The 72,089-nt window shown below is 35.4% G+C and overlaps 3 protein-coding genes and 1 pseudogene across 4 annotated transcripts; 2 read left to right on the top strand and 2 right to left on the bottom strand.

Moving 5' to 3' along the window:
- Window positions 1–12,364: 12,364 nt before the first annotated feature.
- LOC143543200 (DET1- and DDB1-associated protein 1-like) lies at window positions 12,365–15,093 on the bottom strand. Its single transcript, XM_077035571.1, has 4 exons — window positions 14,946–15,093; window positions 14,397–14,457; window positions 12,958–13,019; window positions 12,365–12,659 (listed from the first exon to the last, which is right to left on the bottom strand). The coding sequence occupies exons 1-4, from the start codon at window positions 15,024–15,026 to the stop codon at window positions 12,561–12,563; spliced, it is 303 nt and encodes a 100-aa protein (XP_076891686.1). The 5' UTR covers window positions 15,027–15,093; the 3' UTR covers window positions 12,365–12,560.
- Window positions 15,094–16,250: 1,157 nt separating this feature from the next.
- On the top strand, window positions 16,251–25,950 carry LOC143543201 (G-patch domain-containing protein 1-like; annotated as a pseudogene). The gene is made up of 11 exons (XR_013137035.1): window positions 16,251–16,419; window positions 16,525–16,609; window positions 18,290–18,366; window positions 18,494–18,521; window positions 18,628–18,703; window positions 23,552–23,618; window positions 24,668–24,764; window positions 24,840–25,011; window positions 25,108–25,326; window positions 25,405–25,518; window positions 25,624–25,950. The product of XR_013137035.1 is annotated as a G-patch domain-containing protein 1-like (transcript).
- Window positions 25,951–37,123: 11,173 nt separating this feature from the next.
- On the top strand, window positions 37,124–38,818 carry LOC143543203 (putative WRKY transcription factor 29). Its single transcript, XM_077035572.1, has 3 exons — window positions 37,124–37,528; window positions 37,645–37,758; window positions 38,206–38,818. The coding sequence occupies exons 1-3, from the start codon at window positions 37,155–37,157 to the stop codon at window positions 38,708–38,710; spliced, it is 993 nt and encodes a 330-aa protein (XP_076891687.1). The 5' UTR covers window positions 37,124–37,154; the 3' UTR covers window positions 38,711–38,818.
- A 3,108-nt stretch (window positions 38,819–41,926) lies between these two features.
- On the bottom strand, window positions 41,927–49,130 carry LOC143543219 (uncharacterized). The gene is made up of 17 exons (XM_077035591.1): window positions 48,886–49,130; window positions 46,596–46,668; window positions 45,827–45,892; window positions 45,650–45,715; window positions 45,467–45,567; window positions 45,337–45,388; window positions 45,171–45,242; window positions 45,022–45,089; window positions 44,892–44,940; window positions 44,720–44,804; window positions 44,477–44,578; window positions 44,349–44,400; window positions 44,199–44,250; window positions 43,995–44,111; window positions 43,301–43,915; window positions 42,898–43,237; window positions 41,927–42,301 (listed from the first exon to the last, which is right to left on the bottom strand). The coding sequence occupies exons 1-17, from the start codon at window positions 49,035–49,037 to the stop codon at window positions 41,988–41,990; spliced, it is 2,376 nt and encodes a 791-aa protein (XP_076891706.1). The 5' UTR covers window positions 49,038–49,130; the 3' UTR covers window positions 41,927–41,987.
- Window positions 49,131–72,089: the final 22,959 nt, after the last annotated feature.

Genomic DNA, 72,089 nt, shown 5'->3' on the forward strand with positions numbered 1-72,089 from the left:
GAAATCTCGTTATTGAACTGTCCCCAGTCCCCAACTAAGATTCGTTATTGCAATGATGTAAGAACCGGTTTCGGCAGCCGAGTACTCGACGAGTAATCATTGAGTACTCCCCTCTTAGGCCGAGTAATAGAGGAGTAATTCTTGGGTACTCCTCAACTAGGTCATGTACTCACAACTCTACAGTCAACCTACCAAAGCCTAACTTCTTCAACCATGTGTGTGTGTGTGTTATTATTCTATCTGCGTACCCTAATTTTACCAAAATTCATGTATTAAGTTTTCGACGATAACTATTTGAAAGTAGTTATCATGGATCGGGATTGGAGTGATGAAACGGGATTTCCTTTTAACCATTCGATTTTCAAGTAAATTTTGAGCATTCACGAAATTTCTAACAAATGATTGTTGGGCCCTTCCACTCCCAGGAGCAGTGCCCCTTTGGAAACCCCATAGCCAAAATGCATATAATCAAAATAAAACTCAAATAATAGAACACTTTGCATCTCATGATCTGTTTGATGTATATTATGATTTGGTTCAATTTAGTTACATTTCATTGATGTTGACGATCTTAAAATCATCAACATTAAATAAATAAATTTTATTTATTCACTAAATAATAAATAATTTTTGTAAACGTTAATTAAGTTAAATAAAAAAGATAATCACTAAATAAAAACCAAGATTCATGAATGTTGTATGAGTCTCACTTAATTTTAGTATTTCTAATATTTATAAAAAATTACTTAGACAAAACATAAAATAAACTTTGAGTGGCTTTAGCATTTTAGCATAACACTTAAGAATTTTGGTTACTATTGTGTAAAGCTATCTCTACAACCCTAGCCCTAGTCCCTATATAAGAAAAGTTTTACATTATGCTAACCAATTTTTCACTTGTTAGTAACGATTACTTTTATGTGTTTCATTTGTTTCGTTTAATTTTAAACCGGTGTTAAAGAAAGACAACAATTAAAAAAAAAGGTTCTGTTTGAGAACAAGTGTTTGTTGAACTTAATTGGATGGAGCACACGAACACTAATGTTTGTGTGATAACGCACCACGACTCTTTTCTATCATAAAAACGAAAACCACACTACAATGACCCTAGACCATCTATTTATATCAGTAGAAAAAATGTATTAATCCTACTCAAATACTTTCTCAATTATAATCTAACACTAACATTATCTCTACTAAATAAATCAAACTAGAAAGTTTTGCTCTTGTTGTAGAACAACGGCTGTCAAGTGACAGTCGGCGATATAGTTTCCCATGTGATCGCCCAAGCCAAACTCTGAGGTCAACATGGGATAAATTAAGACAACATAATCTAGATAGAGTACAAAAACAATTCTCTCAGAATTTGAGGAGTATGGTGGCCCAACATATTATAATTTTAAATTGTGTGACAGAACAAGACATGAATAAAAATTTAGATCATGTTCTGATCAAAGAATTCGACCAGTTAATATGAAACACATCAGCCCCTATACCGAAACAGATAGCACCTAGATAGATTTCTGCATTCAACTTCGAACAATCACTATTTGTTTATGCTATATTTAATTCGAATGAATAAGATTAATATCCTAATTTGATAAATTAAAAAAAAAAAAACAAAATAAGAAGACATAAGACAAAGAATGGACAAAAGAGGAGTTAACGATCATCTACATTTTCCACTTGTTTTGTTGGACAACGGTTTTTTTATTTTTTTTTTCGTACGGTGACTTTTACAGTTAAATTATTTTACTGCGCGAACACGTCGCGCCCCACCACTCCACTCAGGCCAACTATGTTGACATGATCGGGATCCACGATGGCATCCGAGTTTGGCTTGGCGTTCCCGGTAAAACCCAGTTGGCTCACCTCGCCCGAAGGCACGACAGCCGGTCGGAATCAGGATTTTTTCAGTGAAATGCTGATTTAACTAAAGTGTACAGAAAACGAATTAAAATTTTTTATTGCTATCATTATTATTTTTATTATTGTCATTAAAACGTTTAACGCATGTGGAAATATACTGTATAACTTTTTTTAAAAGTTTAAACAGTAATCGTTTACAAGTTTTCTTCTTATTTTAACAAGAAAAAGCCATTCAGAAAAGAAAAAATAAAAAAAGAATTTTAACATGGAAAAAATGTTTTTTTTTATAAAGAAATAGAACTGAAACCAAAGTACACCTTGTACCCACGCGTTTTTTTTTTTTAAGAACAACGACGTTCTTGTATTTATTAAGCTACCAAACTCTCTAAATTTGAAAAGTCCTGATGTCTCACTCTGGACAGACTATGTTGTCTTAACTGGGCTTGCACTGGCTTCAGAGTTCGCGTTCCCCTGGGAAACCATACTGTCAGCTGCCACTTGACAGTCGTTGTACCACCACAAGAGCAGAACTCTCTAATGTCACACGATAGGAAGAAAACCCGGTAGGGTAGAATCCGAACTAACAACCTTGTTACATGCCTAGCTCAGATCTTTAATTGTTAACATCCACCAAAAGTGATACAAGTAAGTGGGGAAGTGATGATCAAACTTAGGTTCCACTGAAGAACCCATATGTTTCTACCACCATGTCACATATGAGGGATACCCATGCGCTTCTTGTTATGGACATTTGTAGTTCCTGATTTATTTTTTTAGGGAAATTAACAGATATAGTTATTTTAAACAACTATTTTCCAAAAGAGTAATGAACTTTTAGTCGAAGCTTTTGGGCACTAAATCTCATTAAAAGTGTAAACAAGTAGCTTGTTTTGCTACTCGTTATGTTTCAAGCTCAATCCAAACTAAAGATTGGACAAAAAAAAAACTTAAAACGAGTTGAGTGTTAGATTTCCTAAGTTAAATGAACTAGGTTCGTCAATATGAGGCTACCCGCTTGGTATGGGTGCATGCCTCTTAAAGGAGATGTCTTAGGTAGTTAGGTTCAAACGTTGGTAAAAGAGTGAATTAGATCTATTCATGTAAAATGGAGTATGATTAATATATGATGTTAAAAAAGGAACTAGGTTCAAGCTTAGTAAACCCCAAACTAAACTTGAGTCACTTACACCCCGTATTTCCACCTATAGTAAGTATTAGCAACTGCTACTTGGTATACAATGTGATTATGTAGGAAAACAGTTCATAAAATTAATATAAATATTTTAAAATAAAGTTCAACAATATTAAAGGAAATGATTACAGTAATTGGTTAAAACTTATATAAAAAAAATAACAGGAACGGGGAAATGTAGTGGCTAAGGAATAAGGATTAATGTTTTAACACATGTCCATCATGAAACAACTTAAACAATAAACACATGAGTTAAGAAGTATTAAAACGTTTAATGGCATTTAATCAAGTTTAAATGAATCACTTAAACTCATTCTATTGCAATTACTTAAAAGTAACTTGTTATCGAGAATTGCTTAAACGCGATATCATGGAACCATCAGTGTTAACCCACCTTACGAGCATTAGTGGAAAAGGGGATCCACAACATCCTCCTACCGTCAAACCAACCTTAAAAACATAAAGAAGGCTCTCAGTGACTCACGATGATGCAAAATACACCATCAAAACGTCACATAATGTTCAAAGTTGGTAAAACTCATCATTTTTTCAAAAATCCTGACACCACCATGAGTTTCTTTCATGATGATCACATGATTAAACTATTTTAACCGGTGTGTTTTAGAACATGATTAAATCGACTAGTCTAACCGAGAACCATCTACAATTCTTTCTTTATCTTATGCTAAGTATTTTGTGAACATTATATAAATTCATACCGATAAAATAGTCTCATATTTCTTTTTAAAATATATTTGAATATATATTGCATGACGAACACATATATAGGTAGAAAAGAAAGAGTCCTTTACTGCCTCACTAGTGTGTATATAGAAATGACTAGTGGATCAACAAAAATTCAACGACCAACTTTCAGTCCAATTGTCAAATGTCAAACATGTTTATTTCACGGTTACGGATAAATCCAATTCAATGGACACGATTGCGTGTTCTAAGTTTTAACTAAAGAAAAGTAAACATGTCTACTAAAATGTCTAAACCAACTTTCTAATATTTGGTAGTGATTACTAGGGACATATATAAACAAACATGATATTGCAATATGAAGAAACACGAGGTCAAACCGAGTCATACCTCTACAGGGTTCGCCATTGGAGTCTTGAACCTTAGTGTGGGTGAAATATTAGAAGTGAGGGATGCTCTAAGCTCAACGAAGAGTCATCATGGCCTTCATCGAGATCTCCCTATGCATTGTATTGTGTATGAGAAAGGCACGTAACTTTTAGGGGCAAATTTCTTTTTTATATATATTTTTAAAACATTTTTTTTAAATGGGGATGGATCTTTCTTATTTAAAAATATTGGGCTCAACATTTTTAAAATCCGTAATTCATTTATATTGTTCGGCTAAATCTAAATTTAAAACTAAAAAAAACGTTAGTCGTCGTTTAAAGAAATTGACGTATATACTTTGTTACTCGTTAGGCCTACGGGTCTTTTTATTACGACTCAGCCAATGCATTTAAATTCTATGAGACGACCCTGGTGGAGATTGTGGGTGCCGTTTTACACGAGCCCCACCTCTTCGTACTATTGTTCTCTACGTGGGTCTATATTGGTAGTTCTGGGTCCTGCCCTGTACATTCAGTCGCGCGTTCTTTTGAACGCATTCATCTGAGGGGTGAACATAACCAAAGTATTCCCCTTTTGTCCCTTTTCTCCTTTGCTGCTTGCTTCATATGTGAATTTGGGTCGGGTTAGGTGCCATATCCCAATACAATAAGTCAATAATGTTACATATTATAAAATAAAAGGTTTGTTTTGTTGTTTATTTGTATGTTTAAATAAATATATTTTATATTTCATAGATTACAATACAAAACAACGATGTTTTGGTGAATCTAAGTATCAAACCATCAAAAATAAGATTTAGAAACACATATTTGACACTAGAAATACGCATATGAGGTGCATTAACATATGCACATGGAACACTAAATGCATGTCGAATTCTTAACCATAAACATATAACAGCCAATAACTTTGGATACGTATCAACTAATTTAGCCATAAACTATAAAGAAAACATGTATATAACTATATATAATTTTTTAAAAATATTTATTGTAATTATGTTGCATGTTAAAGTGACCCGATTAATTACATTTTATTGTGTTGTTTTTTTATTATTGAATTTTAACATAAAAAAATATATGGGACAACCTTTGATGCATTATCGAAGGTCACCAAATTTCTTAAATATATTAATAACTTTAATATATTAATAACGTCAATACATATATTAAACAGCATATTTTATCTTTTTTTGTTAGATCATGATATCATCTTAATATGATTCTTATTGATTATGGAACTTACCTTGAAACTAAATTGGTTTTGAAACAATAAAATATTAATATTTAATTTCGACTATTTTGGATTTTTGGCAACTTGTTGATATTGCGAAAGCCACCTTCATTGATTCTTTAGCTTGATATCTAGAATATTGGCTAGGGTGACATACGTGAAATGTTTTTTTTAATCTTGTAAATAATAATTAGTAAAACTAGCTTTTATTGAAAGAAATGCATTTTAGAAATGAACATAAAATGTTAAAGTCAATGAAGTCTTTAAATAGAAGTAGGTCGATCAATCGATTTGAAATTTTACACGGTTCTAATGTTTAGTTATGACGTTTAACAATCTGAAATACTGCATAATTTTTTTCATTTAATCTTTTTTTTAAACATTTTTGGGACATACACTTATGTACATGTATTATATTCAATTTTAATATGATTTAAAAATGTTAAGTTAAAAAAATTAAAATCCAAAAAACGGCAAACCGCTAAAAATAATAAGTTAGAAACCATCTATTGACCCACAAGTTTGATTTGTCGTTTTTTGTAACTATAACAAGCTGCCAGGACTCGTAAGTTATTGGCAAAGTATTTACTAATTTTTTTAAAAAAAACTTTGCACATGTATGTGTTTCTACAATTTCTTTATAAAACTACTTATTATGTACGAAGTAGTTTTATAGAGAAATTGTATAAACATGTATTTCGTTTTAATTTTAGTGAACACTTTTAAGCTTAATTTATCTTAATAATAAAGTATTTATTGTTTTAAGATTTGAAAATTAAGTCTATAGTTTGAAAATCTGATTCAATTCACAAAATAGGACGACTTCTAGTCATTAGGTGGATGCCAACTAACCAACATTATATACACTTTTTAGTATTCATCGAAATATTATTTTACTATTGTAAGAATTAGGATAGAGTTTGTATGATATACGGGTGATTGAAAAAATACAACGAAAAAGTTATATTTAATAATATACATAATATATATTTTATGTATTCATAAAATATAAATAATTTTCTAAAATACATATTTTAGTAAGAATATTTTGTATTTGTATTTTAAAAGAAATCAAAATGGTAGGTTGTGATTTATACCAATTATGAAAAACTGAAGTTAACATCAATTCATCTTAGGTGAGTTGGTAAGCCGCAAACATTTTAAAAACAATATAATGAGTTTAATTCCCACCAACAACATATTTTATTTTTCATTTTATTATTCATTAAATGGAATTTGTAGAAATAGAAACTTGTACACTTTGCGTGAAGGGTCTAGTTAAACGAGTGGAAATATTGTCTTGCTTTAATAATCACTTAAATGAAAGAGTATTCTCATTGTTTCCCCTATCTTTAAATATATAATCATATTAAAAATCACTCTATTTTTTATTTTATTTTTATTAAATAATATTTTTTATACTTTTATCATTACTTTTTCTTTTTCCTCCATTTATAACCACTTACAAAAAAAATATAAAAAATGTGTAGAGTGAAACAGTCATTTTTCAAATATACAGATAAACAATATCATTTTCTTTATCTTTCACTCACAACACCACAAACACTAAAATTTTCAAACACATTCCCTTTGCCATACATGATTCCTCTTGAAATGGAAGGTCAAGTTTGAGTTTAAGATAATTTAGGATTGCATTTAAATATAAACTTTTTATTTTCTAAGTGGCTTCACTCAAAGTTGTATGGATGACTTGTCTTAATAGCCAAAGAAATTAAAGAAATCTGACTATTAATATATGGATGACTTGTCTTAATAGCCAAAGAAATTAAAGAAATCTGACTATTAATAAGCCAAAGAAATGTTAAACAAAAACAAAGATCAAGAATGTCATCCCTTTGATTATCCTGACCTCTAGGAACAATCATTCATTCAGTCTGATTTGGGTATAGTTAGATGATCAACTAGTGACAAAAGCTATACTAATATTTGCATTATACAATTTAGTCCCCTGTATTTTTGGGCCTTATACAACTTGGCCCATTCTCATCATTATTTTATTTGCGTACCGATTATTATACCTGTTCCCATACATGTAAACAGGCGAGTATCACCTATTTACCTAATACCAAATTTTTAAAACTAATATCATACGCAGTCACGTATATGTATATTGTCATCCTATGTACAACTCATTTTGAATGCTTTACATGTCACTTTCTTTTTGAAACTTAGCTTAAAAATCAGACTGTAATGACTTAATGTATTTATGAAATTCAAAAGATAGACAAAAAAAAAAGCATTCATAAATGAGTTAGACTGGATCCAAATGTGTTAACCAGTCATAGAAGCTGGTTTATCGGTTTTGACCAGTTATCCAACTTGTCAGTTTCGCTACTACTAATACGATCAAGATGCAAAGTTAGGTCCATATGACAAAGTAGAGTAGCAAGAGTCAAAGAGTTTGGTAGTCATAAGTCATAACTCATAATGCATATTTTCCTGTTACTTCATGTGTAAAATTTAGTTTGAATTAAGGAGGCTGGATTTGAAGTCAAATGGTAGGGTAGAGGAGGTTTTGGATATTAAGAGAAAAGTAGTGGGTCGAAGATGTAATTTAGTCAGACACTACATACTGTTCAGCACTCGTGGGCTCGTGGCCTTAGACCATTGAATGTTTTAAAATTCAAACAAAAAAACATGAAAATAAGTAGTATGATTAAACCCTTCAAAGATACAAACTGTAATGCATAATGAACAAGTATTAAATAGTGTGAGCAATGTTTTAAAAACTAGTATTTTACTTGTTTCGGATTCGGCTAAAAGATGGTATAACCGGTTGAACAGGGTTATACCGGGAGGTTCAACCGGTTGAATAGTTTACCTTATAATTTCTTATAAATGTAACTTCAATCCAAAAATAACCCAAAACTAAATGATTCATATAACAAAAAATAATTCAAAAGTTAATCTATATTAAAAAAAATTATGCAAAAGCACTTAATTTAAAAAATAAATAGTCCAAAAGTTTACACGTTTGATTATTAATTGTTTGGTTAAAAGTAATTTTGAAAAAATATGGGCCACAAATGTCAAAAATTTCTCGGGCTTAAAACCGGTGTGCCGGTAAAAACCGGTATTTTTGACAAAAACCGCCGGTACGATGTTCTAGCAAATCGGTCAAAAATACCAGACTCAAAATACCGGCCTACTAAGCGAAATCTGGTTTAACTGGTTCAACTGGATGGTTTAAACCGGTTTTTAAAACACTGATTGTGAGTGTGTGACGCAATATAATATGATGGTATAAGTTTGACCTCTAGTGGTCAAATAGGCAGGACCGACATTTTTCTTTTTAATTGTGTACGCACCTTTTACACTAGTCAACGAGACATGCCTATTTTCTTTCATTAACTTTATCATCAATAATACATACATAAATCTTTTATATGCCGAAAGTGAAGGATATGCTCATATTAAAGAACAAATTTTGTTTCTCTTTTGCTTTCTATTATGTATTTTTAACTGCCAACAAATAAAGCCGGCCACCAGAGGCAATTTAATAACAAAAGGTGGTATTGTACGTCTGTGATCGCAAATAATACTGGGAAACCCAAGCTCATCGTCTTATGGTTCAAGGAAAACCCGGTTAGGTTTGGATGCGAACTTGAGATATTGCAGTCTCCATCCATAATATTCGTTTACCCTTAAATATTAGTTGAGCTAAATCTTATTGGCTTTTGTTTTCTAATATTTACACTAATTTTTATTATTAGTTTCGTATATTTATTAGCGAATACAAAAATACAAAAAAAATGAATAATAAAGAATAACTAGAAGGCGGATCCAGGATCATTAGTCAGTGAAGGCCAAAACTACGACATGTTAGATTGGGCTGGAGTGGACCGGGTCAAAAAGTTATAGTAAATTACAGAAAAAAATAAAATTAACAAATGAAAACAAAAGTTGATCCTAGATTTAAAAAGTTGATCTATTATGTGTTTATGCATCTAACACCGAAAATACCTCATACAAAAGTTGTCCTAGCTCTACCGTGGTGACTTGTGAGACGCTAGATGTGAGACAGGGTAATATTGCGTACGTGAGCTGTTTGGTACGAAAACAACGCTAATAAATTAATCATGCATGATAATTTTACATTGTTAATACTTAAACATGCATTGTCATAAATAAAAAGGAGAAATACTTAAGCATAAATAGTTCACTAGCACACAATATTTTTAAAATACTTATTAATCATCTCTATGTGCGGGGTGTTTGGGCTTCCTTAGTTTTACCCCCTAATAATGGACATGTTATATAAGTTACAATATTGTAACTTATCAACTTATCCTCTCACGTATAAAACAATCTCGACACCTTTTTAACTTATTCAATGAGTTATAAGTTGCTAAAACAAGCAACTTTTGTTACTTTTAGCCATCTAAAAGTTATATAAAAGAAAATTTACGGAATTTAAAATTTAAAAGCGTACATTAACTTAAACAACCTAAATGTTATCATATATATAAGATCTAAGCGTACTCATCTCATAATACCAACATTTTTTAAACCTTAAAACATTATGAGAGGTAAAAGTAAGGCATCAGAAAAAGAAAACAAGATGATCCAACACGTATTTTAACTTGAAGCAGTAAATCTTGTGTTGGGTTAGGGTTCTTTGAAATTTTTATAGAAGCCTCACTTTGAAACTGTACCGATTAGTTGCTTTAACATTTAGATGTTATGTATTGTACAAATTCATGGCGAGTGGGGCATCAGGGTCCCTACCCCACCAAGCCCTCTTTCAAGAAAGCTTGTGCACCCCCTATGGCAAGAACCCATTTATACATTATGCAAGTCGGGTATAGAGAGAGGGAGGTATTGGGAAAATTTCTTCAAACGAGTATCTTGGATTTATGTGAGTCGTGATTACACTTTCAGATCAAAACTATTTGTGGTTCACAAATGAATTGATCGGATAAAACTCAGAAGTTTGAGAGCAAGATTCGAGTATGATTTTTGGCGAGAATTATGAACCAGAAGAAAAAGCGTATGATCAAGCAAACTGTTAGATCATATAAAACTCAGAATTTCACAATTTTTGCTATTTGTCATTTAGAAATGTTATCCAAAACTGTTATCAAAGACTCAGTTTCAATTAATCATCATTGTGTTAAAGAATTATAGGCAATGCAATATTTCTTCCCCCTTTAAAAATTTGTAGCTGTCATTTAACAAAGAATCTTTGACAAGATTTTGTTTTAAATTTGTCAAACACGTAAATGCAAATATGAAAAACAAATGTCAAAAGCACATCAATGTTGAAAAAAGATACTCCAATATAGTCTATAACATTTTCCTTTTTTAAAGACCAATGAAAAAAGCATTTTATTAATTAAATTAAGTTACATACACACTGGGCCTAGGCATGTTCAAAACGGTTTGGGACTAGGAACCGGAACCGGTTCCTAACCGGTTCCTATATTCAAAACCCCCTTTTTAAACCGGTTCCAGGCTCGAACCGGTTAGGGAACTGAACCGGTTCTCCCACCCTCGGACCCCTAACCTATATAACCGGTTCTTACCGGTTCCTAACCCGGTTCCTACTTTTTTCCATTATAAGTAGGGCCGTTTTTCTAAAAAGTAGGGCCGTTTTTCTAAAAAGTAGGGCCGGTTCTTACCCCTAACCTATCTAACCGGATGGTTCGGTTCCAGAACCGGTTCCGGTTCGGTTCCGGTTCCTACCCGCCCCCACTCAGAAATGCAAGAACCGGTCACGGATCATCGGGTTGAATCAGATAGGGTCCGGTTCCTACAAAAAACGGGTAGGAACCGGTTCGGGTCCACCGGTTCGGTTCCAGGAACCGGTTTCGTTGAACATCTCTAACTGGGCCTAGCAAGTTGCTAGCCACAGGCCCATAGCCCACAGCCCTCACAAATGTACAAGCCTCCATGTAACCTAGAGGTGCATAAAAAACCGGTTCCGGACCGACCCGGCGGTTCCTACCCGGAACCAGACCCGACCCTACTCTACCCGCGGGTACGGACTAGGCTTTGGGTTTCCCCCGGAACTGACTCGTACCCGGTGGAACCAGTTCCGCCAATACCCGATCAAAACCCGACACTACCTTACCCGAAACCCGATGGAACCGGTCAAAACGCGGTCAAATACCCGACTATACCCAGAACCGGTTCCTACCCGGACCCGGTTTGACATTTGTTGACCATACCCTACCCGGTTCCGGTTCATGATAATACCCGATTTGTGCACCTCTACTGTAACCTGTTACTACATTAAGCCCACCCGGTTACAATTTTGTCACGAAACCAACGACCTATCTATCTATTCTTAACCCAAAAATAACTAAGAGTTTTAATATCCCCACTACGTATCAATAAACATATTAATACTAAAATAGACACGGTATTAATTTTTGCAAGAATCACCATGATGGCAGGGTTTTTTTTGAACGATAATTTTTTTAACACCTACATTCCATCTTTATCTTGCACTTTCTAAGACTTGATTCTTAAACTCACAACCTCACATTTGTGTAGGGAGACTAAGTTTTCATATTTATATCACCCTAAATCTTTAATCATATGTAAGATGCCCTCATTCGAATGGCTTCTTAAGCTACGATAAAAATAACTTTTCAAACTCTTGTAAGTTAGACATTCTGTAGACAGTAAGCGAATGAATATAGTTATGCGTGATTATTAGTTGCGTATCATAACATCCATTTCTTGAGGGTATACAAGCCATAAAGCAGGATATGATCCTTGTAACGTTTATTTTAGGTGCGTTTTTCTAGAACGAAATGTAAATAGTAATACGCAAGTAAAAAACTAAATTGATACACTGTGTTATTGCAAAAGCATATAATTGTTTTGATATAACCATTGAAGTATAAAAAACCGATAAAAATGATTACTTTCTTTTAAATTCTCTTAATTTTGAATGGTAAGCTTGTATTCATTGAGCATTTATACAATTATCAACACAACAAAAAAAACCAGTCCAAGGTTTGTTTTTGCATATTAAATTGTCTGCCGATATATAAATATCGAATGTACAAGTCTGTATAGCTGAAAGTACACACCAAGTAAAGGGTTCACCCTATCATACCTCACTGAAAGCACACAACATAGAGTCTCATCACTTAATATTTACATGAATGTGCAGAAAGATGATAGTATTTGAAAGGCCTCACTTAGGAGGTTCAGAAGACAAAGCAACTGAAGCTCTTGGATGCTTGCATTCTTGCTCGGGTGCCAGATTCTCGGGCGCAGCTCTCTTTGGTCTCAGCTGCAAATAGAAAAGGATAATCGTGAGAAGGGAAGGCCCGTCATATTGCATCGGTTTGTGTATGCATGAGCATAAACACAGCAACGAGTCTGTAAAAGTGTAAAGATGTGTTTTAATTGGTAAAAGTGTGTATATGCATAAGTACACAAACTGAAAGAGGGCAAACTTGTCCTTTAGAGTTGGTGTATGCATTTATGAACACGAATACACAAACCCGAAATGGCAAACTTGTCTTTTTGAATTAGTGTATTTATTGTAGGCATAAATATGAACCGAGTTTTTTTTGCAAGAATCTCACCTTCTCATCACCACGCTGATAGAATTGCCTCAGCAATATGTTTTTGGCTTCCGAAGATATTACTGCAAAAATGGATTTAAAATCAAAAAAAGTTTCAGCCGAACATCCAAACAGAGTATCTGCAAACAACCACCCACTCTGAAAAATCGCGCGCGCGTGTCTGAGTAAAGATGTATGTATAATAAATATATATAAGGTGAGGTTCCTTATAGAACACTAATTATTGCAAGAACAAAAGGCACAAACTTAAATCTTTTAAAATTTTGATCTATGGTTCATAGTTTTAAACTTATACCTCTTAAATTATAAATAACTATGTTCTGTACATAAAAAGACATCAAATCAGTTTGTTCACATATATCTTAAAATTTCAACTGTTTACCTACATGTGCGTAGGTTATGTCTACGTTCTATATATAAATGCAATCTCGTATATCTTGTTTTTCAACTTCAGTTGAGAGGATTCGAGGAATAAACATGCATTTATTTAAAAAAAATTAAAATTAAAAAAACGAATGCTTTATTTTGTTCTTCGATTGCGAATGTTTGCAAAAATTGTGTTCTGCCCAGAATTCATATATATATAGACACGCGCTTTTTAGAACCAGTACTATGTTGAGAACCAAATAGATCATTTGTACATAGTGCATTAGTGAGATACTGTGGTGGGCGGTTATGTAACTGCCTTATGTACTACACTTAAAACAAAACATACTAAACCTTTATACGGTTCTCAACATAATTTGTGTGTAACTCAATTAAAAATAAAACAGCTTACAGTACACACAAATGTTTTTGGTGGCGACTGCAATGATGCAGCTACGGCGGACTTACAATACACACAATTCCTATAAAGTGAGAACAGTTAAGAATGGAATGGCTGCAAAAACATCTAAAAGTTCTGGAGCATACAAAAGAGTTAATTGTTTTATATAATCTGCTTTTATGTGTCCAGTTGAGCCCGGTGCTGATTCAAATTTCAAAAGTAAAACAGTGATGAAAAGCTATCAACTTATGAAGTTCAGTAGTTCAGTCATGTAATTGAACTCCATAAGTTTCATTAGTTAATAGCTTTGAACCACTACTTCAATTTTAAACTCTGAATCATCATTGGGCTCAACTGGATACGCAAAAACGGATTACACAAACCAACAACTCTTTTTTATGCACATAATATTTATCTGTTTTGCCGCCATTCTCAACTGTTTTTCACTTTATCAGAGTAAAAAAGGTTCATCAAACATCTAATATCATTCATAAACTATAACATGTCGGGCCCGTCTTATTATAAACGATCCTCACCACCAAAACACAATAGTGTGTATTATAAGTTTCTTTTTTGCTTGAGTTGAGACTTATAGTAATTATTTATTTAATGTTTTTACGCTAATAGTTTTGGCCCGACCCGTTTAAAAAACAATAAGATAAATGTAAGTTACTTTGGTCAGGAGGCGGAAGGGTTCGATCATGAGTTGGATGATAAGTAATCGGTGTCTTCTTCTACACAAAAAGAGAAAAAAAAAACATGCTTTAGTAATAAACTAATTCAATCATCATCATAATCATGAATTAAGCTCATATAATCGTAATTAACTAAAAGCGACATGTAAAACACAAAATTCGGCCAATGAAGAAATACAATTAATGAATTACTATAACCAACTTACCAAAATCCCAATAAACCAAATAAAATCTATACCATTTTTGAACACCAAATAATAATAATATGTAAATAGCATAATGATGAAATGTAGCCACTTAAATAATCTTCCTTGAAGTAGAAGCTAGAAGTTGTTCCTAAAGTTGCATTACAATGAATAATAATAATAATAATAATAATAATAATAATAACAATCAATCAATCAATCAATAACCCTAAAATACCACTCAAAACAAAATCATTCCAATTTCCAATTTTTACTAGCAAAAATCCCTCAATTAAGAAATAGAAATAAAACCCTAATAAGTCAATTGAATAGTGTACGGACGGAAGAAGGATCATTGGGACGAAGCTGGCTGAAGTTGTGGGGGTCGAAAGAAGGCCAATTACCAACACTCCACGACCCCATTCAACTCACTTCTCTTCAACCCCCAACCCAATAATAATAATAATAATATTATTATTAATCGCAGATCGATCGGGAAGATGAATAGGTCAGGATAGGCACACATACATACACCCTTCCTTTGTTAACGGCGTATGGACACGGTTGGGTGATTGGTTGTGATATTATTAATTGGAATATTATTATTATTAAGACAAAATGAAACCTTTTTTTGTTTCTATTAATGGTTGGTTAGTTCATTTTCACAATTTCTAGTTATAATAATAATAATAATAATAATCCAAACCCAATTAAGATTTCTAAAACTAGAAGTCTATTCACTTTTACGTGTTTAAACATGTGAAATGAACATTTTTGTTCTTATTATGTAAGAGCATCTATAACGTTGGTTCTTCTACTTATTCTGATGTGAGATGGACTTTGAGTAAATGAGGCAGGTAAGTGAGAGAATAGAGAATTGAGTATGGGACAGGGATTCGAATCTTCAAACTAGTGTGTGAAGAGGGGAGGAGGGGGGGGGGGACTTAACGCCCCCAAATGTTTAAAGAATTGTAATATGCCCAAAATGGTAGAAGAGTTGAGAGAGGTGGGGACGGAAGAGGAGATGAACATGAGAGAGGGTGGAAGTTTTGGTAATGTTGTAGTCCGATGATATCCATTGTTGTAGATGTTATAATTGTTAAAATTAATCTAGTAAGACATGGCTTTAAAGCCCCTCTTCATAATACCATGTTATGGTTTAAAGCCCCATTTATCGTATTATATGTGTGTGTGTGTGTGAGAGAGAGAGAGAGAGCTAGCCCCACCTTCTCTCCCACCGGCCCACCCCTTACAACCCACTTTATCGTCTTGGGCGGTGTTCCACGCACATACCGCCCCCATACGACCCTCTCTACACCCACACCATGTGGTCATTATGAAAATTTGCTCACAAGCTAATCTTTAATTCAGTACACTTGATTAATAAATTACACATCACTAGCTTGAATTTTAGAAAAAAAAAACGATGACATGTAGATTTCTTAGTTTCGAAGTTTTTAAATAAACTTCTCATAATCATTTTCTAATTCTAAATCTATAATCATTAAGAAACTACCAAATAACCCGTTAGTCTAAACATATTTCAAGACAACAATTGTCTATGTTTGTGTAAAATAATCTTTGGTTTGAGGCTTTGAGATCTTAAAAAAAAAAGTATTGTGGTTGTGAGTTGGTGAAGGTCAAAGAAAACCCGCAGGAGTACGACCACCACATATATTAATATATTTTCTTCCCACCGCCGACTGGTAAACCCTACCGGAATCAAATTCCGGTTGGTAGAAAGATGGAAGGTGGTCCTGTATGCTTTGTGGGCGTGCCCAAGAACTCCGCAGCCTTTCGCCTCATGAAACAAATGGTTATTATTATTATTATTATTATTCCTCCACAAACAACACACATTTACAACCTTTGTATTTAAAAAATTCAGTTGATTGATTAATAGTTGTAATTATAATTGTAGGGATGGGAAGAAGGTGAAGGTCTTGGCAAAGACAAACAAGGCATCAAAGGTTACGTTAGGGTTACCAACAAACAAGACACTCTCGGTAACTTATTCATTTTTATTTTTAATTTAATTTCATTACATTTAGTAAATAACTGATACATTGCTTTATGCAAGTATGCTACCTTTGAAATTTGAATGATTTACTTTATTTTTGTAACAACATGAAACATTGTACCAAATTATAAGCTTTTCGTAAATCTCTCTAGTTGCCGGATCTTGAACACATAATATGCGTGGGCCAGAGGATTTTTAGACAATAATTTGTATGGGCTGGACTCAATACGAATAGTTTTTCTTTTTTTTTTTTTGAAAAATTATATTGCTGAACGAAAAAGCTCACCTTGGTCCGCGTTAAGATCCGCTAATGGACTACTTGCAGCTAGTAGACGTGGGTTAGATTAGACCGGACCATGCTAAATTCTCGTGTTTTTTTTTAAATTTTTGTAAGAACATTAAACATTGTACCAAAAGAGATACTTTTTTTGAATTATTTAGTTTTTTCATCATGCCACCGGTCACCGAACTATATTTGACTTAAAAAGCGAAATATTTGAATCCAATTGCGGGTTTTCATATACAAATTCCCTGAGATAAATGCTCAAAAGATACTTCATCTTAAATCCGGTGAGTCCATGAGTGACTTACCAAAGTCACACTTATTTGTTAACATATACACACACTAAGTGCTAAAAACATGCTCATGAGTGAAATGGTTCCCCCTTATATATAGTAACGTTACCGACCATACATATATATCATCCTGAGAGTTCTACTACATGACTTACATGCCAGCAATTTAAATATCGTACACACTTAAATCTTTTGGATTGAAAACAGTCCCAGAACAATTAAAAAGAGAATTTATCGTCAAACGCACCAGAGTATTAACCGAGTGATTTGGTTAACATGCTTGGCTTTATTCTATGCAGTCAATATTGGTTGGATATCGGTTATCTGTCCTCATGTGAAATATCAGTACTGATAATATTGGTGATATTGACCGATATTTCACCATTTTTGATATCGGTGTTTTAAGTCTTAATCGTCAATCGTTAGTGTTTAATGTTAATATTTTAAGTCTTAATCAATTCTTACTTGCTACAATTGTTAGTGTTTTGCGAGTTGCAAAAGGATAATTTGTTAATGGTAAGAAAGTATATTGAATTGTTAGTGTTAAATTGCTATACATATAAATTCTGCATGATATTACAATTACCGATATCCCACTGCGATAGCTGATATCTCAAATATCGGTCAAGGACCGTTATCTGATATTTTTCTACATTAACTGCTTAGGCTGTATTTGTCTTAATCAAAGATTTCTACCTTCTGATGTATCACAACTCTCTGAATTTCTCTATAGTGTTCAGTCAACCACATGCAACCATATATTCTTCAGTAATCAACCACATTGATCATTAGTTTGTTGACAAATGATGGGAAAACTTAATTTAACATGATATAAGTGACAAATGATGTTCTTCCTTAGACGCTAGCTTTATAAAAACAACATTACAGAATTCTGTTTTAACATGTGTTTTTGTGTGACTTTACCTCACAGTCTTGAATGCGCAATAGATTTTGATCTAACAGAGTCTATGGATCTGAAGTTCTTAGTTATAGTTATTCTGTTAATCAAGATTAAAGGAAACATTTAGGGATACAATTATTTGTCTTAAGGATTGTCTATATGTTTTTAATTTAACTCGATGCAAAACAGGTGTTGGTGTAGAGAAGCCGAACCAGTGGGCATTTGACACTACAAAATTTGATAATATCCTAAAAAAATTGAAAGTGGTAATTTGTCCTTTGTTCCCCATAGCAACTGGGGATTTTTAATCTTCCAGCATAAGAGTAGCTTAATTCTTGGTTTTTTTTCCATGGGTTTTATCATTAATTTTATTTTTTTTGTATAATTTGACAGCAAGCAATAGGAATAAAAGATGACAAAGGTATGCTTAACATAACTGATCTATAGTTTATACACAAAATGATAATGTGGGGTTTTTTAATTCATGATTTTTTTTCTCATGTGTAAACATTTTAAAGTTATTGGAGAGGACGATGACAAAGAAACAAATCCGCCAAAGGACAGTAATGAAACAACTATCAAGGCTACACGGCCCCAAGGAAGGTCCGTCTTCTTGCACAGATTTGAGTTTAATTTTTTATTAACATGTTTTTAAGTTATTAGTCGATATTATATATACTAATATATTAGAGGGATTAAAGTGTAAATGTGTTTATTATTTATATCTCTTGTAATCTCACAATTACGTACAATATACAATACAACAATTTACCAAAGTTAATTTGGTATCAGAGCCTAGGGTTTCTCCCAGCTCTTCTGCCGCCACCAATATTTCTGCCGCCACCTCCAACAGCCGGAAAATAAATTCCGATCAAACAAACAGGTACTCTACTCCTTTTTCTTTTTCCGAAGCAACAGTCTTCAATCATGACTACCACGATTACTCCCTCTACCTCAGCCGAGAAAACTGTTCACAACTCCCACAAGTTTGGTTTCACTTTGACTCCAACCAACTATGGCTATTGGAAAGCTATGGTCCGTCCTTTTCTTGTTACCAATGGACTGTTTGGGTATATTGATGGCACTATCGTGTGTCCATCTTCTGTACTTCAGCCACCGAATACCTCTAACAAAGACACAGTCGCTGCTGCAGACATCCCGAACCCTAGCCATGCAGCTTGGGTATCCAATGATGCTCATGTCTACATGCTACTCCTGTCCACCATATCTGAATCCTCGTTTCAACATGTTCAAGGAACTACTTCTCGTAATCTATGGCTGTCTCTTGAACGTGCCTATGCACCAAACACATCCTCACGGGAATTCACCTTGAGAACACAACTTCTGAAGATTACGATGAAGGAAAACGAGACATCTGCTGCCTATCTCACTAGGGCTCAAGAGTATTCTGATGCTCTAGCAAATATTGGCGCACCAATGCCCGAGAAAGAAGTTGTTATGCTTGTTATCTCAGGGCTACGTGATGAATACAACCCTCTCAAATCAACCATACTTGCTAGGCAATTTTCAACAGCCTTCAATGAACTTCATAGTTTACTTGCTGACTATGATTTTATGATCCGAAAGGCTGCTCCTAATCCTGAAATTGCCCCCACTCAAGCATTCACAGCAACTACAGCTGCTGGTAATACTTCTGTTCAACCTGAAGTCATGCAAACCCTTCAACAATTGGTCACAAAGTTGGGTTTACAATTGCAGCCCGCTTCTACATCAACCTCACAACCATCACAGGATTACCACGCGAACCGACCATGGAACAATAATCGAGGCCGTGGTGGATACCGCGGTCGTGGAGGACGTACTCAAAACAACAATTTCAACAGTTACAATCGTAACCAAGGAGGGGGACCAAATCGAAGCTCAGGAGGACAGTTTAATTGGGCCTCGAATCACAACATGGTTCATGGGACATGCAACAGGTGTGGAATAGGTCATCTCCCGTCACAATGTCCAAATCGTGACCCATCCACCTTCCGGGCAAGACAACCGTCCGCGAACTATGCTGACTATCGCTCACAAGCATCTCTCTGGGATACAGGTTCAAATGACCATGTGGCACAGGATACATCTGGATTTGATTCTGCCGAGCCCTACTACGGTGAGGACAGTCTGCATGTTGGTAATGGTACAGCTTTACCTATCTTACATATTGGTTCCTCTTCTTTTTACTCACCAAATAAAATCTTTTCATTAAACAATATTCTTCACGTGCCTCAAATCAAACAAAACCTAATTTCTGTCCAAAAGTTTTGCCATGATAACAACGTTTACCTTGAATTTCATTCTACTTTTTATGCTGTGAAGGACAAGTGTACACACATTACCCTCCTCACGGGTCCAAGTGACGGTGGACTCTACTCAATCAACCTTCCTAAAGCTCAACCAGTTCCCAAAGTCGCCTTTTCCACCTCTCGTGCGTCTCCTACTACATGGCATCAACGATTGGGGCATCCACATCATCAACTTCTTCAGACTATGTTATCTAAGTATTGTTTACCTATTTCCAATAAAACTGTTGACTTGCATTGTGATTCTTGTTCTGTTGGGAAATCTTCCAAACTTCATTTATTGTCATCTGATTACAAAAGTACTCATATTCTAGACTTAATATTTTGTGATGTTTGGGGTCCCGCACCGGTCACCTCCTTTGATGGTCATAATTATTTCTTATTATGTGTTGATCATTTTTCAAAGTTTATGTGGTTGTTTCCTTTAAAGCGCAAATCTGATGTGTTTGAAATTTTTAAACGTTTTGTTATCATGGTAGAACGACAATTTACAACAAAAATAAAGTGTGTACAAACTGATTGGGGGGGTGAGTTCAGAAACCTATCTAACTTTTTTTCCTCCATTGGCATCATTCATCGTCTTTCGTGTCCCCACACAAGTGAACAGAACGGTGTAGTCGAAAGACGTCATCGACACGTTGTCGAGACTGGTCTCACCCTCATGGCACAAGCCAACGTACCACAACATTTCTGGCATTTTGCCTATGAAACAGCAGTTTATCTCATTAATCGGATGCCATCACGGGCTAACTCTACAATCTCCCCATTTGAACTTGTGTTCAAGCGCAAACCTGACTTCTCCTTTTTGCGGGTTTTCGGGTGCCGGTGTTATCCTCACCTACGCTCGTATAACTCCAACAAGATGGACTTTCGTTCCACACCGTGCATTTTTCTTGGGTATAGCACATCTCATCACGGGTATAGATGTTTTGATCCGGACACTGACCGAATGTATATTGCCAGACATGTTCGATTCCATGAAACCTTCTTTCCTTTCCACATCAAGCCTACTGATCTCCCTTCATCTTCCTTACCAAGTCCTTACTATTCAACCTATCCCACCAATGTTCCTGCTACCATCTCTACCGATCCGACCCCACCATCCTTTCCTTCCGTTTCCACTTCTAAACCTCCACAAACCAATACTGACCCACTTCAACACACCACCGAACCTGTTGTCACCAAGTCCTCTCATCCACCACAGCAACCCACTCCACCTATCACTCAAACTTATGATCGTCGTCCCACAAATCAACCGACTGCTCCATCTTCAGCCTTTGACCGCTATAGCCAGTCGGCCGTCACTACCCAAACCGCGGCTGTACAACAACCGCCTCAGCGCTCCCGACCCCCCAATCTACGCCAACAGCCCAAGCAAAGTACACCATATCAACCCACCTCACATTACACCACCTACACCTCTTCCATCACCGAACCTACTACCTTTACTATTGCCAACACAGATCCTCATTGGCGTCGGGCTATGGCAGAGGAATACTCTGCACTTATGCGTAATGGTACGTGGACGCTTGTTCCCCACACTTCTGGTATTAATATTGTGGACTGCAAATGGGTTTACAAACTCAAAAGAGATCAAACAGGCGCTATTAAACGTTACAAAGCGCGATTGGTTGCCAAAGGCTTCAACCAGCAGCCAGGTATTGATTATACGGAGACCTTCAGTCCAGTGGTGAAATCCACCACCATCAGAGTTGTTCTCTCTCTAGCTGTCACAAAACAATGGTCTCTCAGGCAGCTTGATGTCCAAAATGCCTTCTTGCATGGTGATCTGAAGGAAACTGTCTACTTAAAACAACCACCTGGTTTCGTTGATCCCACTAAGCCTAACCATGTTTGTTTGCTTCACAAGTCTTTATATGGTCTCAAACAGGCTCCACGGGCATGGTTCCAGCGGTTATCTCAAGCTCTCTTTGGTCTCGGTTTTATAGGATCTAAAACGGATCCCTCTTTATTTATCTACTCGACTAATGGCATTTTATTATATATGCTTGTCTATGTCGATGACATCATTCTCACAGGTAACAACAACAAAGCTATTGACCAGGTGGTGCACAACTTAAGTCGTTCGTTTGCGGTCCAAGACATGGGCCCATTGTCCTATTTTCTAGGTGTTGAGGTTACACATAAAGGGTCGGATATTATTCTATCACAACGAAAGTACATTCATGAGCTGCTAGATCGGACACACATGTCTCATTCTAAACCCGTTCCCTCTCCATGTACCACTAATGCCCATTTAACACTTGGTGATAGTGCCCTCTTTGAAGATCCGGTCCAATATCGACAAGTAGTCGGTGCTTTACAATATGCCACGCTATCTCGGCCTGATATTACCTTTGCAGTTAATAAAGTTTGTCAATTCATGCACTCACCAACTGTGAATCATTGGTCCGCTGTTAAACGAATTCTCCGGTATCTTCATGGGACAGTAGATCATGGTCTTTTGCTCTCTCGTTCCTCGTCCTCTACCTTACATGCATATACAGATGCGGACTGGGCCGGTTGCCCGGATGACCGTCGATCCACGGGGGGATATGCAATCTATATTGGATCTAACTTAGTTTCTTGGTCTGCACGAAAGCAGAAAACTGTCTCTCGGTCATCTACAGAGTCTGAATACAAGGCCTTAGCTGATACAGTTGCTGAGTTGAGTTGGCTCGAAACACTATTGCGTGAGCTTCATGTTCCGATGAAATCAGTCCCAACCTTGTGGTGTGATAATTTGGGAGCTACGTATTTATCTGCTAATCCAGTGTTTCACGCGCGTACAAAGCATGTAGAAGTTGATTTCCACTTTGTTAGAGAGAAGGTTGCACAAGGAAAATTATCAGTTCAATTTATTTCAACAAATGATCAGATAGCCGATGTGTTCACAAAGCCGTTATCTTCTCAACGATTTCTCTTTTTGAAGTCCAAGCTAAGAGTCGATGCCCGGCCTTAGCTTGAGGGGGAATATTAGTCGATATTATATATACTAATATATTAGAGGGATTAAAGTGTAAATGTGTTTATTATTTATATCTCTTGTAATCTCACAATTACGTACAATATACAATACAACAATTTACCAAAGTTAATTTAAGTATTAATAATACATGGTTTTCTATTCATTTATTACCAGATACAAGCGAAGGGAGAGAGGAAAACGTGTCGACGCATATTCTGCTAAGGATCTTGAAGGAATTCTTGTATGTTTCCCGTGTGCTCTTATTTATGTTTATGCAATTATGCTTTATAAATTTGATACCTAGTCGTCTACATTTGTTAAGTTATGAGTTAGGGATGTAAGCATTGATATAGAACATTATTAGAGCGAGGTCACGGTACAGGATTTAAGAAAAGGAATGTGCATGGTTGGTTTGGATCGAAAAGTCTTGGACAAACGTGTAACATGGTTTTGACTATTGACTGCTTTTTAAATCGAAAAAATTGGCAATTGCCAAATTAGGATTCAAAACTTTGATGACCAAATCCGGTATGTTCGGTAGGATTGCTTTAATATAATGAACGCGTAATTGGTTATGTTAAAAATCTGTATTTTTAATTTAAAAACTCAAAGCGTACTCGTTTTTCGGAAGATGCAAATACACAACATAAATAGAAAACAAGTTTATAACAAAGCACACATCAAAGTGTCATTGAAAAATGGAACTATAAAACTTTTTATATCATTAAATCTTCTAATCATTGTGAAATCTTGGAAGTCTTCAATTCTTCATGTCCTAAAATGAAGAAGCAAGTGAAATCAGAAATCCTAGCTAACGCTAATAGTAAAACTTTAGAACTTGTGAAATCGTTATTACATAGTCTGCATAAAAGAAAATAAAATACCTTGTTAATTCATAGTTAGTTTTTTAACTCTTGCTTTCATTCATTATGATCGATATACAGATCTATTAAGTTGGCAAAACCTGCAATAAATATTAAAGTGATGTTATGTTAGCACTAATAGTGGATGCGATATTAGATACTTTCAAGTTTATGAAGAAACATCGAGTCTTTTGTATCATCAATCATGCATTTACTTTTCCGGTTCTGTTTTTTTTTTTTTCTCTTTTCTTCAAATTTTTTCGCTTTAAAGAATGAGTTAAATTGTAGTAATTATAATTATATACCAACTCTTTTTCTCTTTGATTTTGTCTAAGTTTATAAAACTTATTCATTATCTTGTTCATACTATTTTTATGTGTTTCGACTAAATATTAGATGCGACACTATCTTACATGATATATTACAGGTCAAAAAAGTAGATGTTAGTCCCGAGTCTAATCCGGCGCCTGTGAGTTGTCACGGGGACTTAGATTCAAAAGCATCTGATAATACCGAGTCAGAAGGTAAATTTCACGTTATGCATTTAATGCAGTTTTACTCATGCTTTCGAGCTATGAATAATTTCTCTCCACCAACAGTTGAAGATGAAAAAGAAATATCTGCGAAGTGGTGGGTCACAAATTTGGATTTGTATCCGGAGGATTACTTGGAACCCAATCCAAGTGAAAGAAGTCTGTTACAAATCAAAGCTCGAACAAGAGGACCGCATTTCATGAAGATGATCAAGAAAACCTTTACAAACTTGTACAAGTATGTACCTTTTCAAATACCTTTCTAATTTCACACAACTCGGTTTAATTTGTTTCTTTGTTTATATATTTATATATTTATTTATTTGTTTTGCAGGATAAAGCAACTTCTGGTAAACAAGGACTCGGTATAAAGGACCGTCCGAGGAAAGTAGCCGGGGTCCGTTTTCAAGGTAAAAAAACGTCATTCGACGATAGTGAGACGGAGGAATCTGAATCTGAGCCCGAACCTGCAAATAATATATCAGAGTCGGAAAAAAACAACGAATCTGAGGTGAAGAAGCTAAAGAAGCTGTGCAGAAAGCTTCTTAGCCAAGTAAGTTATATTATTAATGTTGGGTCTTCTAAAAACCTAATGATACATTGTTTTGTGCTAATCGGTTTAATATTGTAGGAACCCGAGAACTCATTGAAGCTTAAACAACTTGTCGCTCTTGTTGTTGAACATCATTCATTTGTCTCCTATTTCTCTTCAAAAAAGCGCGCTCTTGCATTTTTGAAAAACAAGGTATGACGTGTTGATTACCGAATGAGTTGATTCAGGTTATGTTTTATCTGTAACACAAACAACTAAAAATCAAGTTGTTCTGACACTAATATTCTTTCGTTGCAGCTCGAACGTAGTTCAAAGTTTATTGTCGAAGGAAAGATAGTCCGTCTCTCGTCAAAATGAGAGAATATTTTTGATAAAAGCAGAGTGTAGAGTTTTGCTAATGTATGCTTTCTCGGGTTACGAATTCGGAGTCCTAAACGGTAGTCATTTTTTCTTGTGATCAATTTATCTTCATATTTATTGTAGGTTTAAAAGTTTTGAACTAGTTTACAAATAATTGATGTTATATAGGGTTGTAAAAGCTATGTTATTAAAAGAATGATTTACTGCTTTCATAAATATGTTTATGACATTTTAATCATTTTTATGACTTTATACATTGCTTGAGATTGTGGGTAAGTTTGACTTTTAGTGTAAGTTGAAACTGTAAAATGATAACATATATAAATATGTATTAAATACGTGATTAATGTAAGAAGATATTTGGATGTTAAAAGTATTAGGCTCGAGTAAACAATGAAACTATAAGTGTATATTTGTTGAAACTTCAAGTGTTTTATAGAGGCGAAATAAAAGTGTTACGATCGAGTAAACTTGCGGATTTCGAATTTAGTTTTCGAAAAACTGAGAGCAAACTATAATAGGGCTACATCACATGAAGTCGAGTACAATAGTTAATGCCAAGAATTATTAATAAAGGTTGCGGTTAGGTTTTCTTTTTTGAGCCGTGGCAGTCATGGTTAAGTAAAATAACGAGAAGTATGAGAAACCTCGTATCAAAAGCATAATACGTTCTTCCGATTCACCTTAATCCTTGCAATTCTAGTAAACATGTATATTATATGTACTTGTTAATTTTTTTAAATAGTGCTCAATTTACACAATCTTTAAATTTATCTCTAAATATTAAATAATATTCTTCTTGAGACTAAAACTCTTAACCACTTGAAGGAACACTTATATTGTAAACCATGATATCACTTGTCAGCCACACCGTCCCACATCTTAGCCGCCCATGGAGCCATGTGGCGTCGTCACATTTGGACGAGCGGCAATGGACGTGGTTGTTTGTTCAAGCAAGGCCCGGATCTAAGGGCTTAGTTAGAGTGAAAGTGGAAGGCATTAATTAATAAAAAATTAACTTTAAATGCTAGTTTAAAAACAAACAAGGAATAAAACATTATTTTTTTATTTTATAGTTATATATTTTTTTCTAATACATAATAAAACACAATTTATTAATCAAAGTATGTTTAATACAACATAGACAATCTAAGTTTTTTGTGATGTATTTGTCACCGGAAAATAAAACTCTATAGACGTCTAAATCTATCATGCCCCCTCTATGACACTGCGTCTCTTGGAATAAAATAAGAAATAAAATAACATAAAAACAAAACTCTCCATATGGCATTATATCACATCCAAATCCAAAAAAATCAACTTTATTTATTTTTCCGGTTGTAAGGCCACTTAAAACACCCATACTAGAAAATTAGGGTTGCAAGTGGTTAATGGTCCATGGCTTCACGCCTACAACTTAACTTAGTCTTTCAAACTCTCATTCCACCATCACCACCGTCTTCTTGACTAGGTCCATTTCTTTTCCATTTTCTTATATTATATCTCATCCAAATTATATAAATATATAAATATTAAATAATATGGTTCTAAGTAGATAACGTATTATATTTATGTATGAGACTATATATGACATTAACATAACAATGGAATAACATCATATAACATGTAAATATTTAACCAAACACCATGATTCACAACTTTAAACAACATGACAATATTATCTATAGATTTTTAATGCGTGCCACTTGTAATTTGTAAAAGTGCAAAAGTGTTTCACGTTGGATGAGGAAGAATAAAAGCAAAATAAAATGACTTGTTAAAATACAATATATGAGTTACAAGAATTTTATGTGTTTAAAAATAGTTCTCTGTATAATAATTTTATAGTGTATAAATTAAAACTAGTTTTAGTGCAAGACCGATCATATTATACGCTGTAAGTTCATTTAGAGACTGTTTGGTTCATTCAGATCTGAATGAGTCAGATCTGAATAAGCCTCTGTCTCATTCAGCAACAACAATAAGTATGAATGATTTAGATCTAATTTTTACCATTCAAATATTTTTCTATTTGGAACCAAACAGTCTGAAGCCTGAATGAATCAGATGCTTACATCTGGATGGTTCCATTCAGATGCAAACAAACAACCCCTTAGTCTTTTCATTTATCAAGTTTCTTTATTATTCTTTAATCTTTTCAAAATTCAACTAACATTAGTATACTTGTATTAAGCCTTTAATTTAATATAGTTATTTATATTTCATGTAACATTTAGACATTCTAAAATTAACCATGACGTTATTCGATTCTTGAGTCCAGTATGACCAGTGAACAACTAAGACTATTAAGTCTATGAATAATAGATTCGATCATAAAACGCGTTTTTCTTATACTTGAAATACTCATCGTTTACTGATTTAGACTTCCAAATGTATTTTAATCCAAAGGTAAGTTGTGAGTAGCCACTAGGGGAATTTAGGATGGGGTTTTGGGCAACATGCCAGAAAATGAAAGTGTTTCTTTGGAGTTTTATGTGGCAAGTTTGGTTTCATACCAACTCAACATTCAAAGTGAACTTCAAAATTGAACTAGTCATTTATAATATCAGATATTTCTTCAACTTGTGTTCGTTCTTCTTTTCAACTTTGTTGATTATTTAATGAATTAACTTATTGGTAACTTCACAAGTTGTAGCAAAAGGTCTTAACTTGGTCTGCATATGTAAACCTCAAAACATTCTTTTCTTTTAGAATGGGATGTTGCAACTCCTTAGGTGGGCCTTTTCCTATGACAAAATCCTTTTTTCTTGTAGATATGTAGATATATATATATAGGGGTGAGTTATAATAAAAAAAAATAGTTTTCTAGGAAGAGTAAGAATAAATCTAAGCCATTGGTCATGTTAATCGATGGTTGAGATTTAAAATTATCAATAACCGACATAGTTTCCTGGAATTACTCTTTCATCATTATAACCGACATAGTTTCCTATAATTATCTTTCACCATCATTTGTAATGTCAAATTTTTGTTGGTTCTTACCATTCTTAGGAAACTTCTTATTCTTATTTGAACCATTTTCTATATATATATATATATATATATATACTTTTAAAATTTTCAAGTGGACCCCGACAATACTCTGTTAACCAATAGAATTACGGTAAATTACAACTTGTACGTGCTGGACACGTGACCAACAAGAGGTGATCATAAGAAACATATTGAAATGGCAGTAGGTTGGTATCGCTGACATATATGGCCGGGAAGAGGCCATATTAACCCACCCAGTGCCGCAATACATAATTTCTAAAAGAGTAGTTTTTGGTACGTTTGAATATAGCTCACTATAAGTTTATGTATTGAGTTCACGAAAAATGTGCGGATTATATTTTGACCTTTTATGACAAAAATAAGTGTAATACAAAAAAATCGATAAATTAATCTGATAAAAGGAAAAAACGTAGGAAAATAGGATAGGTGTTTCAATAATTTGATCACTTGGATGCATGAGCTATTAGGATATGTGTAGTGGAGGGACTATAATTGGGGGGCGAATTGTGACACGTGACGCCCGGTCAGCATGGAGTGAAAATTTGTTTTTGGGGTGTAATGATGTAGGGGCTACAAGTTGGGCCCACGGTTTCTTTTTTCATTATTTTCTTTTTATAACTAAACTAAACAAATAAAAACCAATTTATTCAGAGAATTAAATAAAAATGCATTAAAATTAAAAAGAAATACAAAAAAAATACATAACTAAAAAAAATACATAACTAAAAATATAAAAAAACATATACTGTAGCTCGGTTGGCGTACATGTTTAGGTTCGGGTTGGGAAATTGAAACGGATAGCTCGGTTGGTTTAGGTTCATCGAGTTCCATTGTAAGTTCACGTTCGGTTGGTTTTGCGAACCATGGTGTTGACCGAAAGGAGGGAATGGGTGGTTCGGGTTGTTTCTAGGATTCATTTTGCATATACATATATACACACACACACAACATATATACATATACATATACATATATATACACACAACATATATACATATATATATATATCACACACACAACATATACATATACATATATACATATATATACACACACACAACATATATACATATACATATATATATACACACAACATGTAATAAAATAATAATAAATCTTCTTCTTCCACGGCGACAAAAACAACCCGCCCCCGCCCCATTTCGCCCACATATCGCCCGGGGGGGGCGGTGTTTGCGCCCAATTTCGCCCCTTTGTCGCCCGAGACCACGCCCACTACACTCAGCCTTAGCCTGAGTTGTTTGTAGTTTGATTTGATCACTAAAGTGGTTAAAATAGATATGGTATTTGCAATTTTCAAGTTATTTTGGACCTACTCATTTTTGTCTTTCAATTTTTGCCTCCATGAAGAAAACTTAAGGTTCTCCACTGACTGGTAATTAACGCCTAAAACGAATATGATTTGTTTAATTGTTCAAGTAAAAGAACGCAATTCTAACCCGAACAGATTTAATCCATATAATCTGAATGTGAACGTGTAACCAATTATCTAAAGAGTTTGAAGTCAAATATATCTAAAATGCTACGAAAGCTTAAAGGTGTAGATTATGACTAGTCAATATCAATTGATTTTCTCTAGTTATTCTATAATTGTTGCTAGTAGTTCGTTTAGGGTAGTTGAAAATATGTTTGATAAAAAAAAGTGAAGTAGAATTATTTAACTATTGAAAATGTCTTTTATATAAAAAGGAGTTATTATTTATTATTGTCACAATCGATCAATTTGGTTGTTCCGATCTTATAATCATGAATAAATTAAGGTTTCGAAGTGAAAAAGGAATCTAAAACTATTATTATTATATTTTTTAAAATATTAACACCATATAGATATTTATATGATTATTTTTTTAGAACGACAAGCTCATACACTTTTTAACTGCTTTCAAATTTGGGCATCTTTATCGACCACGGAGTTAGACCCTCACCACTAAGACGGTGAGCAGGGGCGGATCTACGGTGATATCGGGTGGTTCCTCGGAACCACCCGAGTTTTGAAATAATAGTGTAATTATATATAGAAAATAATAAATGAACCACCCTATAAATTAGAAAGAAACCACCATATAACCATTTGAAGTGCTTGTCCGTCTGGTAAGGGTTTTAAACAAACACAAACACATAACCAGCACAAACAACACAACTCCTCTCCACCCCTAACCTGATTTCAACCGCTGACTCAGTCACTCCCACACTCTGGCAGCCTCACTCAGTCGCTCCCGCACTCCGGCACCATCACTAGACCATCGTAGTCGGCCATCCCCGTCCTCTGTCAACCGTCCCCTTACAGTCCTTACTCGAATCCTCTTAATCTCCCACTTTGAAGGTAATTTACATTTATATTTCATTGTTAAATGTTAATTGTTCTTGACTTCTTGTTAAATATTGTTAATTGTTCTTAATTGTTAAGTGTTAACTACTTGATTGTTTAAGTTATTTGTTAATTTAGTTTTAGCTTGTTAGATTATCGGTTTTAATTTGTTAGTTTCTTAGTTTTAAATTTGTTAGTTTGTAATTGTTGATTTGTAGGTATTTTGAATATGAAGAGATATTATCAAAGTGAACTATTGAACCTCGGATCATAAGCATTTTTTTTTCATTTGTAAAGACTATTATATTGATATTATGTGTTTTTTTAATTTATAATGACAATAGCTCTTTTATTATTTTATCGTATTTTTATTATGTAATGAACTTTTCCCGAACCATCGAACCAACCCGAACCTTAAACCGACGCGGAATTTTTATACCCGACTCGGTGAAATTGAAACATCTAAAAGTAGTGCATCACCCGAAAAAAATTCCTGGATCCGCCACTGACGGTGAGGAACACCTCAACCCAACACGACACCACCTTACGGACAAATATTATTTAATAGTATAAATAATATGTGACATAAATATACAATACATATACATTCAATAAAAACTCCAAATATAGCCCAAATAAATTTTCTTGCATGCTTCAATTGAGTTAATATCAATACGGTTATGTATGTAATCATAACCGATTCAAACGAAGGCTGACAAGATTTTGAAGACAAATAATTTTTTGACAGTATTTACAAGATGAGTGTAATGCTCTTTATATCAGTAATATTATTCGTATATCCCGACCATAATGACTTATGTTTTGTTACCTAAAAATGTTACGCTACTTGTAAATAGATTTGATATTCACAAATCACGTAGACTTTGCTTTTTGTTTCGATCATTCCCACAATAAACTCATCCAAACGTTATCCTTCACACACACACATATTATCCTTGTAATTTACTAAAATATAATAATATTGGTTCACTGGTAAAAGGGCTTGGTAAGTTTATAATCAAAGATGAAACGTGTGATATAAAACAAAGATTTCGGATCACAATCATGACACATTTTTCTTATAAAAAAATTGGACCGATATTTAAATATATAAAGAACATACAAAAAGTCGTTGATTTAAGTTTCTATATTATTGGCGCCAATATCAATAATCTTTCTAAAAATAAACTAATGTCTCGGTTCCGATATCGATGAGAACTATTTTGTCTTTTGTGTGATCCCATAAACAAAATAAAGGACCGTTTACGTAAGTATGTAACTTTTACCACATAAAAAAACATCGGCTATAATACCAATCTATCCATGATAAATAATTAACTAATTATGACACGTATTCTGTTATTTAAAAGCTGGGGTATGAATCAAATACAAATTAAATTATCATGTTAATTGTGCAAATCAAGTAGTGTAATTATATATATATATATATATATATATATGTATATATAGTGTAATTATAGTGCAGTTTAATTACAACATAGTATAATTACACTAGGTTGTAATTATATAATAACACTATTTATATATATAACTATACTATTTGATTCGTATGATTATCATAGTTTTTTAGTTTGTACATTAATTTTTTCTCTATGAGTCTAATGTCTTTAATTCTTCCTATTTTTTAAGTATGCAAGTTATTAATGCAACATGGCGGGACAAAATGAGGGGGGGGGGGGGGGGACTGCGAAGCTTCGTAGGCTCGGCAAGCCACTCCGTTTATAGAATAGAATGCAAGCAAGCTAGCGACTCTCCCAGTAGCGAAGGAAATGGGCATTCGGGAAGCGACTCCTCTTCCATCCCGCCCATGCCATGTTGCATCTCATGGGCATAACACAATGCATTATAAAAAGTGTTCAAAGTCTAAAATGCATTTTCCCTATACACCCCTAAACCCTTTAATTAAATTCACAAACTTACTTTTATTTATAGAAATAAATAATTAACTGTCATTAATTGAGCTTTCTTATAAACCTAATATAAATGTGAGTGTGTGTGTGAGAAAGAGAGAGAGAGAGATTTGATAAGAAGCATATTGATATGTAAATTTTCCGAGTGAGAAACATGTGATAACAATGGTACAAACAAAAGAAAACCCAAATATGGAATGATTCAAAAACTTTTTTGAGTGCGTTCACTATCTTATTGAGGGCATCAATATTATAACATTATGAATCAATTTAAATATATTAGAATTAACTTTTATATGGATGTATAGCGCGAGTGCATGTTAATTTATAGTATAATAGTTTACTAGTTTGAGGCCCGTGTACTATACAAGTAGTTCTTGAAAATACAATATTTAATAAATAATCTATATACAAGAAACATTAAACCCGTAAACACTATTAATACAGCCATTGTAGAATGGTCTTTAAAACCATTTTAAAGTAAAGGATAATTATAAATATCAAATGTTTGAAAAAAAATATGAAGTAAATATTAAATTAACAAATTTGAAGCAAAAACTTTAAGAATGGTTACTATTATTTTATTATTATAAATTTGTTAATAAATGTAAGGTTTAATGTAGGAGTGACAAGTAACAAAATTTATAGCTTTTTATTAGAGAGTATAAATTTAAATTTATATTGATTCAACCCCTAATATATGGTTGTAGCTATATCTCTAAAGTTGCCAAATTTAATAGAATTATGTATTTAGGGTTTTAGGTCACAAAATTAAGGTTTTACTTCATCAACGTTTAAAGTATTAATGTTTTTTTATAGAGGGAAAAAATAATATTAATGTAATGGTGTTTTGATTATTATTTTCTTTAGTAAAGATGATATTAAAAATATAATATATAATAAATATGTCACGCCTGTTAAAATTTTATATAATATCATTTTTATTTATGGGATCAGAGATCGAGTGCCCATAAAGGGGAAATCCAATCCTATCGAAGCCGTAGATTGGTCCAAAAAGGGAAACTGGAAAAAGAAAGTGTACGTCGTAATATCTTACGTATGCATGACAACATATTACCTAAGAATTAATTAATACAGTTCAAAATAATTTTTTAAAGTTATTTAATATTTAACTATATTATTAGTTCGTCTTAAGCATAAAGGAATTTTGGTACTGAAAATTGCAATCCAAAAATAGTTATAAATGGTAAAAGTGAAAGAAAGAAAAATAGCTTTCATTTTGTTTAAAATTAATTTCACTGCTTTTTAAAACTAAATGAGTTTTATCACTTCATTTTTATTTTTTACGAAAACAAATAAAATAGAATTTTATCATGTTTAACTTGCATATATTATCGTATTTATTAAAATGACTTCTTGACTGTTGGTTATAACGGTGGGTACATCTAAGTTGTCCAATTTGTTATGTGCATCTAAAACGTTATTCAAAGATAGTATAGTGCATGTGTTTACACTACTAGCTTTATGTTTAAATCAAATCCAACGGTGCATCTAACACTCCAATGAAGCATTCATGTTGTCTATGTCTATAGTATATGAATGCACTTGACGATTATAAAACATGCAACTAAAAGTCATTTGTAATTTAACCAACGTAATAGATATTCACTCTAAAACACACACGTCGATCTCGTGTAGAAAAATGATACGCTTGCACCAAAAACTTGTTTTTTTATTGAGAATTGTATCTAAAAAACTAGGATGTTTAAAGTATATCTTATGAACGACAATATATATACATAATTTAACTAATTGATCGATACTAAACTTCATGGCCACATATACACCATTACTAGTTTTTATCCCCCGTATTACGGGGTTGTTTTATATTGTTTGTTCTAATATTTATTTATTTTTTTAATTTATATTTTTTTATTGTATGAAAGTTAATAATATACTTATGGTTTGATGATAAATTGTTTTACAAATAAATGAGATGTTATAATCTTGTTTAAAAGCTATATGGTTTTGGTGAGACCCAAGACCCGTTTATTTTTTTTACTATGAAATTGGTTTTTTAATCATAAATAATATTTATGAAAATTAATAATATACTTATGGTTTGATGAGATCCAAGACCCGTTTATTTTTTTTTACTATCAAATTGGTTTTAAAATTTAAATAATATATATATATCTTTTTTAAAATAAATAAGATATTATTTTTTATTATATCCTATTTATAAGATTTTTACATAAATAATTTGGTGAGAATAATTTTTAATTTAATGAGATGTTATAACTCGTTTAAGGAATATCTGGGTTTGGTAAGACCCATACCCATAAATTCGATTCAAATGCACGAGAAGCCTCAATTTAAAAATCAAGCAAATCTGGTGACTCCATAAAAAGGGGGAGCGACCACATCACAACATGTAGGATTTTTATTTCTTCGTTTATATATATTATAGATTAATAATAGGTAGCTAAATGTGTTTTTTGTGTTTCCTAAAAAAGTAAGTACAACTACCTTTTGATTGTTTAAAAAGTTACTTTTAGCATTAAAAGTGATAATGGGAACACTTGATTCAAGCAATAAATTTGATAGCAACGTTACAACACAAAATTAATAAAATAATTATGAAAACTAGAAATAAGTGTCGCGAAATTGAATTTTAAATTTGAAAACTGAATCTTGTACAGCAAAAATTTTGTCAAACTTATGGCAATGTAAATAAATTATCAAAAAGAAATCAAAGTAAAAAACAATTATACTATCAAATATTGTCAACTAATACTACAGTTAATTTAATTTATATCTTAATTAAACATAACAAAAATAACTTATTATTAGGTTAGGCCTCCAATCTAAATTTTCAAAGTTTCGCTTTTAGACATAATACATACACTATACATACATGCGTATGTACTTTCATACGTATAATAATTACCCATGCATCAAGCATCCATACGTGTATACATAGAAGCATAAAAACCAAATAAGGAAATCGATCATAACCAAATTAAATAATCAAACGTGATACAAGGAGCTGTTGATTCGGTTAAAAAAATGTAATGGTATCGAATTACCCTAATGGTAAATAAATCAATCTCTATTTCCTCTATAGTCTATATATATTATGAATATCTACCTTTTACAAACAACATTTTATTGTCCAAATCGTTTTTATATAACTTTTCGTATATTAGTTGTAGAATTTTCTAGTTCATGAAATAAAATAATTGTTAATATATTACTATACTCTTGATATCACAATTAGATTTATTAGTTGAAGTTAGTTTTAAGCTAGCTACCCACCTTCAAGGCCATTAACTAACAATATATAATCAAACAGTCTTTAAAATAACCAAATTAACTTAAGCGTTTATAATTAAAATAATAATTATAAAAATCTAAAACTCATAATTTGTTTATAACCAAGTTTCAAAAGTGTTTCAATAAGGTCACTCAACTTTAAAAAGTGTTTCAATTAAGTCACCCAAATTTCGTATTTTATTAAATTAAAGGGTTTAACATGTTTTTTTAGCGTTTTCCTTTTTTGTTTCACATACGAAATCTTTTTATCTTTTTTTTTATGTTGACGTTGAGTAGCGACGTGGATTTTATTTTTTTATTTTTAAATTTTAATATAATAAACGTTTTTTAAAATTTTGTAAAGAACTCATATATTGCAAATTCTGACCCCAACATCTTATCCTCAATTTCTTTCTTGACGCACAAAATAATCAGTGAGACTTGATTTGAAGATTTAGTGACCTGATTTTACAAAAATATACATGAGTGACTTAATTAAAACACTTTTAAAAGTTGGTTACTATTTTAAAATATACCCCCCTACAATTTTCATAGTACTTAATATACTAGTTATCGTATAAAAATAATAAAAAATCTAAAGCTCTTCATAATATTAATAATAATTTCCATAACTAGTATTTAAAATAGAAGCAAAAAAGCATGCAAAAGTCCAGTCAAGCTTGAGTTTGAGAAGCGAGTAAAACCGCATGCCGTGTTACGTTTTTGTCCAACCCTTCGACTTACCACAAAAGTCAACATCCCACTTGTCCACACTTGCTTCTAAATATTTCATTATAAACCTACCTTCTTACATGTTTCCTAACACACTAAATTATTCATTCACTTATAAAAAGGTCAACAACACTTTCTATTCAATTAATCCATTATACACACACACCATCTTCAACAAAATCATAACAATGGCTGAATGGGGTTTACAAGCTATCATTAGACCTAAAGAACATCTTCATGATGATCACTTTGGACCCATTGATATTAAGCAAGAATATGATCAAGCTCTTCTCTTTTGTTACCCTCATCTCTTTGATAATCAACATGAACATGATCTTTCAACAACAAATGTTACTGATGAATTAAACCAGCTTTACAAGCCGTTTTATAATCCTATTACTTCTGCTGCTACTGCTAGTGCTACTAATGATATTCAAATTATTCGTCATAGTTATCTCGATTCGGATCAAGATATTCGACATGATCATGAACAACAAATCAAGAATTTTAGTGGGTCTACTTCCAACACCTCTCAAGTGCTTGCACCAAAGCTCAAAAAAAGGTGAGCCTTTTGTGAATCTTGATTTTTCTTGAATTACACACAAACCCTACATGCATGTGATAATATTTTTTCCTGTGAACATTATATTAATGATATTATTGTGTGTGTGTGAATAGGAAGAATCAACAAAAGAGGGTTGTGGTTCAAGTAACAGCAGCTGGTTTGTCTTCAGATCCATGGGCATGGCGTAAATATGGTCAAAAACCAATCAAAGGCTCTATCTATCCAAGGTATATTCATGTTATTGTTGTATATAAATCTTTGTTATTTGATTTATGTTTTTTTGAAAAAGTTTGGTTACTAATTATATTTGCTATAGTTCTATCTCTAGTTTGAATATTATAATGTGTTATTAACGTTTTATAATCGTTAATTGTTGGTTATCTTTATTATTAATCCTTTCATTTTAGTGTAATATCCGGATCTTTGTTTTTCATCTGTTCAACACGAACAATTCATTTTCAGTCGTTCCACACACGCATAAAGTATTATTCATCAATATGATTTTCATAATAATCTCTCTGCCTAAGGAGATCTAGTTTACGTTTGTTTATAACACATGCAAAGTGTATGTCACTACAAGTGAATTAACATTTTGTCACTTTTTTATGAGTAAAATTTGATGGCTATTTTTAGTATTGGTTGTGATGCTAATTATTATTGTTTAAATTCTACAGAAGTTATTATAGATGTAGTAGTTCAAAAGGTTGTATGGCAAGGAGACAAGTGGAGCAAAGTTGCACTGATTCAAGCATCTACATTCTAACCTACACCGCGGATCACAACCACCCACAACCAACTCGACGTAATTCATTAGCTGGAATCAACCGCAATCGATTCAAAGCTACTCCAAAGAGTCCCACTAATAACGATGTTGATAATATTGTCACAACAGTCACAAAATCAAAAGGGTCGCCTTTTCATTCTCCAACAACCATTTCAACATCATCTATTGAAGATGAAATCTTCCGGCAATCAAACATTAAAGAAGAGACAACGTTATACAACAAATGTGATGATCAAGGACAAATGATGATGCCGGTAATCAACGATGAAGATTATATGGTTTTTGGTGATGATTTCTTTGAGGGTTTGGAGGATTTAGGAGGGTATAAAATGGAGTCTTCATCTAATTATTATTCCTCAAGCAAACAATTTCCTGATCATCATGTGTTTTGCTAGCATCGATCTTCATTGATCCTAGTATAATTATTTGTTGTGTTTTTTCATATTATTTTGATTTGTAAATTTAGAGAGTTTTTCTCTTAGAATAAAATTTTTGTTTTATGATTTTATGTTTGCATATTGTCATATGTAATCTATAAAAAATGTACATGTAATTATACTCCATGAACACGGCAAAAAAAAATTCAAACAATTTAATAGAAACTAATTAGATTCATAATGAATTATTAAAAGTTTATGATGTCATATATTACGTGCTCAATTATTATGCAAAGACCATAATGATCATACATATATGTTTTTTCAGTAAATGCAATATGTGTAAGTAAAACTAAAGTTTAATAAAAATATAATTATCATCAATAAAGATGTATGTAAATGCTTCTTTATGAATTTACATCACTAAGAAAGTAACAAAATATGAAGTTTGAAATAAATATAAAGTGATTGGAGTAAAAAGTATTTATAAAAAAATACAAAATTTGAAAACCCGGTACAACCACCGGTGTAATTCACTAGTTTCGACTAGCAGCTGACATGCATGTCATAACTTATACGGCTAAAACAAATTCATCCTGGCCGCCGGTGTGACCTAATAAACAATAACACTGGTTTTTACTTTTTACCCCTTTTAGGGTATAGGAAGAATTTTGTATAGAGTACATTGTTATCTTTTTTTATTTTCTTATACTGGAATAATTTATTCTTTTAATTTTAAACGGTATTGAAATGCAACTAGCAATTTAGGTGACATCCAAAAAGATCCTATCTTTGTTTTTTTATTAATAAGAAGGTATTTAATAACATTAGTTAATGTGTAGAGGGAAAGTCCACGACTAATTCAAATCCATTTATATTACAAGTTACAATATAATGTGATTAAAATATCCTAGTGTTTAGTAATAAACTGTGTTGATTTACAATTAATATAATCACATATATATGTCATTATTACAATATATCACATGATTGTCACTTTTCCTCCAAAAATGGTTTGTAACATTAGTTTATTTCTAACACCTTCAATGATATATTGTGTTAGACAAGTGACATTTGCGTTTAGGAAAAATTCATTAAATAAGCGTTTATGAAAACATTTTTCAGTTTTAGGTGTTATTTGCAAGAAATTCTAAAAATAGGTATTATAAACTAGTCGTGACGAGTAGTTTATGATTATACACGAGTAGTTTGTAGAACCGGTTAAAACTTGTCACATGCCCTTAAACTAACCATAACGAGCAGGTTCACTAATCATTTACTCGTTACGACTAAATAAGTTTCATGCATCGTAATCAACGGCCACGAGTAATTAATAAGTCATTTAGTCGTGACGACTAATTTACCTGGTTTACATTCCCTACACGAGTAGTTTATTAATAGTTAACTCGTTGCGACTAGTTTAACCTTACAATCTACTCGTCACGCTAAAGAACTTATGGATTACTCGTGGACGTTGATTACGAGACATAAAACTTATTTAGTCGTGACGAGTAAATGGTTAGTAAATATGCTCGTGATGGTTAGTTTAAAGACATGCGTCAAGTTTTAATTGGTTATACAAACTAGTCGTCACGACTAGATTATAATACATTTTTAGGATTTTTTTTACAAATGACACCTAAAATCTAGAAAACATTTTTATAAACGCTTATTTTGGAAATTTTCTCTTTGCGTTTATATATGTAATGATCATGGGAAAGTTTAATATATTATTTGAATGAAATTATGAAATAGTGATTATAATAATAAAATATCTGAAATTATTGGTGGAATTGACATAAGGTGAAGATGGGAATTTTAAAATGTGAAACTGTGAAAGTGTGGGCTATAGTTTGGGGACGCCGAATTTTGCGCCAAGCTTTTGATTGCAATTGAAAGGGATGGTCAAACATATTTTACATCTTAATTCCAAATTGCATTTTTAATAACAATTGAAAATTAAATGTATCCCAACCTATATCGTGAAAACTTTATATTATTTATTTATTACTTGTAGCATATTATAGTTCAAGTTTCTATTAAATCTTGTAATTAAAGGAAAAAACAACTTATAAAAACATTGCTTTGTTGTGAATAAAAGCAAAATAATATTCAAGCTCGAGCTCGTCTTGTAATAAAGCTATTAAATTTGAACTTGTCTCTTTTGCTACTTATATTTATCTATATAAACAATTGTTTTCTACATATCTATATTATTTATTTTATTTAATACTAGTATTTATTACGGTAATGCACATTTATTTTATTAAATAAAAGATATATATTTATATAAATAAAAAGTTTAGGCCTTAAAGCTCAGTATACGAGGTTCAAGTTTGTTTATTAATGGGATTCAATTTTTACTCAAGCATGGGCTTAGACTCATACAGACTTGATTTCATTTCAAAATCTTACGAGTAGCTCAACTCATTTACCTACTTATACTCGAACATTAAGTCTAGTACACTAATTAATGCTTGTAAATGTTTACATTAAGACCCAAGTACTCCCCGCAAACAACCAAGTTTAAATATTTGGGGGCATTGTCCAAAATAACAGGAATGAATATTTAAATTGATACAGCTCGTCGCATTCAGACATATTGGCGTAAGTGGAAAAAAGCTACAAACATATTGCTCATTTGCGTGATAAAAAGTTTTCAAGAATATGAAACAGGGAAACTTTATAGGGTTGCAATTTAAGCGGTTAAGTCATATGAATCTATTGTTGGGTCATTAAGAAGACAAACATGAACGCATAGATGAAGTTAAGACTTAAGATGGATGTGTGGACACAAAAATATGCACAAGACAAAAATAAATGTTTTCAAAAACAATCGATTGGTGAGAAAATTAAGATGGTTTAAACGTGTCAACTGAGATAGAGACGGCTGACGTACTAAAAGAGTCGGATAAAATAAACTATTTAATTTTTTTGAAATAAATGACCACGTGGTTCCTAGAAACCTAGCCGGGAATGGTCTTCATTTGGACGGCACCACCTTTGGTTTGGCATGACGGCTCATACAACTTAGTCAGCCACGTCTTCAACACAAAATATAATATAAAAACCAACACGACAAAACTGTATCTATAATGTTAACTCTAATTAAAAAAAAAAAGTTGAATATTATCATTATAGTCATTCAAAAAAATTATGCTTTACTTTGAATGACACCTACAATTCTTTATACTATGTTTTAAACACTACTCCACAGAAATTAAAAATAAATAAATCAAAATAAAATAAAAAAAACTTTTTTACAACAATGATAAGAGTCCCTTGTGGACCCACTTCAGTTATCTCCAGTAGCAGCAGCACCACCACTAGCCATGCTACTGTCTGAACCTGGACTGCTTCCTCCTGCTTGAGGTCTGGAGGGGTTATTGTTATTATTATTATTATTAATATTGTTATTAGCCATTAGGGCTTGTAAATGAGGCGGTATGAACGGTCTAGGTGTGTTCAAAACCGGTGGTGGTCTAGCCGCTTGAACTGGTTCACTTGGTTTAATTATGAACTGGTTTATTGAAGCATCCGTGAATTGATGTCCCGAAAGACTTCCTCTCATTCGTCCACTTGGCCTCCAGTTTTCCTCTGCGGAGCTCCCTGGATTTATAGTAACTTGTATCAATTCTTTATATTTTATTATTTTTTAAGAGTTAACTATCCGGACGCTCCATAGTAGCCCATATTGCATGTTCGCTCATCGCTTTTCTAAAATTACAAGCATGATCGCTAATAGGTTGAAACGGGGGTAACAATACTGCTCCCTAAAATGAATGGTCGTTAAGTTTTCTAGCTAATTGGGTTATAAAGTTTACTATTATACCCTTATTTAAAAAATAATCAAATATTTGATTAGAGCCCATCCTTTAAATAATATTAAAAATATATATTTCTATAATATATATACTGATACACACACACATATATACATAATATTAAAAAGTGATGCGGCCCATCATCTCTTTTATGTACTTATTTTTAGTAGTAAGGGTATTTTCGTCAATTCACACTTAACTGGAAAAACTAGCGCCCATTGAATCATCCGTGTTACGTTTTGAAAATAGTTAGGGATCATACTCGTAATTTTAGAAAAGCGGGAAGCAAATATGCAATATGGATATACTCCGAGGAGCATCCCAGCAATTAACTCTATTTCTTATTTATAATATTTTTATTTAAAATATGTTAACCATTACCTCTTTGGTCTCCTGTTGCTGCTACTGGGACAGATGATGATCCAGATGTCTGAACTGGAGGTGGAGTTGATGGTATTTGACTCTTATTCTGGGACGCAGCTCGTTGCATAGCAGCGAATGAAAACTGAGGGGAATGACTACTTGAAGGACTAGTCACAGGACCCATAACACCTAGTCGAACATGAGGAGTTGGTTGACCAGATGACCGAACCGGGAGTTGAACCCTTTGACTCAAGGATTGGTTTTGGTGTGAGCTAAAGCGGTCTGTTGAAAGAGGTGAAGCTGAACGAGCACCAAGTTGTGGAGGCGGTTGACTTTGACTTGCAGAAAGACCCTGACTCTATAAATAGACAAATTTAGAAAGACAAAAAAAGAATAAACAAAAAAGTGAATATAGTCTTACCTGAGAACTCATGGGCGGACTTGGATGAGATCTTGAAAAGTTTTGTAATCTGTCACCATCAAGCGTTGTTGCAGATGTCTGAGCTGGAAGTGCCTGAATAGCACTTTGTGTTCTTGATATCCACGTGGCTGACGTTGGGTGCCTCACGTGCCCGTTATTATTATTATTCGAGTTTTCATTATGTTGTGACTGCACGTTACTAGAAACAGGTGTTTGACTTTGACCTTGGGCCAAGGAGTTGAACATGAGGTTCCTTCGAATAATATCATCAACATCTGATCGAACATTAGTAGTCCTGGTTCCAAGTGCAGATGAAAAAAGCTCCCTCCAAATCCCGTCTCCCATAAGTGGGGATGTACTTTTATTCATACCGTCAGATTCGCCAGCTGGCAAAGGCTTTTTGTCATCGTTGTCATCATTATTGTGAATTTCTTTATCATTTTCAGTAAGATCCATAACATCATCAACACTTTGGGCAGTTGTTTCTTGGCTTATAGGCTGCGCATCATTTGGTTTTTCTGTAGCCTCGTTGCTGATATTTTCAGTGACAGCTTCCCATGAACCGTCACCTGATATTTTCACATATGAAACATCTTCTCCTACCTCTTTCAGAACCTAACAACAAACCAATTACTTATAATTTATAATGACAACAATAAAACATATGAGCATAAAAGTATGAGTGTTGACTTGCCTTGACCATGCTTTGATCAACTCTGATGTCATGAAAGCAGACTGATTGACTACAATGTGGACAACGCCACTGTGGTCTTCTTGAGTTAAGTTCCACATAATTGTCAAAATCGAAGCACTATAGAAAAAAACATTTTTAGAAAAACAATAAAAGAAAAACCAAGATTTTCATGAAAGCATTGATTTTTCTTTTTTATGAATTTACCTGAAGATGTTTACATAAATGTCCTTTAACAGGGTTCTTGATACGACTGTAACTGTGTAATAATAAGAACAAACCCAAACTTAATTACAAAACTTCAAGATCAAATCAACAAGTGCTCGGTTTTTATCGTATGGTTCATAAGTTATATACCTTATAGGGCACTTTAGCGATACTCTTGATGGTCCTTCAACTATCTCGTTATCTATCATCAAAAGGATAAAAAGCGGGTTAAACAAAAAACCCACAGATGCATGTGGTGATGTGGCTAACTATTTAACCTGAATCAGGTTGAGCAGCAACTGGTTGAACATAGTCGGCAATGGTAAGAAAGCTAGGTTTTGAGACCATACTCATGAAGGCAATCACAATAATGTATCTCCCTGAATTGAGAACAACAACAATAATAATAATAATAATAATAATAATAATAATAATAATAATAATAATTTAGGTGGAGTCATTAAGTCTACTAGTCAAGCATGAACATAATTCTAGGATTGAATGATGACAAATAATATTACCGGTAAACTGGCCCACTACTTGAAGAAGATTGCTTCCGTATTTCAGCATGTGTGTAACCGGTGTTGGCATTTGTGGTCCAGGATCCTGATGAAGAATTTTAGAAACCGGAAACACCGTTAACATGAACCAAGAACATATTATAGTACATGCAGTATAGCAGTATGTACAAACCTTGTTAATGGAAGTCCTTTTACTGACTCCTTCTCCGTTCAACAAAAAACTGTAAGTTGAACACAAATGAATAACAGTTTAGCCCGATTCAGTGAAAAGAAGAATTTAGATGGTAAGAGTGAGTACATACTTGACTTGTTGGGGACTTATGAGACATGATGATGTCTCAGTATTATCTGTTTGAGCAACAAATAAATACTGCAAGAAAAACGAGTAAACTTATAACCTAGTCTAGTTAAAACATATTTAATTGTAATACACATGAGAAGAAATGCTTACTAATTTGTCATCGGGAGAAGTTTTTGATCTCTTTGATATATGCAGATCGGTAACATATGAATCATAACCCGGCTATAACATATACCAAAAATAAAAATTAGTTAGATCAGGGATTTGCAAGATGTCCTTTTTTTTCGGAAGAAAACTAGCATTATTCATTTATTACCATGGTCTCAACAAGAGAAAATATTTCACCCATTTTCATTCCTGGATAGTACCTGAAAGTCAGAAATTTGTTAAATAAAAAAATTTCACATTAAAAACTGAAAGTGTGAAAGATGATAATTGATAAACACCTTGACATAATTGTGGAGATGGTGGGCTGTAAGTAACTTTCCTTATTCTTCACATTGGAATTCAATTCATCAACATTAACACTGCAAAAACTGCTTTGCATCTACAAATATGAAATAAATGTTTTTTATGTAAAAATTAAGGTGAACATAGAAAAAGAATGCGTGTCAAAACCATTTACAAACCTCATCTGCAAGAACATGAAGTTCTTCCTTTATCTTCTCCTTGAACCACCCATTATTACATGCACTCTATATTAGTAATAAATACAAAATCACTTAGCAGTCAACATAAAGAAAAGATTGACTATAGTTGACTTTTCAAGAATGAATAAGAGAAGTGAATTTTTAGAAAGTGAGTACCTTAACAGAGATCATGAGTACCATAACAGCTGCTTGTGATGTGAGATCATTTTTCATCTGGCATATCTGAAATTAATCATAGATAACAAACAGAATGATGTTCAAACAGATTGAAAGTTAAAAAAAACAACATTAAAATTATTAAATGAACTAGCATTATTACCCACGCGTTGCGGTGGTGCTATATTTGTTTGGTTACGAATATCATTCTTATTTTGTGCTACTTAGGTTTACATCAAATTTGGAATGCATAGCATTTGCAATCAAATATATATACATACATATATTCTTTCTCTTACAATTAAAATTTATGAAGAAGTGAGATACAACATATTTATATATATTTATTTACAAACATAATAAACTGAAATCGCATTCCTTTCTATATTTTTAACATCACATCTATTATTTGTTATATAACTGACATGTGAAACATGCCAAGAAGACATGGCAACCTGCTATATAGGTAAAAAAAACCTAGGATTAGAACATTGAATAAAACTTAAGTGACCTACGTGACACAAAGAAAAAAATGAGTGGCCTAATTGGAACAATGGGGAAACTTTGTTACTATTCTATGATGTTATCCCTTTAATCAATGAATTAGTTTCATCCATTCGATGTAAATAAAATGTTTTGAGGTGACATGATGTTTCACATGTCAATTATATAACAAATAATAGATGTGATGTTAAAAATATAGAAAGGAATGCGATTTCAGTTTATTATGTTTATAAGTATCTCGATTGCAAGAGAAAGAATAAGTAACCTGCTTTAACAAATAGGGTAAATCTGAAGCTCTGCCCGGGACATCATTGTTAGAAACAGCATAGTCAATACCTCTGCAATTGTCAATTTGCAGTCATAATCATAATATGATCTAAATATAAGTGATCAACAACTAAACTTTGACAATATAGCTTGATGACGCAGAAAACTGAATCAAATCAGTAAATACAAATCCACTGCATAAGTGATCAATAACTTATTTCAAGTAAATATCAACTATCAAAAAACTTCATTTAGGTTTCTTTCCCACATAACCCTAATTTCAAAAACAAGAACAAATTTGACTTTTTCTAGATGGATCATGGATGAATTGATATGATTTTAAACTGAAACTTGATATAATTATCAAACTAAGAAAAAAAGGGTTATAATAACATTAAGCTTCACAACTGGTAGAAGAAAAGGATGTATTGATTTTAAATAAACTAGCTCAAAATTCTGCTCTTTCTAACCAGCTATGTTCCATTATACCGATCAGCTCATCAATTTCGCAATATCAGCTTACCAAACAAAATGCAGTAAAAAAACGAGAGTTTAAAACAAATATAGTAATAACTCTTTTACCATAATCATACGTGAAGAACTAAACTTTGACAATTTAACTTGATAATGCAGAAAAATGAATCAAATCAGTAGACATTGACTTGGTATATAGATGTAAAAAATTCTACAACAAATTCAAGTATCTCACAATCTATCTACCAGTCTACTCATATATCGCATATAAAACAGTTCAGTTCTTAAATACAAGTCATAAAAAACTGAACTTTGACAATACAACTTGATAATGCAGAAAACTGAATCAAATCAGTAAATACAAATCTACTTGATAAGTGATCAATAATAACTTATTTCATGTAAATATCAACTATCAGAAAATTTCATTTAGGTTTCTTTCACACACAGCCCTTATTTCACCAGCTAGAACAAATGTGACTTTTTTTAAGATGGATAAAGTGAAACTCGATACAATTATCAAACTTTAAGAAGAAAAAAAGTGATAAAAACATTAATTCTGCAGTTTCTAACCAGTAATGTTCCATTATACCGATCAGTTCCTCAATTTAGCAAAATCAGCTTATTAAACAAAATGCAGTAAAAAAACCTATGGTTTGGAACGGATATCATAGTAACTCTTTCACCATAATCATACGTGAAGATCTAAACTTTGACAGTTCAACTTGGTAACACAGAAAATTGAATCAAATCAGCAGACATTAACTTGGTATATAGATATTTCAACATCCTTCAACAAATTCCAGTCTCACAATCTATCTACTAGTTTACTAGTATTAAACAGTTCAGTTCTTAAACACAAGTCATAAAAAACTAAACTTTGACAATTTAACTTAATAATGCAGATAACTGAATCAAATCAGTAAATACAAATCTACTGCATAAGTGATCAATAATACCTTATTTCAAAAACAAATTTTAACTATTTCTACTAGTAGGGCTGGGAAAACAGGTCTTATCGTGTTAAACAGGTTAGAGACGACGCCCTTAACACAAGTATCAAACATGAATACGACTTGTTTAACTACTTTATATCTCATGTCTATAACACACATGTTTAAAACACAGTTTTAAGTTTCATGTACCAATAAAGAAAGTGCCTACTAATTTCAGTTATTTAAGCCAATGAGCTTGTAGTGGAGTGGTAAGTGCCCCACATTTAGTTTCCGCGGCACCAGGTGATGATAGTTGGATCCTTGATCTGAACTAGTTTTATCTCACCGCATTGTCATGCCTTCATGCGGGCCTTAGGTGAGGGTTTTCCCTGGATCAGAAGGCGAGTGTATCCAATGCGGTGAGATTAGCCGGTATCAATTATTCAAAAAAATTTAAAGGAAAAAAAATCACATAACGTACTTTTTTTATTAACAGGTTTAATCATGTTATAAACAAACGAGCATGTGCTCAATTGCCAGCCCTAATCTAATTTCTAGATAAATAGATTGATTTTAAGCTGCAAATTAATATTAATAAGTGATAAAACTGAACTGAATTGAATTATCTCATCGCATTGTCGTGCGTTATTCGCGATTATTCATCGGTGTTGACCTTAGGTGAGGCTTCCCCAGATCGGTTAGCCGGTAGCAATTATTCAATTTTTTTTTTGAAAAAAAAAACACATAATGTACTTTTTTTATTAACAGGTTTAATCGTGTCTTAAACAACATCAGGTGCTCAATTGCTCAATTGCCGGCCCTAATTTCTAGATAAATAGATTGATCTTAAGCTGCAAATTAATAATAATAATAATATACCTAGCGAGTGAGAGGCATAGATTACAGAATTCGTTTTTGTCGGTGTTTGATTCACCGCGAACGTGAGAAAGTAATCGGCTGGTGACGGCGGAGATACGGAAGGAATTGACGTACAACGGCGATAGTGTCTGAGTCTGACCACCGCTCGACATCGCCACCGTTACCGTTACGGTTCGGTTATTCTGGCTGGCACTGTAGATGTGATGTTGATGAACAAGAAGAATATATATACACAAGTGTTAATCCCTAATAGGCTTTTACCTGACACTAATGTGGAGTTTGTTGGACCTAATGACAGGTGGATTAAAGGTTTGTATTAGAGGTACACAAAAGAAAAACCGAATCCGGATCGATTATTTTTATACCTAGGTTTTTAATACTTGAATCTATACCTGATTATACCCGTAGAGTACGGATAGTGTATGCATTTCAGTGTCAAAACTCGTACAAAAATACATGAAAAATACCCATACATACCCCTAAAAAGTGCAACCTTCTTAAAAAACCCAATCTATACATGGAAAAAAGCCCGAAAAAACCCAAAATTAAGGTTTTTTCAATACCCGAAAATAGGGTATTTAAATACCTGGTTTTAGAATACCCGTTTCTATAACCGACCTGAAACCGATGCATAGGGTATACCCGGGCCCGAACCCGGCCTGATTATTGTCAATACCCGATTTTCCAATACCCGATCATACCTGAACCCGGAACAGGATATTTGGAAAACCCGGAACAGGGTATTTGGAAAACAAATTAAAATTTAAATAAAAAGTTCGAATACTTTTAATTTTATTTACAATTAACGTCAAAGCTTGGAAAAGACGGCAGATGATGGCGAAGAGAAGCGGGGACGAGAGATAGCGAAGCAAAGTATAGTAGGTTTATGCCTCGAGTGTTGGATTTTGATTGGTCGAGTAGGGGCGACGACCGGTGGAGGAGCGAGGGGTGGTGGCTAGGTGGGGTGTTGTATGAGTGGTATGAAAAGTTGTTAGTTTTTCAAAATGTTTTGCTTCACACAAAGTTGAGTTTTAAATTTATAAAAATGATTTTTATCTTAACTAAACCACACACAAATAGACAAGTGTACATATCGTATATGTAAGAACTAAGTATTGATTCACAAACACAATTGTTTGATTTTTACTACAAATCGTCGTATTTATGTTAACCGAATGTAAACATCATAGTTGTTTTAGGTTGACAAGTGAAGTATAAAGAATTTTAAAGACATAAATAAAAAAACAATATATTTTTGGGTTTTTATATTTTTATATAGATGATGGAGGATACATATGTATCATCTTGGTTAAAACTTCTCTTAACTTAGTTTTATAATTAATTGGTAAACATGTGATGTAAACTTACTTTGGTAATTAAATGTATGAATAACATCTTATTTCTAAGTCATGTTATTCCATAATAATTAAAGAAAGAGATATGCATAATTTCACGGCATTCACTAAAACATCATTTTATGTAAGCAAGTGGTTTATATTAAGTATTTATAAGATAACTCACTTTAAAAATAAGACAATCTCTTAAATGACTAAGTGATATGTCCTTGATATTTTAGTAAAAATAACTCTTGTATTATATATAAAATAGCAATTGAGATTAGTTAAGTTGTAAAGGATCAACCTTAGTTTAACAAGTATTGATCCACACAACTCTTGAAAAATTATAGAACTTTGTAATAATCATTCAAGAGTTGTTTAAAATATATTATGTTGCGCACTCATTTGATAAGTAATCAACTAATTTTAGTGGATTAATATTAACAATCCGTTTACACATCACTGTCAACATTTCCATTTCAAAGATGATTATACCAATACTCTATTTGGTCTATGTTTATATTATGATTTATGTTTTACCAACCAAGCCCTTATAAGAATGGCAGTTCCCCGGCTTATCATCAAGCTCGGTGCTTAGTATCTCTTTGAAAGTTTATGTTATCCAAGGCCTCACAAGAGTGGCAGTTCCCGGACTTATCGTCAAGCTCGACACTTGATATAAATTTTAAGAGTTTTTTAACATTCCCCATCAAGTAATAACTACAACATAACCTTTACTTTTTATAAAACAATCACATGTTTAACCAATATTATTAAATTTAGTTAAGATTAATTATAAACCAAGATGATACTATGAAAGTTTAGCCGATACTAAGCATGATGTTATATACAGGGGCGGACCTACATAGGTCCTATCGGGGTCCCGGGACACCAATGTTTTTTAAAAAATACTTAGAGACGGTATACTAAATTTTGTAAGGACCCCATAAAAATTAATACTTGGAACCCATACTATTAAGGCTAAACTAGTATAGTGGAAATTCCCTTGTTTTTTCTTTGAGAGGTTGCAGGTTCAAGCCTCTCCATACTCAGTTTTTGTTGATTTTTTATATCCTAGTCAATATTAGTTATTTAGTTAGGGTGTTTGTGTTTTTTTTAGTTTCTCTCATATAGTCATTATCACCATCCAACATATATAATAACAACATGGGTTTTACATATTCTTTTATTAATTATCTTATTATGTAAGACCATATATATATATATATATATATATATATAGCTTATGTTTATGTTTTTCGAGTATGAATAAAAATGAATTAAAAATGTATGTTCTATCTAGTTTCTAATCTAGATTCTTTCTACTTACTCGTTTCCAATGACACCATATTTCCGTGTTTTATTATGTTACTCGTCTCGACCCGACCCGAATAACGACCGACCTGAAAATTTTGTAAACCGAAAAAGTTGGGACCCCGTTGACAAAAAATCCTGGGTCCGCCACTGGTTATATATCAAAGTAATAAATTCAAACATGATCAAATTAAAATAATTTAACCAATTTGGATGATTAATCTTTGATGTTAGTGACTTCTTCCAAAAGCTTAGTATCCTTGATCTTCAAAAGGTGGATGTATAGAATAATTCTCTTATTAATGGTGGTGAAAGAAGGTGGGCGAAGTGTATTAATTGTTCTTGAAGGTGTGTTGAATGTGGTGGATGAGCATTCAATTTATAGACTGATCAGGGTACTCATTACGAACTGTGTAGGCATGGGTACGGCCGTGTTGATCATTTTGTCTGATATTCTTAAATGCTCGTTGTCATAAAGTACAGCAGGAGAGTATTGTCTGGACACGGCCGTGGTGAGTCAAGAAGCTTCTATTTTGTCCTTTCTCTTTACTGTCAACAGGGGTGGCCTGTGTTTTTGTCAGCTTTGTCTTTTCCTCTTGTACTTTCAAATAGGGTGTGTTGTTGTCAACATGGGCCGTGTTATGACTTATGAATTTTGTTTTTTCCTCGTATGCTTGTAGCATTGTTATGCCTTGCTTCACCATGTGGCATGTTGAGTTAGCTTTCACAGATTTCTCCATTTTTATCGTATATCAGCTCGCTTTGTTCTTTAGGGCTATATTTACCTAGAAATAGAAATATATCCTAATATTATTGCCGATATTACGCTATTTTGGAGATATTTTAGCAAAATAAATCAAATCAATTTCATGAATTTCCTTTTATAGAGTGTTGGCACTTGTAATTCTATATTTATATTTTCTTTTGTTGTATGTTTGGGTTTCTTGCTAGTTGTTTTCTTTTTATTTTTTTCTTATAAAATTGACCTTTCAAAAAAAAAATTAACTGGTTGTAGATTAGTAATGGTGCATAGTTGCATACAACATTAAAACACTCATGGTAGAACAATTTTTTTTATTATTGTTAAATGATTAACAATAATAAAAAACTTTATAGGGATTGAAGATTTAAATCCTTAACTTTCTATTTCACACTTTAATCACATTACCTGCTTACCATCCCTACCAATATTAGAATGGCCTTCATGATAGAACAATACCTCAAGGATTTCTTTTTGTACAAATCAGTTTGATTACGGTTCAAATCCCGTTTATTCATATTTAATACTCAATACTTTTATTTTAGACACATCAACGTTCATGTATTTGCTTAATTCAAAGCATCAATCAAGTGAAAGGTTAAAAAAAGTTTTTAAATGCAAACCACTTTTAAAGAGTAAAATATACTAAACACTAAAGTAATTATGTTACTCTAGATAAATTATTATTTATTATAGTTTTAGTTACTCTAGTTTATTTTGTTATAGTTTATTACACCGCAACAAAATGAATAGTAATTATTATTCTTGTCGTAGTTTAATCAATTTCGTTCAAGAGCTAAACCATTCAAGAGAAACGAAAGTATGTTTAATCAATTCCGTTCAAGATCTAAACCAAGCTCAAGAACAAGAAATGACCAACCTGACAGTTTTGCCAGCGAAATGGATGTGAGATCCAGAAATAAAAAGAATGATAAACCTCCTTTTTGGATAACCAAAAAGGAGAGAGCAAAAAGGAATTCGAAGACTGAAAAGTCTAAGGATTCATTAAAGAGAAAGCAGAGAAGAAATCCAAAGATTGAAAAATCTAAGGATTTCGTTTTGAAACCAAGGAGAAGACAGTCTCGAAAATCTTTTCAAAACAGGAAACCTGCAAGTGCATGGAGTCCTAGAGACTGCTCCTCCGATTCTGACACGTCCCATAACTTCATAAATAAAGATGAGAAAATGACATTTGACAACCTTGTGGTTGACCCTCCCGAGACAACTAAGTCTCGGGAACTTGTATCTAATTAAACTGCTAATGTGTAGGGTCAACCAAGACGTTATGTAAATAGTATTTGATATTTGGATAGTGGTTGTACTCGACACATGACATGAGACGAATCCTTGATGTTTGACATTAAACCGTTCGATGGCGGATACGTTTCTTTTGCTGGAGATATGGGTGAAAATATCACTAAACAGGGTAGAGTGTTAAATGGAGTCATGACGTTTGACAACGTCAATCTGGTGGAACAACTGAACCAAAACTTGTTTAGCATCTCTCAAATATGAACCGAAAGCTTGTCACAATAGAACGGGTCGACGCTGATGACAACTATGCAGATCTGTTTACTAAAGCCTTTGATTGTGCTAGATTTTTGTTTCTCGTTGAGTCACTTGGCATGATCTCTTTCGTATAAAATTAAGTTTTAATTTTTTTTGTTTTATTTTTCTTTATCTTTATTTTAAAATTATTTTTATTTTATTTTGTTAAACTTCATTTTATTTTTATTTTTTTCTTAAAAGTTTATTTTTCTAAGTTCTTTTTAATTTAGTTTCCTTTTTAATTTAGCTTAAAATTTTCTTTTATTTTAAATTTTAAACTTTTATTTTTAAATTTATTTTTTTAGTTTTAAAATTTGAAACTTTTGTTTTATCTTTATTTTTTTTTAATTTTCTTTTTAATTTGCATTTCATTTTATTTCATATTTCTTTTATCTGTTTGGATATAAAATTTGTAAGTATTTTTCAAATATGTCACAATTTTAGAGGGAGAAAACGAGTTTTAACTCACCAAAAAGATTTTACTTTTGTTAAGAAAATCAAAAATTAAGACACTTGAAAATGAGTCTTAACTCACCAAAATTTACTTTTGTTAAGATAATAAAAAATTAAGTCACTTGACTTTCAAAAATATTTTATATATTATTTATTTTATTTAAGAAAATCTGAAAAGTCTTAAAAGCATATTCTCTCGTTTAGAGGGAGCTCCTGTTTAGGGAGTTGGATAATATTAAAACATCAGAAAATTTTGAGAAATTGATCCGATCTTTGGAAGATGATAGAAAATTGTCTTAGGTGACCTAGCACATGAAAATAGTAGATCAAAAGCCAACAAGATTATTGCTTGATGTGAATATAGGCTTGACAAATGAGTAAGTATCATAGTGATATAAACTTAAATATTTGCCTATGCTAGTGGTTACACTCTTATGAAGCGGCTGCCGACTCCAAAATAAGTCATATCAATGAAGGCAAAAATGTTATTATTCAGTCATACACGAGCCCGTTAGTGATTGATCACAATGAAAAATTATTTCGTGCTTTAGTTTCGAATATTGAAAGATATAAAAAATTATTGAAAAAGCAGAAAAGCTGCAAAATGCTCAAAAAGTATTTAAATCAACCACAAAAATGTTGATAGTTTAATCAAAAAGAAGGGGCATATTAGAACTACGTAATGTGGGGCAAACAAGTAAGTCCTAAACACTTTATATGAAGGCGTGCAAGTCCGTATGGCGTGTAAGTCCATGGTTCAACCTTCAAATGTTTGAAAGAAAATTTGCAAAAAGTTTATGAAAGCTCAAAATGTTTTGATCAATCATTAGGGGGTCGGAGTCAGTTCGGGGTGATACTGATGAACACAAACTATGCCCGAGGTATGATGGAGTTTGTAACATGTTGGATTAACAAGGGACCACACAAGTATTGTGCCTAACTATACTTTAACGTATCATGGTGAAATCAAAATACTTGTCAAGTTTAAAGTGGACCAAAATATCTTCAATCGACTTTGTGTTCTTGGCATAATAATATTCAAATAGAAGTATGATCTAGGACACTATAGACAATATGATTCCATGTCGTGATCTTTCTCATAAAAACAAGTATTAATAGCTTATTTTGTAAACTAATTAATATGATTAATATAATATTAATTTTCTCCTTGTTTTGATTTTAAATTTTTAGTTCGTTTTAAAGTTTTTATTTTATTTTATTTTACATGTTAAAATTAGTTTAACTTGTATTTCTTTTAATTTTATTTTATCTTTTTTCATTTACTTTCAACTTTTATTTTTAACTTTATTTTGAAATTTTATCTTTACTTCTAAATTATTTGATTTTATCTTAATTTATTTTATTTCAACTTTATTTTGCAATCTTGTTTTTAATTTTTTTAATCTTTAAAATTTTAAACTTATTTTCTTTAAGGTTTGTATAAATCTTGTGTTTGTCTTAATTTTTAATTTGAAATTTTTAATGTTCATTTTAACTTTATTTTTAAATTTTATCTTTACTCATAACTTATTTGATTTTATCTTATTCTTATTTTTAAGTTATTTTACTTTTGTTTTCATCTTTGTAATTATTTTAAAAAAAAATTTAAATTTTGTATAAATTTCTTTTTTGTCTAAAAAGTTTCATTTTCTGTTTTATTTTAATTTAAACCTTTAAAACTTTATTTTTCTTTAAACTTATTTTAAAATTTTAATTTAATTAATTTTATTTTTAAAATTTTATTTTAACTTTTAAGTATTTAGTCAAAATGGGTTTTTGTTTTCAACAAGGTCCTCTTTGCATTGTTTGTTAAGTATTGACCCGATAAAATATATCTTGAAAAGTGCTTGGATGGAGACGATGATGAGTCAGAAGAGAGATGACGAGGGTGAGGATGAGTATGATAGCTATGATGATACTCGTGGTGATGGTAGTGGTAGTGGAATTGGTAGCGGTGATGCTATCGGAAATAAGACGGCTGACGCTGAGCCATCAAATGAGGTTGAGAAAACGAGGGAATCAGAGGCTGCGGTGGAGGTTGAGCTCGCCTCTTTACTAAATGTTTGTTCTAATTTGCAGGAACCATTCATTCTGTTCGAGAAAGCCGTGGATGAAAATAATGATGAAAGTGATGATTGCATCAATTATTCTCCCGATCCCGACACACCAGTTAGGGAGAATGGTGAGCCAGCCGTTGAAAAACATGTTGTCACTAGGTATGAGCAAAATCGGTACCGGTACCGGTACCGATTTGGTACCGTTGGCACCGAATCGGTACCAAAGTTTTAAGTTTCGGGATCGGTACGGTTAGGGGTGAGCATATTTAGGGTCGACTCGAAATTAACCGAAAAATCGACCCGATTTTACCCGAACCCGGACCGACCCTATATTGTGCTTGTTAGTTTCGGTCTTTAGTTTCTTGCAAAATCGGTCTCGGGTATTACACCTTGAAAACATGCAGAAAACCCGAAGACCGATTGATGTTAACAAAAGAAATAGAATTCAACATGGCCATGACAGAGATGCATCCCTTTTCAACCATGACTGAGGGACAGGTTGAGATTTGATTTTCTTTTGTTTGATTTTGATAGCCAGCTTCGTTCAATTTTCTCTTCTAACTTTTCTTGCATTCCTCTCTGGTAGCAACTGATAAACGTGAATAAAGAAACTTGAAGATTATGCCATATATGTGAAGATAGGCTTATTATAATATCCCGAAATCCATCCGAGAAAATAATTTAATAATTATAATCATTCTAATTCTATTGGATTTATAGAATCTTATCTTAATGTTATTAATATATATTTTGTTATTATTCTCTTAACTTTTACGTTGGGATACATATGATACAAATAAATAGATCATGATAAAATATACTATATGAAATTAAAGATTTGGTCAAAAATGAGAAGCGTTATTATCTTCTTAAGAGGAGGGAATGTTAGACGAAAATTTTAGATAAAGCTTAATAATATATATAGTGGTGTTTTAAATTTAAATTAATTGTTAAACTAAACTAAAGGTTGAAAGTGTCTAATCTTTAATTTAAATATGGGATAATAATATGGCCATCTACTTTTAAAACTCAAATTACAATTAGTAGACTTTATGTCTTAATCTCCAACGAGGATTCTTGAGTTATCCTGATCCAAAGCTAAACTACTACCCGAAACTTATAAGCTTCATCACTCGTATAAATATCATACCTCGATTTCCCTTCGTGGAAAACCCAAAATCGTTGTTTTTCTCTGCTGAATTCACCACCATCTACAACCCCCGTTTTCTTCCGAGTTAAACCGCCACCGCAACCGCTAACTGTTGTTGCCAAAGAAACCCATCACACTACAACCCTAATCTAGTCTCACAACGAAGATCGTCCGCCGCGGTGCCACCAACTGGCGCTGCAAATCACACGACTCCTGCGTCGTAGTCAGTTTTTCGGTTCGCGATTAGATAACGTTCAAAATCTTCCTGATCTCTTGATACAAATTAGTTCTTTGTTCTATTGGTTAAAGTCTTATTTCGATGTTAATTGTGTTAGGCCATGCTTGTGACGACGCAGTTCCGGTGTTGATTCGGTTGCCGCTACTCCACCCTAACTTCCAGTTGATTCCGTTTGGCTATTAGGTAACAGTCTGCTCTCCTTAAATTGTTCGTCCGGGTAAATATGGTTCTTAAATTTCGATTGTTTCCGGCGACTAAAACGAAATCTGAATATGGGGTTACGAGGAAAATATATGTAACATGTTGAAAAGTTTGTTCACTTTGTTTTGGTGCCTTTTAGTACCTGCATGGGAGTATTCGTCGTTCTATTAAATACTTAAATACATGTTTCATTAATCAAGGTTTAATAACTCAATGTATAAACACACATATATTATACTAACAGTTTATAAGATAGTTTATAAGATGACGATATCATTAATGATTCCACAAGTTGACTATTATTTGCATACAAACTATTATTCCAGTTGCAAACAAGTGATTTTATTATAAGAAAATAAGTCTTCTTTTTCTTTTGATAATTCCAACCCATACCAAAAGAAACGTGTTAAAGATAAAGGTCTCCGTCGCCGGAGCATCGATTAGCAAGTGAATTGGATAACTTAACATGGCAAAGTAAATCTTATTGTAATAAATAAAATGTAGGTATTAGTACAACTTAACGCGACTCGACTTTATTTGCTTACTCATCGACTACTAAGGTACGATTTCTGGTTTCTTTCACTCATAGTATTAGTTATATTCCATTACTTCGTAGTACGGTTTCTGGTTTTTGTCACTCATAGTATAAATTATATTATGTTACTTCGTTACGGTTTATGTTTTCGTTTACTTATAATATAAACTCTATTCCGTTACTTTGTAGTACGGATTTTTGTTACGCGTCAGTTATATTTTGAGTTCAGTTATTTTATATAATATATTTTAGTTATATGTTTTAGTTTTGTACTCTGTTACCTGAGCAATTTCTGACTTGTCGTTGGGGCGTCAACGACATGGCACTTGTCGTGACAGTGCGTAATTAAAGTTCACGGCGTTTCTAACTAGTACTTGTGAAGTATTAGGGTCACTTAGGGGTGTATGGATCGATCCTAGTTCTGTTCTGAATTCTGATTTCTGACTTCTGATTTCTGGGGGATGGAACAACGCGTGTACGCCACACGTGCCATCTCATTGGTGCATAGATTAGCTAACTGTGTACCCCTCTGTTTCTGTTTCTGGCTCTGGGTGATTCTGTGTACACGACTTATTTTATGGATATGTTATTGTCGTGTAGTCTGATATATGTTTCTGCATCTGTTTCTGTATATGTTTATTATTATTACCTTGTATTCCGATTATGTTATTTAGTATATTGGGTTATGTCAACATCCATATTAGTATATGTATCAGTTTCAGTTAGTTCAGTTATGGTTCTAATGCCAGTTCTATTTCTTTTGCTTTTTTGTAAGTTCGTCTTTACATGTACTGCTGTTCTTTCCGTTACTGGGCATTTTTGGCTCAGCCGTATTTTCTTGTTTTGTTTTCTTATTTTTTTTTCAGGTAATTCGGGACTCAGGGAAATTAGTGATGAGAGAGAATAATGAAGTTCAAGCTTTTAAAAATTAATTCATAATATGACATAGGTTGCTTTGATTTTTATTGCATTTTGAATTGTGACGTTGATTTGATATCTGTAATAGTGACACGTCAGGCCGTTCCGGATTGAGGTGTTTGTTTATTATAATTCTTTAATATTATAGAAGGAAAAAAAATCAAATACACGACAAAAAGAAATCTGACACCTCTCAAGACTTTAAACAAAACTTTGATTTAATTATATGTGTACTATCATCACTTTAGTAGGTTCAGTCTTGAAAACCCAAATACAATAAACCATCTTCTTCATTTTGTTTAACTCATACATATCTCAAACACAACCTGATGCAAACATCAACACGGCTGCCGGAACAACCACCAGACTATATTTTCACTCTTTACTTTTCATGTCAACGTCTCAATATTGCCGCCGCTGCTTCAAACCCGGTCTCGGTTTAACCCGAAAATCGACTTATCAAAACCGAGACTGGCATAAACCAAATAGGGCATCAGCGGTCCGGCCATCGGTCTCTGTTTTTCTAGACTTCCGGTCTCGGGTCGGGTTTATCGGGTCGGTCCGGTTATCACTTAATGAACAGCCCTAGGTACAGTACCGGTATTTCCCGATTTTTTATCTTCGGCACTGATATAATCCCATACCGTCCCGGTACCGATACCGAACCGAATATTTCGATACTGGTATCGGTACCAAGAATTAGCGAAATTCGGGATCGGAATTTTCGGTACCGGTACGGTACCGTGCTCATCCCTAGTTGTCACTCATGTTGCTGCACCTGCTCGAAGAAACTCAAGAAAAGGAACCAAATTCTATAGCGTGAGCAGGATGGGAAGCATGTGAACGAGGTCGAAGTTTCTTCACGACTTCATTGCATGGAAATTCGAAAACGAATGCGGCGAAGTTATCATACATTGCACTCGCAGTCATGAGCTCACGTTCCTTGATGAGCTTGAACTAGCAGGACTTGGGCTCCGGGACCTCAAGAAGCTAATAGAGTCATCCCTCTGTACAGTTGAAGATGTTCGTTGTGACAACACGGACGCCATCGTTGGAAAGTTCAACAAGTTCGCCAGAATACTTGTTGAAAAACAACCATTTGAAGAAGATCCAGACGAGGTATTCGAATATGAGCCCGAGTGCGAGTGGGGAGAAGGAAATAAGACAAATACTAAAAGACTGGAGGGAGATTGTAAGGCCCGATTTTGTTTAATTAAGTCTTTCGTATTTGTATCATTATAGTTTACGTCTTTATTCGTTTACAGTTGTATGTATTGGGCCTGAGGCCTCTTGTACTTGAAGCCCATTAAGCATTATTAATGAAAGAGTGTATGAGTAAACACACACATATATATGGTGTGTGTATCTCATACACCAACCAACCCTTTCACAAAACATATTGTCCAAGTCTTACAAACTCTCTCAACCTCTCTTACCCTCTCCCTAACTTTCGGCCTCCCCTACACACACAAGATCCGAGATCTCGGTCCGACTAGTTGTTTCCGCCAACTAGTTGTGATGTTGATCCAAGAACAACTAGTACTTAGTTTGTTTTGTTGTTTGATCCGATTTCGGGACCTACAATTGGTATAAGAGCTTTCAGGCTCGACTAGTTGTAGATCTTGGGTCACAACCTTGGATTTTGGTCTTGTGTGTGAAAAGACGGATTTTTCGAGAAAATAAGTGGTTTTCTGTTTTCTACTATTTCATCATAATATCGATTTTCAAGATGAATTTAATGACGAGTCTATAGTCTACATTGTGAAGGTTGCGAACTCAATTTTAAATGGAAAGCACGGTATATCATAATCATTATGATCATTTTTGGAACACCGTGTTTTAGTTCATGAAGTTTTTCATTTTGTGGTTTAGTTCATGATATTTTACGCACTGTATATTGGTTTTTTAAATGGAGCACGGTATATCATAATCATAATTATGATCTTTTTTTGGTAGGACTTTAAATTGCTGCCATGCATCTTCAAAGGAAAGGTACGTTTGTCATCGATTAAATGCTAAGCATAGCAATTAACAAATCATACGCCATACAAAAATAGTTTTGATTAGCATTAACAAAAAAAATAAATTATTCCCGTATTAATTAATGAGTCGCATTTGAATTATATATATATATATATATATATATATATATATATATATTCTAGTTTTGTGTTTTTGAGCACATGTATGACTCCATGTTGGTCATTGAAGAAACACTAAGTGAACCCTGTACAGATTATAGATAATCTGGGGGTTAAGTAATGTTTCCCACGAGGATGAGGTTCAGCAGAGAAGGTTGTTCTTCTGGAGACCTGCAAAACAGACACCGTAAGCTCGTCACTGAGAAGGGGGGGGGGGGGTTCCTCCTTGTGACCACCCTCCGGCGTGAGAATCAGACTAGATTGCTCTGAATATAAGTGTATATTAAGAGATTGCTAGATAAGATTGAGATATCAGATGATGTCCTTACCATTCCAAGGTGTTGGAGTATTTATAGCCGAAGGTAGGTTTCCAAGCAGGTACAGCCGGCTGAATAGTATTCCTGTTCTACCAACAGTGGACTACGCACAGGCCATGCTGGTTGGTGGATAGGTTACGGCCAACAGTAATAAGGTCGGCTGTATACTGTTCCTTTACTGCCGGCTACGCACTGTTCCACCAACTGTAGGCTGCGCACGTCCCATCGTAAGGGTTGGTGAGTAGGCAGCGGCTAATAGTGACAAACAGTACTAGAGGGTGCTCCTCCTCGTATTGTTGTCGGTGAGCTGTCACCCTGTGATTAGTTCATGGGCTGCTCTGGTCAAACTGTCTGTTCCGCCCATACCTTAGTAGGTATAGTACGAAAGACCTTCCAGAAGCATACGGACTGGCTCATTTAGGCGGGAGTGTTCCCGCCTTGCTCATTCCTTCATGTGACTACTGAAGTAACGAATGCCTTGTGCGTGTAGCCTTGCTGTTAGTGCGGGTAGCCTTCCCTGATGGCTTGTATCCGCAGCTGCGGGAACAGGCGGGGTACTTCACCATTGGGAGGCTTTCCCTGCGGGTACAGCTGGCGTACTGCGCGTAAGGTTCTTTGAGCATGGTGGGTCCTGCTGGAGCAGTTGGTCAGTGCGCAGACGTCCCTGCTCAAGGTGAGTCTTGCGGGTCCAACTGGGCTCTGCTGGGACCTACCTCTTCAAGTCCCCCCAGTCCAATGTTCTTCTCATGAATTATTAATAAGTGAGGTGAACTTTTGGACTTAGCAAGGGGTTTTGAAAAGGGTTTAGTTTTTCGGTTTTCCGTGGTGATTCATCCCGCGGTTTTCCTGATGTCACGCAGAAATTCCCGACTTTTCTGCTTGATCTTTGGGTGTGAAGCGGGTAGGTTTGTAACCTCCTCGCACGTCAGGAGCGTTGAGTCCCACTTGTGTGGATTCTCCATGTGGTCTTGGTGGTTTTCGACATAGTGATCAATTATGCTAAAACCACCAATTCCATCTTGGAGTTTCAAACAATATAGTTCTCGACGTTCCCGTCGTGCGGGAATGTTATTCACGTTTCCGCAAGCATGGCCCAGAAGATCCTTCTTGGTTTGAATTCCCTGCAGAGTACTAAGTACGTGAAGGGTTTTGCCTTGACACTGTACCCGCACTCGTCTTACGGTTACTTTACTTCCAAGGTATTCCTGGCGTCAATTCCCTGCGGGTGCTAAGTATGTGAAGGGTTTTGCCTTGACTCTGTACCCGCATCCGTCTGACGGTTACTTGGTTGCCAAGTTATTCTTGGCTTCAATTCCCTGCGGGTGCTAGGTATGTGAAGGGTTTTGCCTTAACACTGTACCCGCATCCGTCTTATGGTTACTTGATTGCCAAGGTAAGGGGTATTTTCCCGCTCACTTTTGAATCTTTTCGAATTTTGAATTTTGAAATTCGAAGAGTTGGTGAAAGGATAAGAACAGTCCAAACCTCTGAAACGTCGTGCGACGGTTTCTTCTGACTGTGTCAGGACGTGCAGGAAGTTATGGTGACGTGACAGTACATGGTCATTCCAGACGCTTTTTCAGGCGCGTGGGCGCGATTTTTCGGGCGCGTGGCCGCGAAATTAATGGTATGCGTCCTGTCAACAGCTGTTGCCAGCTTGCTTTTTGCCACGTGTCATAGTTTCATTGCACCTTCGTTTTCTCTCTCTTCCGCATTAATTTCATCGCATTAATTGCGATTAGTATATAAAGGGGGAGAGGGTTCTTTGTAATCCACACTCACTCTTCTCTTCATCTTTTTAAGCGATTTCCGGCGAATACTCATCCTTTTCAGGCAAGCATTCTCCCGAAATCGTTTTCTTCTTCTTTTACAAGATGTCTCGTGATATCGATTCTACAGCTGATGACAAGAGTACTGCTGGTGAGTGCCAGTGTGCTCTGCCTGGCGATCTATATCGGTACGTCGTCAGGAAGTTCATGCTCGAGTCTCTCGAGCCTGAGTTTCCTGAACCCCACCAGACGGTATACGATGCCCCCAGAGGCAAGATCGGGGTTTATGCTGCATTCTTTGTCTATGGGAATCTTAGGTTCCCATTGACAAAGTTTGTTTACCGTGTCCTTGAGAGGCACGGTGTTCATTTGACCGAGTTGCACCCCATGGCGATCGCCAAGATTCGCCACTTTGAGTGGGTGTGCCGGATACTGGGCGTTGAGCCCTATGTTGACCGCCTGATGACCTTCTATACTTGGAGGTGCATCCAGGGGTGGTACACGTTGACAACCCGGATTAAGGGTTTAAAGATCTGCGCGACCGAGCGCAGTCTTCGCGCGTGGAAGAGGGAGTTTTTCTTCATATCCGCTCGCGCCATCCCCATTGCCATGAAATTCAAGAACGGGCAAGCACTTCCCAGCCTTCACGCCTCCAACTACCAGGAGGCGGAATGGTTTGCGAAGATATCTCGGGTCCAATCTCCGGTTTACCGGTTTGCGGAGTCCGGGATGGTGATGCTGGGGATGAGCCGAGTGTGGAAGGCTGCCGATGCGCAAAAGATCCCAATCGTCCTCGAATACGGTTCGAACTCTGTTCCTTACGGTATGCTTTGTCTCTTATTGTTGATTCTGAATTGCTTCTAACTTTTTTCCTGTTTATTTCAGAGGGGAACGACCTGCAGTCGCTCCTTAATCCGCGGGAGGCTGACGGTCCCGCCCGGATGGGTACTCGCGCTCTAGACGAGAACGAGTTGCCCATCCTAGAACAAACGGCGGATCGGTTCGTGGAGGTCTATCCGCTAGGCCATGAGATCCTTAGTGCCCGTCGGCCAGGTAAGGCGTTATTCGACCCTCGACCCCTCAATGTTGAAACCTCTGCTGGAATTCCTCTAATCGTATGTTCTGATGAGGAATCCGCAGATGGTCCTCCGTTGGTGCGGAAGAAGAAGGCTGCCGGCGGGAAGGGGAAAGAGAAGGCCTCCACTGCCGATCCAGCGCCTCGGTCTGATTCGGAGACCGAGAGCGAAGAGGTGGCGGGGAATCCCGGTGGTGATAAGACCACCGCTCCGGAGGTTGCGACTGTCACCTCCGGAGAGCCAAAGAAGACGACGGTGACCGGCGCGAAGAGGCCGGCTCCATCGGGTCCGTCCCCGCCTCTCCGTACCTTTAGGCTCAAGAAAACCCGTAAGTACAACTTTCCTTTAGCTTTTATCTTCATAGCTTAATCTATAACACTTTTCTTCTTTACGCAGGCGTGGATGTTGACGCATTCCAGAGTGAGGCGCCGAGTAGTACCTCTCCGCCTATGACGGTAGGCTTGGTCAGCCTACCTGAGGCGTCGACCCAGGCGCCTGCGCCTGCTTCCGCTGGTTCAGTTGCTCACTCCTTTGAGCCGACTGTTCCAGCCGAGATGACGTCACCGCCGGCTGTGAGTGCGATTTTTACAGCATCCTTCACCGAGCCGGCGGTTACTATTGCTGCGGATTCCGCGGCAGCGACCGTGGCGGCGACCACGGCGGCTGCTACCATGCCCCCGCCATCGGCAACGACGGCCGGTCCATCAGGTACGCATGGGGCTTCCCGCCAATCTTTGCTACCTTCCCATCTGCCTGACCTCTTGGATGGATTTCCTTTGGGTTCAGGTGATGGGTTCGGCGGCTATCGGCCTGTTATTGACCCTACAGGTGCGTAGGGTTCTTCTGGCCCATTTTATATATATATTTTTTATCATCTTTTCCTAACTGCTTTGTGTTTTTTGCAGTGTCGGATTCCAATGAAGTGTATGTTCCACGATGGAACATTCGCCGAGGAACAATCCTTCGCACCCCTGTGGAGTGCGTGGAATGGGCTCGTCACGCTGCTCCCAGTGGTGCGTTGGGGGAAGCCATGGCTAGCTACCAGGAGGGTAGGCTAACCAATGAGCTTCGGGTTCTCCTGGCCCGGATGCAGCCGCGCGTCGAGCTGCTTTGTCGTGAAAACGACATGTTAAAAGCAGCTCGCCTCAAGGAAGTAGCTCAGGCGCGGGCTGTCCGGGAGGAGAACCAAAAACTTGCCGCAGTGGCTGCGGAGAAGGAGAAGGCCTTCAAGGCCCTCGAGGTTGAAGTTCAGGCTCGACTCGAGGCCCGTTCCAAGGCTGCCCAAGCTGTTAATGAACAGCTTCGGCTGGCTAAGGAAACTGCGAGGAACGCAACCGAGAGGGCCACCAAGGCTGAAGCTGTTGCTGAGCCTCTGCGCATGGAGAATGAAGAACTTAAAGCCAAATTAGAGGCTCTCCAGCAGGCTCATGATGCCTTGGCGATGGAAGACGCCAAAAAGCTCCAGGAGATCTTGGACCAGAGGGGGGTGCTTGACCATACTGAGCGGAAGCTAAATGGCGTCGAAGAGGCTGCGGCTAAAGAAGTGTTGCTTGCCAACCTTAACAAGAGTGAAGCCGAACGCGCCCGTAACGAAGCTCAAGCTGCCCTCCAAGAAGCTCTGGTTGCCAAGGAATGGCTTCTTCGAGAAGCGTTGTCTCAGGTAAGCTTTCATGTCTTTACGCTTTTCTTTGTAAATAAAAAGGGTGTTGACACTTGTATATTTTCTTTTGTAGGTTGTGCATCGGGTCTTCTCAGAGACATCTTACGACGATGCTATGGGCGCAGCCCTCAACGCTTCTCACGAGGATGGGGAACGGGCCGGCTTCCTGCTTGGTCTAGGGTTCGTTGAGAAAGGCGTCCCGCCTTCCAACTTCCCTTTGTATAATGTGGATACTGAAGCTATTTACGACCAAGCAGTGAACCAGTATGCTGCCTTCCCGCATCCGGTGGTGGAGAAGGTGAATGAAGTTGCTGCTGCTGATGATGGGCTAGCTATCCTTAAGGCTTTCCTTGAACTGCCACGCTCTACTGACGGCGCTGGTCCAAGTGGAAGTGGCCCTGAAGCCTGATCCTGAAGATCCCTTCCCGCTGCTAGGATAGATTTAGTTTGTATAGATTTACTTTCTTGTAGGCGGGTAGTTACCCGGCCATTCTTGTAACGAATATTTATGAAATATAAATCTTTGTGCGGCTAAGACCGCTTCTTTCATTGGATTCTTTGCTTTATAAACGTTATATGACTTGCATACTTTAGTTTAAATTAGCAATTTTCCAAGTGTTTTAGAATAAGTTAACCTTTGAACGTGGTAGATAATAGGTGTGAAGTTTTGCTTCCTTTTTCGTGATTGTGCGGGTAGGACCGTCACTTGCACTTAGTAGAATGGCTAAACTTTACCCATATCTGACCTGCGTGTAGGTTTTCCTCATCCTTTTTTAGGATAACCTTTGAACATGGTAGATGATAGGTTGAAGTTTTGATTCCTTGTTCGTGATTGTGCGGGTAAGACCGTCACTTGCACTTACAAGGATAGCTAAACTTTACTTACATCTGACCTGCGTGTAGGTTTTCCTTATTTTTAGCGTTGTGTTTATGCGGGTTTTGCCGCCTTCCACACGTAACGACTTACTTCTTCCCCATTTATGCGGTGAATACCGGCACCAATGTGGGAAGTTCATAAGTATAAAGGTAAAGTTATCAACACATTATGAAAGGAGAATCATTTCCATTAGAAGTGGCTCTAGGCCTTTTCTTTACAAGTTTGGAATTGATCTACATATAACATTTGCGTAATTGAGCTCCATTCCATGTTCTTGGGATGGGAGTGCCATCGAGCCTTTCGAGCCGGTATGCGCCCTTTCCCAGGACTTCTTTGATAATGTATGGCCCTTCCCAGACCGGGGCCAGCTTTCCCGGGCGTTCTTGGTTCGAAGCCTCGTTGTTACGCAGTATGTAGTCTCCTATATTGAAGTTGCAGAGTTTTACCCGCGTGTTGTAGTACTTTTGCATTTGTCGCTTGTAGTTCTCTTCACGCACTGCGGCTAAGTCTCTGCGTTCCTCGGTTAGCATAAGATCCAACCGTCTTTCCGCATCATTGTCTTCTGGCTGAATCAAGACCCTTGGTGAGGGTAAACCAATTTCGACCGGGACCATGGTTTCAGTGCCATAAGTGAGGCTGAACGGGGTTTCTCCCGTACTGGCCTTCTTCAGCGTTCTGTTTGCCCAAAGGACGTGCGGAAGCTCGTCCACCCAGCCGGATCTGTGTTCCAATAGTCTTTTCTTTATGCCTTCGACGATGCTCTTATTTGCTCTTTCCACCTCACCATTACCTTGCGGGTGTGCCACTGAGGTAAAGGTGTGGGTGATTTGAAGTTCTTTCAGCCACTGTTGTAGCTTCTTGTCAGCAAAGTTGGTGCCGTTATCGCTCACCAAATTCTGTGGAAGTCCAAAACGAAAAATAATAAGTTCCCAAATAAATTTTTTGATATGTTTCGCGGTTGTTTGGGCTAAAGGTTTTGCTTCTATCCACTTGGTGAAGTAGTCGATGGCTACCACTAGGAACTGAACATTTCCTGCTGCTGTAGGAAATGGGCCTGTCACATCGATGGCCCACTTCTGAAATGGCCATGAAGAAGTGACTGGAACAAGTTCATTCTTCGGGCGGTGCGTGTTGGGTGCGTAAAGCTGGCAAGACCTGCATTTTCTGATGTATGCCAGTGCATATGTATGCATCCCCGGCCAAAAGTATCCCGCGTTGTTTAGCTTGGCTACAACAGCGCGGGGACCTGCGTGTACTCCACAGATGCCTTCGTGTACTTCCCTTAGGAGGTAGTCAGCATCTTGGTTGTCCACGCATCTTAAGAGTGGGCCAAGAAAGTTACGTCTGTAAAGGATGTCATCGATGAGTTGATAATTCAGTGCTTTACAGCGTAGTTTTCTTGCCTGTGTTTTGGACTCCGGTAGTGTACCTGTCGCAAGGTATTTTATTATTGGTGTCATCCACGTTTCCGTGCCTGTTTGGATGACACAAATTTCCTTGTGCGGGACCGATGGTGTCTCGAGGAGTTCAATGCGGATATCCTTTCCTAAGTGGGTGAAGGCTAATGATGCAAGCTTGCTTAACGCATCCGCAGATTTGTTTTCACTTCGCTTGACGTGTATGACTTTGCAGTCATTGAAATCGCGCATAAGGGATTTTGCTTGTGCGAGGTACAGGGCCATTGTGTCGTTCACGGCCGTGTACGTCCCGTTGATTTGATTGGCTACTAACATGGAATCCACATGGGCTTCCAAGTTTTTCACTCCCATCTTACGCGCAATTCTCAGCCCAGCCAGGAATGCTTCATACTCGGCTTCGTTATTCGTACTTGGAAAATCCAGTCGAATAGCGTAAGTGTATTCTTGGCCTGCTGGGTTGGTTAGCTTTAGCCCTGCGCCTGAACCCTCGTTACTGGCTGCTCCATCAGTGTAGAGTCGCCAGACATCATTGATGTCTTGTGCTGGAGAGGGTTGAGCCTCTTCCTGGCACTCTTTTTCCCGCGATGCAGGCACTTCTGCAATAAAGTCGGCCAGAACCTGGCCTTTTATGGCTGGTCTTGGCTTATACTTTATCGCGTATTCCCCCAACTCAATTGCCCATTTGGCTAGGCGTCCCGATAACTCGGGTTTGCCTAGAACGTTTGCAAGTTTGAAGTTTGAGAGAATGGTGATTGGGTGACCCTGGAAATATCGTCTTAGCCTGCGTGAAGCGTGTATTAGTGCTAAGACTAATTTTTCTAGGGTAGAGTACCGGGTTTCTACGTCTGTTAGGACACGGCTAACATAGTAGATTGGCATCTGGATGCCTTTTCGTTCTACTAGCAGGACTGCCCGGTTGCTCTATCAGTTGCGGAAAGGTATAGGATTAATTCCTCTCCCGCTTTTGGTGCTGTCAGCGTTGGGAGTTCGATCAAGCGTGACCGAATCTCCTGAAAAGCTGCTTCCGCTTCTGGTGTCCAGCGGAAGTGCGTTTTCTTTAAACAGTTTCTCAATGTTGACACGAATGGAAACGACTTATCCGCGTGGTTTGCCAAAAAGCGATTAAGTGCCACTAGTCGTCCATTCAGTGTCTGAGCCTGTTTGATGGTAGTAGGTGATTCCATTTTGATAATGGCTTCGACCTTTTCAGGGTTCGCTCTGAAGCCATCTTTAGTGACGATGACCCCCAAGAACTTCCCTTCTTCCATTCCAAAGGCACACTTGCTCGGGTTGAGCTTCATGTTTATCTTCCTGAGCGTGTTGAAAGTTTCTTCGATGTCTTTCAACATCGCTTCTGGGTCAGGGCTTTTGATGACCAAGTCATCCATGTAGACTTCCAAGTTCCTCCCAATTTGGGAATGAAACTCTTTGTCCATCAGGCGTTGGTATGTGGACCCGGCATTCTTAAGTCCGAATGGCATCATTTGATAACAAAATGTGCCATCGGGCGTCCGAAAAGCGGTTTTGTCCTGATCATCAACGGCCATGTGGATTTGATGGTACCCCTTATACGCGTCCAGGAAGCATTTAAGGCGGAATGGTGCCAACGAATCCACCTTAAGATCAATTTCAGGTAACGGATAACAATCTTTGGGGCATGCTTTATTCAAATCCTTGAAATCTATGCACATGCGCCATTGTTTGTCATTCTTCGGTACCATAACGGGATTTGCAACCCAAGTTTGATATCTACTAACGCGTACGATGCCTGCGTCAAGGAGTTCCTTGACTTGGGTTCTACACGCGTTAGTTTGTTCTGGCCCCATTACTCTGCGCTTTTGTACGATCGGCGTGACAGCCGGATCGCATTTGAGCTTATGCTCTGCCTTACTCCGGGGTACACCAGTCATGTCAGCTGGTGTCCACGCGAAGATGTCGGCGTTCCTTTGTAATAAGCGCTTAAGTAAGGTGCGTGTGGGATCAACAATTGTTGGGCCAATGGTGACGGCCTGGTCCGGGTACTTGCCGTTGAAGGCCCATCTTTCTGGTTCGGTGATGGTTGGTTTAGCCATCTTTGGTTTGGGTTTAGATGAGACAGATGCGATGCATACCTGGGGAATGCCGGTGATCATCGCTACACCCTCAGTTGTTGGCCATCCCATCATGCCGTGGACTGAGGATACCACGGCGTTGAATCTTGCCATCCCGTCTCTCCCGAAGAGAATGTCGTATGTGTGGTGTGGCTTCCTCATCACGACAAAGTCCACATCTTCTGTGCGGGAGTGTTTCCCATCCTTAAGAGTGACGGGGAAAGATAGGATACCCAGGGGGGTGTTTGTGCTGCCATCAAACCCTTCCATCGAGGCGCAGATCGTTTCCAGGCGTTCCTTGTCTTCGTCATCTAGCTTGTCGAAGAACTGCCTGTACATCACCGTTGACGAGGCGCCGTTGTCAGCAAGAGTGCGGGAGGTGATGTAGTGCCCCAGCTGGCTTTTGATGATGATAGGGCCTTCTTTGCTGGGTCCTCCTGGCACTCGCGGGAAGCGCACCTTAGCTTCCTTCCACGCACATGGTTCTATCGTTCGCCTTTTTCTTCCTCTGATATTACCATGAACCATGTTGATGCTGATGTCAACGGGCTTTCGTCCGTTGCCTCGGTACCGGTTGTCGTTCCGTCCTCCCTTCTTGATTGATGCCACCAGGTGTGCCAGTCTTCCATCCTTGACGAATGCTTCAACAATATCCTTCAAGGATGTACACTCTTCCGTACCATGACCTTTTGTCCCGTGGAAGTCACAGGATTTGCTCTGATCCGCATTAGGTCGCTGCCGGATCATTGGAGCTTTTGGCCATGGTAGCTTTTCAGTGGCAAATATCTCCGTGACGCTTTTGGTGAGCGGCGTCCACCGGTGCTTTTGGCTTGAAAGGTGTGTGTGATTTCTTCCGCCAACAAGAGGGTGAGAGCTGGATGAGGTGTCAAAGTTTACCCTTGACTGCCAGATACCTAGCTTCCTCTTTTTGTTCTGCCGGGCGATCCGAACATTGTTCTCTCTTGTCCTCTGCGTGTAGAGGTGTGTACTCTGGGGAAGATCCCTTCCCAGTTGCTTTTCCGTCTCGGCAAAGCGCTTTGCCGCCGTCATGATGGCATCCCATGTTGATGGCATGCAATCCTTACCCGTCAATGTGCGGATAAGCTCTGGGTATTCGGCGCCTTGGATGAAAGCGGCGCGAACCAGATCTTCACTTATGTTGCCGAGACTTAGCTTTTTGGAGTTGAAGCGGGTGATGAAGTCTAGTAAAGATTCATCCTCCTCTCTAACGCAGTTGAGGATCGTCCACTGTTCTTCAGTGTATTTCCTCTGTTGGCTGAAGTGCTGGCTGAACTTGTTCTGAAAGTCCGTCCAGTCATATATGTGGTGGACCGGTAAACGATCG

The sequence above is a fragment of the Bidens hawaiensis genome, unplaced genomic scaffold, assembly GCF_021521415.1.
Source record: "Bidens hawaiensis isolate Kalapana, Puna unplaced genomic scaffold, B.hawaiensis_p1.1 tig00013078_1, whole genome shotgun sequence".
Classification (NCBI taxonomy): Eukaryota; Viridiplantae; Streptophyta; class Magnoliopsida; order Asterales; family Asteraceae; genus Bidens; species Bidens hawaiensis.

Coding starts and splice junctions, on each gene's coding strand:
- LOC143543200 (XM_077035571.1), bottom strand. CDS start 15,026: ATGGGGTCGTGGAGTGTTGGTAATTGGCCTTCTTTCGACCCCCACAAC. Junction 14,458..14,945: donor GTCCCAATGATCCTTCTTCC/GTCCGTACACTA, acceptor CTTTTTGTGTAG/AAGAAGACACCGATTACTTA. Junction 13,020..14,396: donor CCTTCCGCCTCCTGACCAAA/GTAACTTACATT, acceptor CCATTTTTGCAG/TAATATCTTCGGAAGCCAAA.
- LOC143543203 (XM_077035572.1), top strand. CDS start 37,155: ATGGCTGAATGGGGTTTACAAGCTATCATTAGACCTAAAGAACATCTT. Junction 37,529..37,644: donor GCACCAAAGCTCAAAAAAAG/GTGAGCCTTTTG, acceptor GTGTGTGAATAG/GAAGAATCAACAAAAGAGGG. Junction 37,759..38,205: donor AAAGGCTCTATCTATCCAAG/GTATATTCATGT, acceptor TAAATTCTACAG/AAGTTATTATAGATGTAGTA.
- LOC143543219 (XM_077035591.1), bottom strand. CDS start 49,037: ATGTCGAGCGGTGGTCAGACTCAGACACTATCGCCGTTGTACGTCAAT. Junction 46,669..48,885: donor CTATGCCTCTCACTCGCTAG/GTATATTATTAT, acceptor TGACAATTGCAG/AGGTATTGACTATGCTGTTT. Junction 45,090..45,170: donor CTTCTCCCGATGACAAATTA/GTAAGCATTTCT, acceptor TTTTTCTTGCAG/TATTTATTTGTTGCTCAAAC.